The sequence below is a fragment of the Haliaeetus leucocephalus genome, unplaced genomic scaffold, assembly GCF_000737465.1.
Source record: "Haliaeetus leucocephalus isolate CR32 unplaced genomic scaffold, Haliaeetus_leucocephalus-4.0 Scaffold668, whole genome shotgun sequence".
Lineage (NCBI taxonomy): Eukaryota > Metazoa > Chordata > Aves > Accipitriformes > Accipitridae > Haliaeetus > Haliaeetus leucocephalus.
The window spans coordinates 4,289,022-4,361,110 of NW_010973104.1; the positions used below are offsets into that span (position 1 = coordinate 4,289,022).

At 38.5% G+C, this 72,089-nt stretch overlaps 1 protein-coding gene across 1 annotated transcript; it reads left to right on the forward strand.

Moving 5' to 3' along the window:
- Positions 1-21,721: 21,721 nt before the first annotated feature.
- MLYCD (malonyl-CoA decarboxylase) lies at positions 21,722-45,591 on the forward strand. The gene is made up of 5 exons (XM_010579655.1): positions 21,722-22,307; positions 32,078-32,190; positions 33,487-33,643; positions 34,147-34,296; positions 44,069-45,591. The coding sequence occupies exons 1-5, from the start codon at positions 21,756-21,758 to the stop codon at positions 44,600-44,602; spliced, it is 1,506 nt and encodes a 501-aa protein (XP_010577957.1). The 5' UTR covers positions 21,722-21,755; the 3' UTR covers positions 44,603-45,591.
- Positions 45,592-72,089: the final 26,498 nt, after the last annotated feature.

Consider the following 72,089-nt stretch of genomic DNA (forward strand, 5'->3'; position numbering starts at 1 on the left):
TAAAGAGGTTCACTCAGCTGTGCTTTTCTCCTGAAAGTCTTGAACTGGAGATTGTTCTTTTTGTGCAGCCATATTTAAGCTGAATCAACAGTCAATGACAAAATTGTATACACCAGTTCATATTTCCCCATCACTTCCATTAGCAGACTGTGCTTTTCTAGTCAGAAGTAGTTCTACTTCAGTGTGACCTCATTTCAGCTGAAAACTAGGGAAATACATATATATTATTTTTTTATCCAAAGTACACATTAGAAATTTAAAAAATTGGAAATTCAACTGATGAATACAGTAGCTACTAACTTCAAGGTGCAGACTGGTGGCATTTTCACCCAATCTCCCCTGTCTTTTTATTATATGCAAAATAATTTGCAAAACAAAGAGCTCCATAGGATAGAAGATATGTGAAATAAAAAGGATTTTTTAACTAGCATTTTCTATGCTATATAGCTTCATCAAGTCTGAGGAAGTCTAATGTGAAGAAGTCATCTTGATGAAACAGTATCAATGCACATTCTTCACTTGATCTATAACCAAACTCATTTAAAGTAAACCTGAAAGCGTTACAGCCATTTTGGTGCCTAACATGCTTGGCCACATAAGAGCTATTCCCTTGCTGGTGTGATTATCACTGCATTAATGGCAAGGATTACAGCAAGTACAGACAGAGGAGCTTTGCCAGTCATACATGAAAAGGGCACATGGGAGTTCTGAGGTCACTTAGCTTGGGTTTCCTTCACAATGCTTAATATCTTATTGTTGCATACACTTAATTCACTCCAGACATGCTAAATGTTCACTGGCAACAATTATGACAAACCTGGCAATCTATGTTTAAAAGTTTAACCTGATGACACAGCAAGATATGAGCTCATCCTTTTTATTAGGTCAAGAACAAGATATTTTCAGAGACTTTAATAATCAAAATATATGGTTTAGTATTAGTTTTAGGTTCAGTGATTTTAAAATATTAAGTACTAAAGTACATGGTATTAAACACCATGATAAAATGTTCAGACCTGAGGTTTAGAAGTGAGAAAGCCTCCAAAATGGCAATAAAAGACTAAACACAAAAAGCAATGGCTTTCTAACACTGATGTCAGATGGATTTGCTAAGTGTTCTTCATCTCTCATCATTAGTTGTTCCAGCCACCCTTTGCATTTTTTCACTCTAGCCTTACTCTTGTTGTCCTGCATGCCTTGCTTTATCCTTTCAACCTTATTCTGTTTAGCAATGTCACTTGATCTCTTCCTGCTTGACTTTTTTTTTTTTTTAAATACTTTTGCACTTGCATACATCCAAGATGCGAATTTCACCCCAAAATAGCACAAACACCTGAGGAGCCTGTATGAGACCATAAGGGACTCTGGGTTTTAGCCCTGGTCAAAGCCCCCCAAAATTTCCATTGTGAAACCAATTTTCATCCCAATTCTTCTCCAAATTTGCTACTTAGAGTTTCCTATAAAAGCTAACATGTTAGGCATTTTGAGTCAAGAGAAACATTTGATTTCCATATTATATTTTAAAATATATAGTATAAAAATTAACACACTTGGAAAAACCCTAGAAGTTCTCTTTCAGAAATGTTTTGACATTTATTGAAATGACTCATTTTGACTTCTCTTTCACAACTGCATTTTACTGAAGTTGGTATGGACTTGTGGAAAGTTTCCATTTTGGCAAAACTACTTCCTTCTGAGGAAATGTTCTGTTGGAAAGGTTTCAAGTAGCGATAATTGCACTGTACATGCCACTTTCCCTCTGCTCCTCAAGCTACCTACTTGGAAACTGAATAGCCCCAAACCTCACTGAGGGTCCTAAATATCATGCTGATAAATAAATGACCATTTTATAACAATACGAGATTAATGGCCAATGAGATGCATATGAAACCAGTTCAAGAGTGATGCTTTTACAGGAATGTGTATTAAAAGAGCCTACACAAAACCAGACTATGGTGGTAGAAAAACAGGCACTGTGCAAAACTAGAGTCATAAGTTCTTTCCCCAAAGTAACATCTGAAATAAAACTGCATGAAGGAACACATACATCCATAATTTTGCTGAAACACAGGATTCCCAGTTTCATCCTTGTATTTCAAATGAAAGCAATTAAAGTTCGAACTGCTTATTCAAGCTTAAATATGAGTGTTTGAAGCATTTAAAATTTTAAAAAGACTACTTAACTAGAAGTATTAGTTTTAAAAACTGCTAAGCAAGTTCTGAGTTCCCATGGCTCTATAAGAATAGCTTATAGACAATATGCTGTCTTCATTATATGTTGTTGATAAATACCATAGATAAAATTAGCAAGGGAGCTAGCCTTTGCTTTAAAATAATAATATCATAGAACTACAATATAAATAAACAAAAAGCCAGAGGTAATAGGTTGTTTGCTCTATTGTCTATTCTGAAAACAACAATTTTCCATTTTTAAAATCAACAGTACCTCTTAATCTAATAGAAAAATGCCTCTGGATAAATGCATTTATCACATCACATAACATAAATATCACAGTCTGCAATGTACTGTAGTCTCTCTGAACTCTCAACTGCAAACATGTAGTAAATAGAAAACATTTTTACAGGAACTAATGCCTGTCATAGCAAGAAGGATTTTACACTAGATTTATATTTTTCAGAAAGTTCCTTTAATGCAATTGTGTAGAGAAGCTTCTTATTTTATACTGTTATTAAGATGCACTTAACTGGATGAGTCATGTCTTCCCTCAGACATGACATTAACAGCCTCAAAATTCTTCTCTTAATACAGAAACTAGCTTTGTAAGGCTGTTGCATGCTGCCTTCTCCCATTCTTCCAAAAGCCTAGAGAGAGCAAAAACCCCAAATCATAATGCAACAGAAGAAGTGTTAGTCAAAATAAGAGTTACAGCAGATACTTTTACAGCCCTCTTACTTCTTGGCTACAGTCAATGCCCTGAAGTCAATGTCTTGATTATCAAGACTTCTGACCTACACAGGGATTAGTGTGATGAGTCAGCTTGTGCTACTACAACAGATGGGATGTTGCTCTGTACCAGGCCTTCTTTAGGACTTTGGCATCACTAATCATTATATGCCATTTACAAAAGCAACAGAAAAAAATGCACTAGGAACTTAAGTCCAGAATATCGCTTTGGTTTTGCTTCAAGTATTTTTCAATGTCCCACAGTTTCTTCAAACCTGTTTTGTATTTCCAGATGCAACTCTAAAATAAATTAATTTTAGCATATCATGATAGTACCACATATTTACAATTGTCTTTCATAGCATTTGGATTTCCTCTCATCTGGTGCAGACTGCAGAAGGTACTAACCTCTTTTACTTACCTATGTGTATCTAATACATAGTCTGGACATGATCTGAAAAGATTGATGGTGATTTCAGATTAATTTACGCATGACTTTCATCTCTGAAACAGCCCTTGGCCTCTTTTCTCTTTGCTCTCTTTGGACAAGGATGAAGTCAGAATCTCCTGTTTCTTCTTTGATTGGTTTTGAACTGGAACAATTTTAAGCTTTGACAAGAAAGGGGGAAAAAAAAAAAAGAGATGTCCTTTAAAGTAATAATTCTGTACTTCATAAGGATCAAACACTTAAGATTCCTGCCTGAAAAAGGGAGGAACACCACAGGAAAGAATTGAGGTAATGAACATTTCTGTCACTCACCTTAAACTCATTTTTCTTCTACATTTTATTAGATGCTGCCTTGCTCCCCTCCTTAAACACAAATGACAGGTTATATTAGATGCATAAATTATATGGATTATATTTCTGTCACCAGTAAATTAGCTGTTAAATTTAGTTTGCATGATGCTATTGACAGGGCCCTGATTTAAGAACCTTTTTTCTTTTTAGTCATTTTTTCCACCTTTTTGTCTTTCCTCTTTTGTCAAAATCTCCATCAGATTTTGGAAGAACCCAGTAAAAGTTGCAAATACATGTCACAGACTTAGAAGGACAGAGAGGCTATGTTTCTCTTAAAAAGGTGGGGAAAAGAAGGCTTGTAAATGAGTACATAAATTAAGTAAATATTACATAAGCATACTGGTCAATAAACGCCGCTCTCCATTCAGTTAAATGTTTTAGGAGACTTATTTTCTTACTTTTTGTCCAGAATTTTTCTAAGCCTAACAAGTGTTTCTGTTCCAAGTAGGAATCAGACAACTGATATATTTAAAGAATTGTTGAGATTTAAGCTTTATCTTTGGCTCCTTAATTTGATTTTTTTTCCAGACCTCAGGAAACTATGAAACCATTTCTACAGATCATGGGCAGCTGAAAAGTTACAGCATGGTTCATTCAAGATCTGTAGTTGCAAAGTTCTGCCATGTTAAGTGCAAGCAAGTCTGAGCAGGATGTATTAGCTTCAGCACAAGGTGTGATCCAGATTGATTTTTACTGGGGCTTGAACTTTCAAAGTTCAACAAATATGTACTCATTATCACCCATGGTTAAATGTCACAAATGTAATAAATATTTTTTTAGGAGACTTGGTGATTTGTATAACACTTCTCAATTTGTTATGGTTCATGAAGTACTTTAAGAAGAACACAGCCAGAACATCCCACCCAGAATTACAGAAACATGGTTTTGTCATCATCCCCACCCAACTGGACAGCACAGCTATGCCTCAAGCTGCCTTTTTAATAAGTTATCAGGAAGAAGACAAGCTCTCATCTGAAGAGGCATGCAATGCCAGATGTCTGGTAATGAGCAGTTCGCTCAAGTCCAGCAACCTGCAATAACACATGGTTCAAAAACTTACAGATTCAGCTCACTCTACATTCTGGTATTTTCACGCCAAATCCTCAAATCACCTCCCCTTTAATTAGATTGTTGTTGTGGAATCCCCAGGAAGTTATTGACATCGTTGAGCTTTTCTGATCCTATTATATTTGTGAGCTAATAGAGTATCTATACACATAAAATTATAACCAAAAAGTCAAGTCTGAAGATTAACAGTTTCTCCTGGGGTTCACTTTATCAAAAGTCTTAAATATTTGATCACAGTAAATTCAAGCAATTGAGAAACAGACATTCCACACAGCTCTTTTACTTGCACAGAAATATTTATTCTTTCAGGACTGGTTCCTGCATTACTGCATAACCTTAAGACAACTGTGGTCTACAAGTTCCATGAATAAATAGATGTTTTAATGTCTCATTGAACTCTGGCTCCAACATGCAATAATAATCTCAATCTACTTCATAAGAGGGCTACTACTAGAAACTGCTGCATATTGTCAAAAAGTTCACAGTGCTGGTGTTTCTGAACAACAAGTTACCAACTAGTCATTTCACTTCTGGGTGATATTTAGAACTATTTATGTTACCTCTGGTTTACCTAAGAAGGGAAATTCTGTGGCATGGCACAGCAGGAAATCAACCAAGGAATTCCCTTAGTAACACAACATACCAAAACTTGAACTTTACTTTCAGAATCATAATGAAGGATCTGTGCTCCAGGGTTCTTCTTGCAAGAAAGGGCAAAAATGCATTATGAAGCAGTTAACTAGAATAAACACTGGAGGTTGAAAAGGAGTCTGTTTTTAAAAGCTTTTAAATGGACATATCAAGAAATCTGTTCTAAAGGTTTGCTTAAGAAGTATTTATTACAAAAGGTTCAAAGGTTGGAACCTCAATGTGTTTTTAGCATGAAATAAGTGCAATAAATTTTAAAACAAAATAGCCCAAGTACTGTTGTTTTGTCAATGCTTCCACAGATACAAGTATTCTATAGACTACATGATATTTGGCATGCTCAACTGTATAACAGTCATCTCAACACTCTTTTAGCTTTTATGTTTCTTTTTTTATCAGGAGTTCTGCTTGAACTCTGAACCAGCCAATAGATTATTTTGTGCCTGCACAGAAAAACAGGGGTAAAATAGGGCTCACAATGCTAATTAAGACCTTCCCCTCATTTAGCTTCCTGATCCTTTAACATGCTTTACAGTATAAATAGAAACCAACACACTGTAGTAACCACCCAAAGAATCACTGGCATTTAACCCCTGCAACACAACAACAACAATCATCTTACTAGCGATATGTACCACTTTCAGGGTTTTGGATTTTTTTAGGGCTAGTCAGATTTTGTTTAGAAGCAGTTCATTAGAAGAATCAAATTATATTTGTCAGAGAGCTAACTAAAATTATCAAAACAGATGTATAGACAGACATTTCTTAAAACCCTCAAATTTCCACATTGACTTTAATCTGCTTACAGTAGCAATTTATGTGAAGGTTAAAAATAAAGCATACATAAATACGTCTTTTGAGTCAGACTCAAGCTTTTGCATTCCCCATTTATGCAAACATGAATTCCAAGGGGCCTCACCTACCAGGGGTATAAGGAAGGAAGCTTTAAAGAATTTGGCCCCAACAGTTAATCTTAAATACCATAAATTAAAGAGGAAAGCCAAAAGAGAAGAAAAGATACATTTCTTTTCTTGTATGCCTACCTGGTTTACTGTTACTGTGGACCGAAGCAAGCTTACAAGAAAGTGTTTAAATTTACTAAAATTCATAAGAGACCACCCCCCACCCCGCTGTTACAAATTCTCATCTTTTAGGATTTAAAAAGTAAGTTCTAATCCTGGCTCTGCCAATAATCTTCTGGATGACCTTGAGCAAATCACTTCGCTTCTGTACTTTCAGCCTCGCTGTAAAGCTGGATTAATTCTTACCCACTCATAGTGGTGTAAAATAAATGATTGTCATGCAGTATTCTGAAGCACTGCAACATGCAAGAGATAAGCAAGACATACGCTAGGCTTTGCATGAACTTTGCAAAGATAAGCTTAGAAACAACTATCTATGAAGTTTGAAGGGAAACTATCAATATTCTTATTCAAAAAGGTTTTCATTTTACATTCCAAATGAAAGTCAGCCTGAAACTCAGCCCATTTTTATTAAAAGCATTTAAGACAATATGTACATCTTTGATTTGTGTCAATAGGAATAATTAAAAAACCCCTAAATACCTCTTTTTCCTTTTTTTTTTCTTCCTTTCACGACATAAGACTCTAGACTTAACTAGAAGCATACATTGCTTCAGCCTTGTTTCAGTAGCATCCAAAAATCTTAACAAAACATTGAAATAGCTCAGTTTTGCAAGACTGGTCATGCAAAATCTGACCACTATCTCATTGCACCTTGTAGCATAGAAAGAGGCCAAATAGTGCAGGATAATGGCACAAATGCCTTCTAATCTCAGTCATTTTTCTAGCCAGTAACCAATTAATTTATATTTTGAAATACAGTTACACACTTGTTTTGCAAAATAGTCCTATTAAATACAAAGCTATATTACCTAGTGTTCCCAATAAGAATTTTAATTAAACTGTCAGTTTTTTGAAGCCAGTTATCTAAAGCCTGTTCTTCTTACTGGTCTCTTATTACAGCTGGATTTTGTTTTCATTAGTTTCTTTCTTGTGGTGGCTTTATTCTGTGCTCTCATTACAGTGAAGATTCATAGATCAAAATGACACTTTTGCAGGAAACTCCCAAATCAGCCAACACCGTGTTTGCTTATAAAAGATACAAACCTGCTTATCAGGAACTTATTTCCTCTGCATAAATGAACACAGAAGAATCACAACGACCTACAGCAGTGAAATTATTAAGTGTCAGTCGTTTGCATGGGCTGAGAAAAAACTGTTCCAAAGGATTACAGGGCCTCATCCTTCAAGTACTTATCCAGGGGAATAAAGTCCATGCCCACACAGATGTTTGCAGGAATACAGCTTTTTACAACTTTAAGGTAATCATATTCTGGCTTAGCTATTTGTTTGTTTCTAATTAAGAAAGCAGTTGACACGTGTACCAGAAAACCAACCCCAAATTTCCTGCATGCACAGATTATATAGTTTGAAACAACGAGTTTATCTTCTCACATCTCAGCATGCAGAACTGCTCATATGCTAGAGATTCCGATTCCAATAATCAAGGAACTGTCATTTCATTAAAAGTCCTCTCTTAGCAAGACTTCATTCTCATTGACTGCACTTTAATATCTATTCTCTTAACACACTGATAGTATATCCATGGCAGGACATGCTTAAGATAGTCGGGGGTACACCTGTGATAGTTTACTGAAGGAGATAAAAAAACATTTGTAAGGTGAAGAACCTCAATAATCAGGCATCATAACAATTGCATCAAAAGGTCTTAAGACTAACACAGTCATGTTCCGAGATGAGTTAACAAGATGTCTTCAGTCCCTAAATTAATATATCATTTATTTAAAAGTTCTTTAATGTGATATTTTCTGTACAAGTCCTTGGGACTAATTGAACACAAGCTTCACATACTTCTTGAAAGTATTCTAAAATCTCAAGCAACAGTATCTCAAGGGAACAGAGCAAAGCCATCATCAGGATTGCTCTTCTGGCTGGCACTGAGCTGAGTTACAAGTTTACTGACCTTAGCAGCACTCACTCACTCCTCTTCTGCCAAGTGTTACTGTCCTCCCACATGTGCTGATAGTAGTGCTTGTGTAATTGCTTTCTACTCTAGTCATGTCAAGTGATCCTGCTTCCCCCCTCCCCTTTTTTTTTTTTTGTAAGAAGGATTTGCTATTAAAAGTGGACAACAGTTAGTTGAAATAGACTTTTTGAAAGCCACAAAATCCTAAAGCATTCTGTGGCTCCTCATTAAATATTCTCATGCCTAAGAAAAAAGGAACTAGAACAATAACAAAAAGGATCAAATTAAAGATTCACTAGGTCTTCTGCTAAACAAGTAATTTTTAGAAGGTGGACATCCAGCAGGAATGAAACTAATAAAGTGAAGCATGGTAGATTGAGTACAAGATAGGTATGAAAAAGCAAAGCTCTTGCATAAGAGCTCCATGAGTTTGTCTATGGGAGTCGGACAAAAACTCCACGTTACTGACCATCACATACAAGCCCTTTACAGACTGCTTTGCTGGCATTCTCTATTCTGTCAAAATACGGTCCTAAACCTAAGCGGAAAGTCTTTGGGTGATGTGTTCAATGCAGCCTTTTTTCCCTCTCTAGTTAAATGCAATTGGTCTTAGTATTTCAATTGAAAGATATTCAAGACAGGCACTATCTCCACATACACATATAAAGCAGTAGAATTACATTATTCAAGCTATTCATCCTGCACATGCTGTACAAGCTTTTGCTACCTTCAAACTGTAGAACAGGAAAATAACATATTTCCATCGGTTTCTGCTCACCAATTCAGTGGTCTTCCCCATCTGTACGTCCATTCTAGAAGAATGTTTCCTTTAAATTAAAAGTTTTCTAGCACAGCTATCCATCAGCAAAGACTAGCTTGCCTGCAGCCCATTGCTGGTTTCCTATGAGTGGTAGAGAAAGCTCAAGCTTATAGCGATAAATATGCATTTATTCCCTAGCAAAGCCGAACAGTACTACATTTCAGTCAGTCACTAAGAGGAACACCACTGAAAGACATCTGAGTCCATTCTATCAACCTGAGAAGTTATATAATGCCTACATACACCAAAAAATATGGGAAAAATGCAAATTCAATCACAAACAAAAGAGGTCAAAATAAACAAATATAAGGATACCACACCATAGACTCACAGGATACCTACATGAGGTTAAGTATATACTTGTAGTCAGAAACAGACCTACTTTCAGAACTGCTGAGTTTATTTCTGTCCTATCCCAACATACTATTGTTAAAAATCAACTTAACTACATTTATCATGACCTGCTTATTACAAGGCCCTACATTTGATTATACAATCAGAAAAAGTTTGTTTCTCATCAATTTGTACATATTCTTCAGCAGGTCACATGCACAGAATACACTTTTCACGACCGGACACTTTTCATGTAGGCATGCCTCAGGGGTGGCAATAACTGGAACAATTAATCCCTGAAAGGAGAAGTGTCAGAGGGATATTTAGTGTGGTATTCATAATTACCAAGATGAGGTAATTAGTCTTCCCCACCCTGCACCGTATTTGCTGTTATTCTATAGAGCATAATAAACAAGAGGTCATTTAAAGTGTGAAAAGGTTACAAACACGTATAAAGGAGCAACATTGGAGGCTTCATTATTGCAGAACATTGGAACAAGAAGGTGGTTTCAAAAGGCATCAGATGACAGGCTGGTAATAAAACATTATTGACTTGCTTCTTCAGAAAGCAAGCTGAATTCTGTTTTAGCAAATTAAATGACTGTGGACACAAGAGTAAGTCCTGTGTTAATTCTTGACCCCGACCTGATGTTTGGCTCATGTGGGAACAGGAATCAGACAATATAGTAAAATGCCAAACTGGGATTTAAGTTTGCATTGTTTTTAGCTATCTACAGCTTAATTGTACTTTCAATTAATTGGCATTTCTAAAGCATTTCTGTTCACTTGGCATCAATGGCTCGAAAACTGTGAAAGTCACTAGAAACCTATGTATAGTGTCAGTACACGTGGCCTCTTGCAAGCTGCTTAAACTAGCTCTTTTGTAAAAGTAGAGCTTATTAATTTTCCATTTAAAGCTTATCTGTAGTAAGCTGCCGAAGACAATGACAGGTTTCTAGTGATCACTAGTGTCTAGCAATATTTCCACCTGAATTCAGTGTCTTTTAAAATAAACATTTTCGGAAGAAGCCAGCTTTCATTTAACTTTATGGCACACAGTCATGCATTAGTCCCTAAGCAATGTCCTAGAAGATCTCAAAAGCATGAAAAATGTATTTCTGACATACTATGTGTCTAACTGCTTTTATGGTGACTCTCCAGTGTAAGCATCGTAAACCACTGAATACCTAACAAGTAATTTATAGCCAATAAAAGTATGTGTTGACCTGCAGCACAAACTTACTTTTTGTCCAAGTTTGCTTGCCAAAGCACTGAAATAGCTCTCAAAATGGTTAAAAATAATAAATAATTTAAATACAACTGGCTTTACAAGTACCATACAAGGAAACCTGTATTTTTCAGTTATATGAGCTTACTTTTAAGAAAAGAACATGGTTTTGTTTTTTGGGTTTTTTTTTTTTGTTCTTTAGATGTGTCCTTGGGCTTGAGTAAAAGTAGTCCGTGTGCCAGAGAGTTACTACAATACCCTCTTTTTTTTATATTAATGTATTTAATGGTGCCTAGCAGTGCAAAAAGAACAAAGAACAGTACACATGTATGAATTGTTTATTTCTGTATGGCATCCAGACCATCTTAACACATTTCAGCCTGGGCCGCCACATATCTCAAGCACAGCTCTCCTTGAGGCCACTTTCCATAGTAACCATCATAAGTGTCAAGGAAAATTACATATCATAGTCCCACACTCTCTAAGTGAAAGAAATACTTCTGTTGTTGTTACCATGATCTGATATATGGCTAGAATGAACATCAACACTAATAAAATATTTAACAGCCTAGATTTAACTTGGCTTGCTATAGGGTGCAATGGAGCTTTTGACTTGATTAAATATTCCACTTCAGTGTGGGATGCAGGTTTAGCATTTTTTAATTCTTCCCCAGAGCACCATGCCAGGTTTTCATATAATTAAGTGGGTACACTCCAGACTGTTTACAACTGGGATCCCTGATGAGACTACTGTCTGAAAACTTTATGTTCTTTTCAAAACTACATACAGGCTGTCAAGTTTGTTGATCATTTCCCTTGTAGTGGCTGTTTCAGAAAAAGTTTTAAGCAATTTATGATTAAGGAAGCCAAATAGATGTGCTGCCCCCCCCCCCCTTTTTAATTTTTTAATTATTTTTATTTTATTCTCTGCTATGGGTTTATGGGTCTTAATTACAGGAAAAATTGAGAAAAAGCTGAAACAGAATTAGCTTAATTTGAGGCATAGAAATGACTCCATTTACAATATATTAATCTGTGGAATAATTAAAAAGCAAAGGAGAAACCTTTAGCTCATTTAAAAAAAAGAGTGACTGACAAAGCTATAGGAAAAGAATTATATTTGATACATTAAAAACATACTAAATCTGAAATACTGTCATCAAATACCTGCAACTGTGAGGAAATAATCTAATAGCATATGAAACAGTTCTCTCAATTTTTTTTTTTTTTTTTTGCACAAATTTAATAAGATGGAACAGCTCCTTTATTTACAGGTCTTCATGCTTTACCAGTCTGCTACCCCCTGTCACATCTTGTTAGGATGCAAGTAAAAAAATCAAATGGGAAAGGGGTTTCAAATAAATACTTCATTAAGGAAAGCACAACAGTAGACAAGGTAGGAAGTTTGTATACAAAGCAAGTCCTACAGTTAGAAAAAAAGACATTACTACCTACATTGTCTTTATTCAGTGACACAGATGACCCAACCAGCCAACATTAAGTGAATTTGTCTGCTCCTACACATCTCTTCCTTAGCATCCATGAGAAAATACAATAACTATGGAATAAATTGCACTTCAAGTTGCAGGTGATGAATTCACAGCCAAAGAAAGGAAAACAGAAGAAGAATGTAACAAACACTTCCAATAAGCAGTAACAAAACATCCATGAAAGAATTACAAGACTGACCCTTCTTTCTTCTTTTGTTTCACACAAATAATTACACACCTTGAATGCCACTTCCAAAGATCTTTAGCAGTTCCAGAGGTACACTGCTTCCTAACAAGGATCTTAAATTTCCATGTGCTGATCCCAGCCAGAATATCATGTAGGTAACAGATTCAGCTGATTTTCCTACAACCTATCTGTAGCGCAGACATTTGCTTAAGTATTTTGAAGATAAAAAGTACAATTCTAGTAATTATAAAAATGTCATACAATTAATTGTTATTCTGCAACTTAATCTTTAAGTGTTTTCTTGTCCTGAATGAATATTATACAAAGTATTACAGTTCATATTTTTTTAAATTCCTGTACTAATCTTTGTTAATCCATACAAATTCAACTTAAACTGGTGATAAAAGCTTTACTTTGAAGAAAACATCAAATAGTACAGCAATTAGTATGTAAAATAAGATTATTTCATTCGTTCAGCCTCTAGTTCTTATATTATTCATCACTCATAACCAGAGCATATAAGCACATTGATCCACGCACATCAAAGCTAGGTGACTCCAGGTAGATGTAAATACTACATATGCAGGAATGAAGATCACTCAGTTATCAATGCAAATACCTAGCCCACACCGTATTACCATGAATTCATGAAGTACACATTCAGCGTTACCTCATGATCAGTTACAAGCATGTGAATGTGCACATCTGCATTTAAAATCCTGCACAATAACTGCAGTGTAAAGCTCAGAAAAGTCATTAGCACCAGTCTCTAACCATTGTAAAAAGACCAAAAACACTGTACACCCTCAGTACTACACTCAATTACAAGGGCAGAGATATATCAGCACACCAAGAGACACAAAAATCACAGTTTCTTCCTAAGAGGCGAATTCCCCCCAAATCCTTTCAATTTCTAATTTTGTTATGCTGTAAATTGAGGTTGTGGCCTTGACTTATTTTTTCTATCCTTTGGAGATTTCACCAGCCACCAGTACAGTATTTGCAAAAAGCCATCTGCAGCATCAGACAAGTCTCCCTAAGATTCTTCTCCCTCTTGTATAACTATATTTACTATCACGTTAAATGAAATACACCTCTGCACAGCAGAGGTTTTAATGTTCCAGTTTGTGGGTAATTTCTTTTGGGTCAGTAATCAATAGAAGTTTAAATGAAAACTACGAACTATACTCCAGCTGCATTTAGATCTCTAAGTAATGGCATAACAGCACTTTCACACATGTTAGTATAAAATTCAGAAAATATTCCTCCCCCAATCCCCTTCTAAAACTGGACACAGACATTTAAATTTCAATCTCTGCTCACAAGCCTCAGGATTATACATTAACTGCATCAGCTGCAGGCAGTGAGGCTTAAAAATTCAGGCCTAGGAATAAGGATTACATCATAGCCAAAAAGTCTGAAGGAGCTCCCTGCATCGAGTGTGTATTACATTTGAGCCTTAGCCCTTGCAGTGATTGACACAGAAGTGCCTGGTTTTCACCATTATTTTAATGGCAACACAGTGCTCCTAAATATTGTTCACTGCAAAGCAGAGAGTGCAGGCCTTAAGGTAAAAATTGTTCTGGCAACTATGCAGCAGAAAGGGTACTAGGGACAAGCCACTGACATCTGCCTTTCTGAACTACTGTAGTGAGCTTCTGTGATGGGGAAAAATTGGCTCAAGCCTGGTAATAAAATTATTTGCAACTCTTGGAAGCACACTGAAGCGCTTTTTATCTCCAAGATGCATTTTATCAGTACATAAACTAGAACAAGATCCATTTTTGGCAGGGAAAATAAATCTACTGAGCAAGAAAGATTTAAAGGTTTGGTAACAACTGCTTCAGTGCCCGCTGGGCCCTGGCTGATGGGTCCGTACCTCCAGTACTGCTCAAGTTCAGCAGCTTTCACTGGCTTCCTGACACAGCCTCCTCTGCAGCTTAGGGGAAGCTCTTCCCACCATCTGTGAGGCCTGACTGTGGCCTATTCATAATAATTATGTTACATGAAGTATCTGCCCTGTGATCTGAAGGTGTAAGGGGAAGAAACGCTAGCTAGTTTGCTTGGGTTACACTGACAACAGACACCAGGATCTCTCTACAGTCAATGGAGAGAGATGAACACATTTAGTTACCTTCTGGAAGAACCTCTCTCCTCCCATCAACTATGGGAGTAAACCTAGTGACATCACCAGAAGAACAGAAGCTAATCTATATGTATTTCCCACTCACCAGTAATAGCTCCTTTCCAAACATAATTTTAAAACGCTAGATTAACTGGCTGACAAAGCATTGTTTTGTTTTTTTGTTTGGTTTTTTTTTTTTTTTAATTCCACAGTCACACCAACCTTAAGAAACTAAACAAATAGTATGTAGTAAATGCACAGAAACAATAGAAATGGCCAAAATAAGCATCACCTTTTCCTCACTGGCGATTCATACATGCATAACAGTGGGAATAATGTGGAGACACCTCAATGGTAATCAAGCTTTTAGAGGCCTTTAGAGTTGGTGACAGATTAATAGGTTGGTATCATAAGTTTTGACATCCTTGCAATTTTGGTATTCTTAGTTTTATACACAAACTAAACACTGTAAACACTTCAATGCATCAGCTATAGCATTACACATGTGATTAGTCTGCTGGTAGCTTTGCAAAATAAGACCATGTGTGTATTTCCATGTCACAGAGCAAGCCAGTGTGCAACAAGAGAACTGAGTCCAAGCACCACAGCTATTCCAACAGATAATTTTCAAAAAAAATTTCCTCAAGGAAACTCCGACAACATTAAAAATCAGGTCTTTTGAAGACAATAATATAAAAGCATTATTTTCATTGCCACTAGTATAAAAGCAAAAGATTTTAAAATACTTTGTTTCCTGAATATTAAGTTCCATGCTGGGTAAAGCAATTATCACATCTCTCAATTTCCCAATCCTTGCGTTATTTTATTAAAACTAATGAATGTTTTTAGCATACAAGAGACTAAATAAATTTGCATAGGATTATAACAGCCAGCCTACACTTATCCCTGTAGACTTAAATACTAACTGTAAAAGAAGTAACATTTACACAGTAAATAACTATGTTGCATCCTGAACTCCTCCTCATCTGATCTCATAAATCCTTTAACTCAGACAAATGCCTGAAGCTGAATTGGAGGGGGCTAGAAAAAACACTCTAATCACAGAGAAAGAGAGAGAGAGAGAGACTGGTCATCCAGGGCAAGGCCAAGGTCACTCATGGACAACATAACACTTTACACATAATCCAGTTACAAGAAATCAGGCCTCTACTTCAATAAAAAACTTGGATTGTCAGTGCTTCAGGTCGTTTATTCCCTTAAGTACTGCAGAGCTCAGACTCATTGGGCTGTATTGAGCTATTCATCTAATCTTTTATGATGAAGAAAAAAAAGAGAAAGCAATGAAAACTAGAAAGTTCACATAATATGCTATACTGTTCACAATCTAAGTTAGAGCACAGGTCAGTTCAGCCCAACATCTATAACCCTGTCATGACAGATGAAAAAAAAGTTATACATCCTCCCCTGAAGAATCACAAATATTTCATTAAATTTCTCATTCAACTTCTGTGACTAAACACATAAATAAAATACAAATTACTTTTCGTATTCCCTCAATATTTGAATCATGCAACTTCCCCTTCCTGACGACCTCTGTTCCTCGTCCTCCTTGCTCTGTTCCATTATGTTTAAAAATCTAATAATTTTTACTGCAAGCAGGAAAACAGGCAGATAGCTTCTTACTCTTACATACACAGCCTTATTTCTGCAGGCTAGGAGGTAATTTATTTAAGAACTTACTGCTTTGACATCCAAATTCATGCAAGTGTAAAAATCTGGCTCAGCAATCAAGGAGAAAAATTACAAACATCAGTTTAGAAATAACTATTATAAGGAAGAATTTGCTACTATACTGTATGATTTGTGCTATAAGCATAAAAGTTGCATGCAGAAAAGATTAGCTTCATATGCTGTCCTGTAGGATTCTGTCCATCTTACATTAAAGCCAGCCATAATTAAAAGTATCTGCTTAAATCTTTGGCCTCATTTTCCTCTAATGTGCCATCTGAGCCTTAACAAGAATTAATATCAAGGAACCGAATGAACTGTGTAAATACTAATAGTATTATCTATGAACTGAATCATCAGTTAAGACTTCTTAAAGTGAGGAAAAGACAAAATGAGGAAAAAAGGAAAAGGCTATTTGTAAAGGGGGGGGTGACAACTTTGGCTAACATTCACCTTTTATTTTTCATACTAAAACAGAAGTTTGAGTTTTGTTGCTGTTTCTCATGAGCTCAACACAAATAGGGGGGAAAAGAGCAGCTTGAAGCCTGTACGCTGCCAATCTCCATGCTAATTATAAGGATTCTGTGGTAATAAGGGTGAAGTACATTTACATATAAACCCATGTACTATATTCCACTTTTATTTACTATCAAACCCTGTAAGAGAAAAATCAAGCATTGGACAATAAAGCGAATCAGGTCAACGTTCATAAGAACATTGGCAACTTCCAACATTGTACTTAAGACCCATGAATGCAAATAAAAAAGTATCACATTCATTTTAACTATCCACTGAAATCTTAAAGACGTTTCTTAAAATCTCCAAGGGCATTTATTTTACTTTTTTAAAAAGGATAAAACATTTGAGTCTGAGAAATAGGCTTAGTCCACTGACAGTTATAAATAAAGCTGGTAGAAAAAGACATATAAACCAGAGTTTTATTATAAAAGTTCTGATTCTACAGACACCTAAATAAAAATCCTTAGCTTCATAACCATTATTTCAGAGAACTACTCAATATAGAAAGATTAATCACTTGAAACAAATATTACCATGATCTGATCTCAAAGACAGACACCTATTCTGTTCAGTACTTCATTTCATTACCTAGCAAACAACCCACTGCAGGCAAATTAAACAAGCACTTGACGATCTGAAGAATCAGGAACAAAACACTGAACCCAGCTAGCCTTACAACAAAGGTCTAACAAAATTGTTCAGTTGAGAGCATAGAATTTATTCTATAGCCTTTGTGTGCAAGCGTCATGTGCTTATAGCCGATAATTCTATAAAACAATATCATATTTATCTAAAATTAAGATTAAACACTGCCTACAACTCTGACAATTGAACATTGCTATCTAATTTTAAACAGCCAGCTTTGGGAGTTATAACAAAACAAGCCTCAGAATTGCCATATAGAATTGACTATCTGGAGGGTCTACATAATCGAAGAGCTAGTATGAAAGCTGAAAAGATCCTACTTTTCAACTAAGTAACTACAGCAGATTTTCTTTTTCCAATACCTTATGAGATTTATGAAATCTTCGAAATGGGATACTCTTTCATTTAAAGTGATTTTACAAACTCTTTTCCAAGCTATTACAAAACACATTTAGAGCTTGCAACACAGCTTACCGCTGCGCCATGACACTGTAAGCACTGCTAATTCACCAACCTTGAAAGAAAAACAGGGGAAGAGGCCTTTTATCATCTCTCGGCTTTTTTTCCTAATATCAACCTGAAAAGGGCTGTTTTTCAATTAAACAAATAGGTCTTTTTAATAATTTCTAGTAGATATTAAAAAAACCCCTTTGGTTTGAGAACTATTCTTAGAAAAAGAAAATTTGTGTATACACCCCATTATTACACACAAGAAAAAAATCTTAGTCATGATATCTTTATGATAGGTGGGGAGTAAAGTTTCCTTATAAATCTCCCTAGGATAAACACTGTGCAGGCACAAACGCAGACTTTGTTGGAAATGCATGGCTCCATCGTGTTTCCTTTGAAGTTAATTGAAGTTCTGCTACTCTTTTTAATAGTAGTACAATCTGTTCCTCATTTAAGACTCTTGTCCTACATACACTTACGTGGCACTCTACACAGAAGTGCAAATACTAAAAAAAACCCAAACAAAACCCCAGCCACAGGACTATATTCACATCTGGCATAAATCAGTCTATCTTCATTACAGTGGAACTATTAAGCAGAGAATCCAGGACATGCATTTTATTTTTATTCACCATTTTAACTGACTAAGGGGGGAGGGGGGGGAAGGATCAGATTGACTTTCCATCTTTTATATGCTTCTCTTTTTGCTTGAAGATAGAAGTTACAATTACTGAAGTGTAATTAGTATCTTTCAATCTTCAGTTTTCTGATAACATTCAGTTTTCAACAAGGCAAAAAAAATAGACCTCATAAGAATATAAGAAATTAACTTCCAAAGTTTAGCAAGGTCTTTCTTATTTCAAGGAAAGTAAGTTCTTGGACCTGAATAACTTGCTTATCTGCCTTGGGAACGGTGCATAGGAAGCATCAGGCAAAAGCAAGTGGTGGCTGCTCCCTACAGGACAGGGAGCCAAGGAGAACATAGCCCCACCATACCTGAGCAAGGTGAGCAGAGCAGGCCCAGGCAGCAGCCAGGTTCAACCAAGAGTCCAGATCAACAAGCAGCTCTGTGATGTAAGGTCAAGCCAGAAACATGAGTCTGGATTGGGCCCAATAATAGAAACCAGAGCCAGACACAGCCCAGTAATTGGTAGGCATGTCCATAGTGGCAAGGCAGATACAAATTCAGGCCAGGAAGCAAGTCTACAGTTTAGGATCAGAGACAGCCAGGCACAGGCATGGCCATGGCTGAACTGGAGACTCCCACAGCACAGCTCAGGAAGGAACTGAAACCCTCCAGGCTGAGCTGAAATGGGGGCTCCTGGGCCCACGGGAGGGTGTGAGAGAAGGCCCAGGTGAGGCTGGTCAGGGCCATTAAAGTCTATTAGTGCCCTCAGGTCCTGACAGAAAGAGATGTGTTTTCATTTTTCAAGCAGCAGCTGAAGCAGATAATAGTTTTCCCTAGGGGGAAAAAAAGAAGCAGTAGAAGATTTCAAAAGAAATGTCTTACTTTTCAAAGCCTTAGAACTTATACCACAATGTGTTTTTGTCGATGAACAATATAGGTGGCTAGTTTTTATGGCCTGTGGGTTATGCAAGAGAACTATGTTACTGTAAGAATCGTAACCAAGGCCAATCTGAGAGGGCTGTCAAAATGAAAAGAATAGAAGCGATTTCTATGTAGGATTTTAAAAGGATTTGATCCTGAGAAATGCTGACCATTTCCTGAGAGGCCGTAAGCCTTCAACTTCCATCACCACTCTCACTGTACTAACATCTCAATCTTGGGCTTCTTGAAATTTCCATGAGTCTCTGAATCATATAGAAACTGAACAGGTGCATAAGGCTTTCTACTAATATTTTTGTAAATGCCCTAATGCTTTGATTTAATTCATTTACACAGAGTTACAGGAGTGTCTTAACACACTAAAAAGACATTGATGTCTCTTCCTGTGGATATCCATGTGCATAAGAGTATCTAGGTTTTTTGGCCCATGAATTGAAAACAGCTGTTTTGTCCTGATGGTTTCAGAAGCTAATGTGCACTAACCAAAACTGCCACAAAGACTAACTGGGCTTATGGAGACTTTTAGCACAATTTTTAGGCTTATGTTAACCAAATCTGCAGCCTGGGTTGTAAAGAAGTTTATTATATAATCATATATATGACAAACTAATACAGCAGATTAAAGATCATTATTAAATATATAGAAGGAAAAGTTCAATTTCTAGCTACCCTTTATTGAAAAAAACCCAAGCCTGTCCACCTCTTGTTATGAAGCACTGCTAAAAATGTTTTATTTTGGTTTTCAAATGGAAAAAGTTGTACTTGGCTAATGGATACCCATTTAAAACTGCAGCATTGCTGTCTATAAACAGTGCACATACAAATATCATCATGTTATTTGGTGAAAATTCTTACTTACCCATTCCTCTGTCTCTGAAAATATTAGCTTGCGAATCTGACATAGACAGAAGCTTTCTTTGACAGCCTGTTTCCTGCAGAGGTGAAGCTGAAGGACTAACCAGGCAACTTTTGAGGGCTTTCACTTTTGCTGAAAACAAAGTTATAAAGCTGTTAAGGGAATTTGTGAAACTTAATTCATTGCCTGGGGTATTCAAATGTTTTTAAAAAGTATTTTTCATATATTGTAATGTTTCTGAGTCATGCTTTCCCTCTCTTGAGGGTAACTTAGCTTAGCTTGTGATCCTTAGTTCCCCAGGGCTATACTGCTCACATAGCTCTTTTTTTTTTTTTTTTTTTCCTCCCCCCTCGGGAAGCTCTAACATAGAGTAATTAGGTAGTGCTCTGTTTTTATGTTTGTCTCTTCACTGGTAGAGAGGGCTTGATTCCCTCCTCAATTCTTATTTTGAATGTCGAGAATTAAGATTTCCCTGTGCTTCTGAAGGTCAGGACAATTGGTGCTCAATTCTAATCTCACGGATATCAATCCAACCTATGTGTTTTGCTTGGTTTAATGGGCATGTAACGGTAGCAATGACACGGGATGTCAAAAGGAGGTAAATACGTCTTTGCAAGACTGAACTGGGAGCAGTATGTATATGTTTAGCTTCATTCATGAATAGTCCTGATGCACTTCAGAGGACTTTGGGCTCACGACTGGAGTTTTTTGCTACAGGTCCTAAAGGGCACGCTACTTCCAGCACTGTGTCCTCAAATTGCACAATCAAATTTGTGCGGTTACCTGCACTTACTTCAGAGCAATCAGATGCCAGCAGGCCTGGCCTGTGTTTCTGGGGACTGTGCAGTAACCCCTGTACCCTCACTGCTCAGCCGCTCAAACTGACAGCTGGCTGGCTTCCAGGAGCTCAAACCTGCCGACCTCCTAAGACCGTGGCGACAAACCTTTTTGGATGCCACTGCTATCTTTGATGCCATCCGAACTCTCTCAGGGCCACGGCCTAGCCCACCCTCACCTCAGGCCTCTCCCTCAGGTGCAGGTGAGCTGTGAGGGGAAACAGTGGTGGGTAGGGGAAAAATGGGAGCGACAGGTGAGAAAGATACAGGGGCCAAAGGGTTGTACAGTGAAGGCTAAGGGAAAGCGCACTCAGGGAACCATGAAGAAGCGCCGGGAACACCTCCGGCCGCAGCGGCCACCCCGGCAGGACGCACAGGGACCCTTTCGCTGCGCGCCACGCTCAAGATGGCGGCCGCCACCCCCCCAACCCCGCCACACTCTCCTCGCTTTCGATAGGCGAGGAGCGCTGGCAGTCCGCGATGCCAGCCAATCAGCCCGCCCGCCGCGGCCCCGAAGGCGGTGCTGCGGCCTGGCCCCGGCGGAGGGTGTTGCGCGGCTGTCGCAAGAGGTGAGGGGCGGCATGAGCCGCCTGGGCCCGTGTCTGAGCCCGCGGCCCCTCCTGCGTGGGCCCTGGGCGGTGCCGCGGGGGTTGCGTCGCGTCTGGGTGGCGGCCGGCCTGCGCCGGGGCCCGGCGGGCTCCGGCACCGCCTCCGTGGCGGGCATGGAGGAGCTGCTGAGTCGCTCCGTACCTCCGCTGCCGCCCTACGAGACCAAGGAGAAAGCGCCTCCCCCGGCGGAGCTGCGCGGCGCGGAGTTCGTGCGCTACTACCGCGCCCTGGGGGCCGGGCAGCCCAGGGCCGAGCTCCTCACCCGCTTGGCCCGCGATTTCGGCGTGGACCACGGCCGGGTGGCGGAGTTCAGCGCCAAGGTGCTGCAGGCCCGGGAGCAGCAGAGGGAGCTGGGGGCCCTGCTGCAGGCCGAGGACCGGCTCCGCTACTACCTCAGCCCCCAGTACCGGGGTCTCTTCCAGCACCTGGGCCGCCTGGAGGGCGGGCTGCGCTTCCTGGTGGAGCTGAGGGGCGACCTGGTGGAGGGGCTGGCGACCAAGGCGGTGGACGGGCCTCATGTCAAGGTGAGGGCTGGGCTGGGGGTGGGTGGCTCCGAGGGGATGCGATTTGGGGCTTGCCACTCGTGGAGCCCCTCCACGTTGGGCTGGAGAGCGTCCCGTGAACCCCATTCGCTGTGGGGGTCTCCACGGTGGCACACGAGTGAATCCCTTCCCACAGGCCACGGCAGCAGTGGGAGATGGCTTTGCTGACAGCTCAGGAAGGGAGCGGCCCATGGTGTGAAGCAACGGGCTTTCCACAGTGAAGCGGGAGAGGGAGGCTGGGCTGCGGGCTGCGAAGGGCAGGCGTTAGGGCAGCGGAGGAATTGCCACACTGACGCAGCGTGGCGTAACGCAGCCGATGTTGGGGCTGCCAAGCTGCGTCGGGAGCTCACTGCAGGAGTGACGTGTAGTGGTGTGACTCCTGAGTCCAATATAGGGCCACAAGTGACGTAGCAGCCGTGCCGTGCTAATGATGAAGAGTATCAACAGAAGAAAGGGGTTGTCATGACTTAGCTCAGTCGTGTATCAAAAAGAGGTGAGGTGGAACATCACCAGTGGCTACATGGTGCAGCGAGGTGACATGGTTGTGGAGGAAGGAATGATGTAGCAGATGACAGTGGCAGGAGGTGACAGGACTTCCTGGAAGGCAATGAAGAAAGACGGCAAGTTGGTCAGATGCACTGACCATAACTTGTTGGTCGATGTTCAGATCCAAATTAAGTTTGACAAGAAAAGGATGTTTTGATGTCAGTGCTGTCAATTAACCAGGGTCATCACATAACTGAAGTAGCAACAGCCTTGGTAAGATTCCACATTCAGTTGGATCATCTTAAGTAAGAGCAGACTGAATTTGCAAAATTAGCAGGCTAGAAATATGTATAACAGCTGAATGTACATGCGTCAAATAATACAGTATGTTCAGAAACATACTAAACCCATTTGAAAGTAGGAAAATACTGTCTGCAAAACTAAAGCTTCAATAAAAGGGCTGTTGTAAGCATTCTGTTATGTCTTCTCAAAATATTTTTTAAATGTTCGGGTTCATCATGTGACTGGGCTTAGTTCTGCATATCTGTTCTTACAGTCTTTTTTGCACTCATTGATCAGTTTTATTTTTCAAATGTATATACATTCTAAAAATGCAAGTTGGTGATAAACAGCACATAAGCGAGGAAAGATTAAGCTTGAACTGGTTTGCATTGGTTTTTGTTTGTAACCCTATTGGCTGTAAGAATTTACTCTGGATACTGTTTCTTTTCAGTTTGGAGTTTCATTTAGGTCATGCTCACCTGTTTTCCACAGCAACCAAGACCTAGAACTATGTGCCATGACAGTATTCTTGCTAGCGTGTCTGTCTGGGAAAGGTGTTATGTCTTGCTTCTGAGATAAGTGTCTTGCTCGGCCTTTAAAATCTATTTGCTTCTGTTGCAAGTAAGTGTCAGAATATGAGCACCCAAGGGAGTACCAACCTGCAGGAAGTCTTGACAGTCTCTGCAATGGAGCTGATCACTAGCTGGTGCAAGTGGTTTGCGAGGAAGTGGTGTGAGGGCATGTGTATTTGATTTGATACCTTAAGCCATAGGTGTGAGATACTGTAGTACCTGTTCTGAGGCTAAATGTCAAGAACATAGAAAACTATATGGCAGAATATTCAGGTTATAGATTTGGGGGGAGGAGAGGGGGAGTGTTAAAAGTGTTTTTTTTTCTTTTTAATAAAGAATTTGAGTCTTGAGTAGAGAACTGTTCTCATGATACAACATATATTTTGGGATTGTGTAGTGGACAGTTTCAGAATAGTTCTTTGCTGGTTTCCCTAACTGCAGGAAAGAGATGAAAAAAAGGTATAGAAAAGCTCTGGAACTTGGGATGGATGTTAACATGTCACGGTTCGCTATTACATATGATGAATTCTTGTCTGCTTGAATTCCTTAAGGTATTATTTTAAAACAAGAAGATGCAAATTGCCAGGTGATTGTTTCTCCATTAGTTTCACTGTTCCTGAATCATTAACAAAATAGATGATGCGCTGCAAAGTGGTGCAGTATTGTCTTCAGTTACTCCCAAATATACAGATCTTCATAGTGCCCTCAGTTGTCTCTCATAAATCACCTCTTAAGTTGAATTGATGTTTAAAGTAAATGAAGAAATGCAAATGGCTAACTTAGTCTGATTATATGTACTGTGTGACATGTGCCTAGTGGCACTGCACTCCAAAACGTGTCTCATTATTAGAAAGATTCTGAAAGCTGAAGTTGCCGAACTATTTTAGCAGTGTCCATTAAATCAGAAGTCATAGTGCCCTGGCTGTCAGGATCTAATGTAAGGCAAATTGGGTTTAAAAAAATGACTTACAAGAAATTGAGAAGAATGGTGACTACCTTCCTGGAAGAATTGTGTAGATCTTGAACATAAACCCTGAACAGTGCATTGGAAATACTTAAAATGACGGATTGTGCAAAGAGAAGGAACATGCTGCAAATAAAGTTTAGTTTATATTTAAGTTAGTTATTAGAAGGCAGAATCATCACCTAGAGCAAGACAGAAAAATTATAGGTATCCTCAGTGACGAGTTGTTATGACATAGTAAATGTCTGTCTATGGATGTGTGAAAGATGATGAATACTCTTGACACAAGTTTCTTGATAATCAGATGGCAAAAATTTAGTGGTAAACTGTATTTTTGAAGCTATACAGCCTTTTTTTCCAAAGAGTCCACCAAAAATATGTGGAGGACATATGGTGAAGAGAAATTTTTCTTCATAATCTGTCCCAGAGGTGGGTTTTCTTTTCTATTAAATATATGAATCAATTATTACTATCTTAAGCCTCATGGATAATGTTAAGACAACCATTTCAAAAAAATGATACTGGCACATAATAAGTTGTTTGAAAAGTTAAATTACAGTAAAGCTGGGCATAATTCTTTTCCATGATGCTGTTTGAATTTTTTTCCTCTCTCTCTTATGTTCTTTTCATGTGTTCTGTTCCTTCCTTCCACCAAAGGACATGCACCTTTTCCACTGTCTTTATAAACGAGTTGAATTTCTGATGAGCTCTTGCAATGCACAGAGTGAAATTTGCTGAGAATCTGTTTCCTGTGTGTAGTTCTTCCTCTTCCTGTTCAGAACCCTCTCGCCTGCAGTACTTCTTTTTCTGTGCCGCCATTTTCCTTTTGAGATTTTTTTATATTTTGCTTGCTTATTCAGTTTCAGCATTTGAAATATGGATTCTGGTGAAAAATTTACAACATTATTATTTCAGATAGCAAATCATTCAACTATTGCTTTTAAAATACTCTTCATCTTTCCATATGATTTAGAAAAAGTCAGTGCAAGTTTCAAGTTGCTGGCAAAAGATAATGAAAAAGATAGCATTTTTGTCAAATTGATTTATAAATAAACCTGCTTCCATAATTAAGCAGTAGTTGGAGTGTCTTGTTGTTTTTATATTGGTCTACTAGAAAAAAAGAAATACCATAATTGTTTTGGGTATTTTTCCCCTCATAGCAGCCACTTCTAAACACAATAAGCACCTAAAGTTGGACTTTTCCTTGAATTATTTTTTTTCTTAAAGCTTTCTCACAGATTTGAACACTGACCTTTCTATAATTGGGGAAAATGGTTTTAAATTTTAGTAGAGGAATTGGAAATGGTAGAATAGGTTTTAAGGGAGAATATTTTGTGTGTAGGCTGTACATGAATTTTTGGGGAGGGGAAATATTTGTGGTGATAGATGTCTTACCTACATACCTCCACAGAAGGATGTATTTATTTCACCCAGTTGTACTGCCTTGAAAGAACTGTGGTCTCATTGATGAGGATCCATCAATGAGTTAGAACAGCTGTTCACTCACGTGAAACAGTGGCTATATGGAGAACCTGAATATCAAAACAGTTTGCTTTAAAGAGCTAAGAAGCCCTTAACTAGAGAAACAAATGAAAGTTAAAGGTTTTTCTATGAAAAAAGTGTTTGGTATTTACCTATCAAAAGTCCTGTATAGCCATTTCATTATTGTAGGTATGATTTAAATTCTAACATACATAAAGACAAATGTGCAGCAAGGATTTTATAACTTTTGTGTGTTTGTATCTGCACTGACAAGGAAATGTGGAAATAAAATTAAATGGATTTTCCTGATGCTGGAGTAAAAGTACAGAATGCATTATATGGCCTACTGGGATTTTGGTTTTGCCCAAACTGTCTAAAATATTTCTTAGACAGTCCTTAGTTTTTACTTTGCATTTTGAAAGACCTATTGAAACAAGAATTACCCACTGTCATGTTGTAAATATAAAATATTTTTCTATTTCCTCAAAACATATCAACACAGAAGCAGCTCGGACTGTTAGATATTGGTTGATGAAGCATTTCTATTTTGTGTTTGTTCAACAGATTACAGTAAAATAACATATACAGGTGATTAAGTCACTTGAAAATGCTTTTGCACACTTACTGTCTAAATGGGCAAAAATGGGGGGGGTGTCTGTGAAATAAAAATGTGGGGCTTTTTTAGGAATAAGACATAAAACAATATAAAATACAAGAGCCAGGGAAGTTTTCAGCACTACTATTACCACTGCACTAGTTACTATTAGCAATAAAAAAATCAGAAAACCAGTCCCTTTTTATTTGTGTCACTCTGTTGAATCCTGTTTTGCTGATGGGTGTATTTTTCAGTATCTCACTAGGGGTATCCTGTATGTATATTTTGAAGCTAATTTGTAAAAAAAAAAAACCCAACAAAAACCCAAACCAAAAACAAAGACACCTTTAAACACTTGGCAATATCAGAGTAGGTCTCTAAGTCAGTATGCCCAAATGAAGCATATCAGGTTAAAAACTTAAAATATTCCAAAGCCATAGAAAAACTTGACTCTTGTGGGGCTGGCAGAATACTCCTCTTGTAGCCCTGTCAGATATCTAACCAGCAACTAAGAAAAACTGAGGCATCTGTTTGATATGCATGGAGTGTTACTTAATGCTGTTTCATATTATGTTTATCTGTACATTTCTGCGTATGAATTTTCATTGTAAGGAGTATTTTATTTTTTAGTAGTTTGAGAGGGAAATTGAAATAGTTCCCTCATCGGAGAGGCAGTTTTTCTTAATAAAAAAAATTAATTTAAGTTTTTCATAAGAGTTTTCCCATTTGTTGCCCAATAAATAGGGACCTGATGTGAAGATGAAAAAGCCTGTAATTTGCTGTCCTGTAGCAAGAACATGGAATGAAAATAAAATAAAAATCACAATTTATTATACTCAGCTAATAGAAACTGAAGTATAGCTGGTAATTTTAAATACTAATTTGAGTATGTCTTGTTGCTAAAATTTAAAGTTGGGATGCTGAGTAATAAATGTGTGCTTTTTTTTTCTTTTTAATGAAATGTTGGAGATGTAATTTTATGACTAGAAAGGCCTCTGAAATGAAAGTAAGAATTGCCACTAAATTTACAAAATAAGAGAACCTAACTTTAGACTGTCATTGTTGAAGTCAAGCCTTACAGAAACTTAGTGTATACTATGATATTAAACACAACTCAGAATTTTGCACAGATGACTCAAATCAAACACAGCTTTGGATAGTATAAAGTGTTTTATATCTTTCTGCACTAAGAAATTTTGTCAACATACACAACTGCAGTTGGACTAGATTATTGTTGTAGGTCACTTCCAGCTGGAACTATGCTAATTCTTTGGCCTGTATGCTGCCCTGTTGTATTATAAAGCATTATTATTTACGACTGACAGATTATTTGATTTGCGTTGTAATTTCCCATGAACAATATTTCTTTCTTCCAAAATCATTACTGAAAGCACATCTGCTTCACTTTCTTCTTTGGTGACAATTGCACTGCTTTTATACAGCTGTATCTTGGACCTAAAGTAGCTCTATAAAGCATTCTGCATCTTGAAAAGCAGCCTTCGGTTCAATTGGGCATCATTATGTCCCATCGTATGGAGCATGCTTGCTAAACCTGTAGGTGCTTCAAAGAAGCAAAATGCGCGATTCCTATGTTTTCCACTTTTACCAGTTTCTGTGTAGTATCACTGGCTTTCTCCCAAGTCACTCGTTGCCATATGAGCCATGTTGCTGCCAATAGATGCAGAGCAGTGTGTTCAAAATAATGAGTCGCAAGGAGTGCAGCCGTCAGCAGTTTTCCCTCCTAGCTGCTAGACTGTGGCTTGAAATGTTGTTCCAAAAAGCAGATGGATGACAAGAGAGCCATAGGAATCTGTTAGTTTGACCCCAGATCTGACAATTCTAGCTCATATTTCTGGTTTACAGTGTGCCCTTACAAAAGAAAATAAAACAAACAATCCTGAAATATTTGGAGACTTTCACTACACCAAGGGATATTTGACCAAAATGATTTATGGTTATTTTCTAAAAACTTCAGAGGTGTGCAGAAAAGGATTCACAAGGGAAGTACCTTAAAGCCAGAATAAGCAAAACAGTCAGAATATACTTGTTTAGGACACTTAGACCTCTACAGTCCAAGAGGAAAAATGTATTGGGGGAGGAAAAAAAAAAGACAGACCAATCTGTGTATGAGAGAGTACTTGAACTAAAATTCAGCTTTTCCCAATAAAACTGTTGCTGATGCAAGCCTTGTTGAGGTTGCAGGCCAGTACCTGCTCAGTTGTACTGCCCAGGAGTTGCAATTCCTGCATGACTTAGCTGTGCCAGAAAGAGCCCTTTTTGTCGATGCGGTTATGCGGACAGTTCTGGGCTCTGGTACAGCTTGTTCTACCTGCTGCTTCCTCTTTAATCCACTAGCCCAGAAGCCTCAGCAAAACCAGTTTTGCCAGTATAGATTACAGTTACTCTAAATAACACTTGACTGATGTATTGTCAGAGTGCATCAAGTGTTGAGGTGCCCTGAGCCAATGGTAATTATGCATTTTTCACAGTAATGTCCTATTACAGCAATAGTTTGCTCTTTTGGGGTAGTAAGGCAGCACAGGTTTAACATATGTGTCTGGTAAGCCCCCCAAGTCATCAAACTTGCTATAAATGTGCAATAGATCCATTTATTAGGCAGGAGAAGGTGTACTGCTAATGTCCCTCTTAACTATCCTAGCTGCAAAGTTTTGACATACCTAATCTGGTCCTTTTTAATGTCATCTCTTATGTTACTTCTTCCCCCTCCCCCAGCTACTGTTGTGTAGGATAGTGTTACCTTGAGACAGAGAAGGCAGGAAAATTTTAGTCAAAGTATCAGTGAAAAATTGTGAAGACTGTCCATTCCTAGAGTGGATTTCATTTAATGTGATCCTTTATTTTTCTCAGTTCTTCAGTGGTACTTGTTTCAGATAGTCACATATGTGTATTTTTTTCAGAGGTTTCTGTTTATGCTGGTGCTATGCATTATGTGTCTTCCATTGTTTTCCAGTGGAGATTGCTTACCCTATAAACGTACTTAAGGTGGATTTTTTTATTATTATTATTTCAGTTTCATATTAATTTAAAACCTTTTTTTACTAGCATATGCAGGCTTTGTTCAGCCTTGTAGTACAAGTGCAGGTGCAAGTACAGTTTGGCAGAAGACTTTCAGCAGTGTTTATTATATAACTGAAAGAGAGCTCTACTGAGAAAGACCAACAAAAAAATAATTTACAAATCTTGGGAGAGTTGACCTCACGGGAGAGTTCATGGATACTCCCTGTATTTGGAACGATGCAATTGACATTTTCACTATTTGAAGTATATGTCAATTTATGCTTCAGTAAGTAAGCTGCTCTTATATATTGGAGGATGCTACTGAAAAAATATAGAAAGATAGCATAAAATTTTCACACATGACGGAAATGTAGATGAGTGGCTGTTTTCTTCTAGAACATTTCTATAGTAGCCATTTCTGCATAAATAAAGATAGATGCCAAACAAAAACTTGCCTATATATTTCACTAGCACAACTTAGTAAGTGTAGGAGTAGTTAGGAAAAATGGAAACTGAAGGAAAAATGAACTCTGCACTTTAGGTATGGAAAAGAGCCAGGATTTGTTATGAATTTACTTTGCAAACTCTATGACTGTGGTCATTACCATCAACTTTACTCTAGGAGTTGTTATGGGAGGAGTTAATTTAATTCTAAATTTGGGTGGATTGGTGTAGATTGAAGTATCTGATCTCAGTTGGCTGCAAGCATAGTCAGAGTTTCAAAATTTTAGTTTTACTAGTATGGTGAATTAAAGAATAAAACTGCCCTTTTTTTTAATCTTGGAATACTTCTGGGAGTTACTTTGGCCAACAGAAACCTTCTTTGATGTGTGTCTCTTGACAAGTGCCTCTACAACTTTCATCTTTGTTAGGTTACAATAGGAAATATTTTTGCCTTTTTATGGCAGACCTGAGACTACATCTGACTTTTGGACAAATGTTTTAAGTAGTAAGTGTTTTCTGGATAGATTTATATCTTTTTTATGTTGTTTTGCTTAAATGTAGCAAGCTAAAGTCCCTTGCAGCATAATTTTTGTCGATTTTATGTACAGCAGTGGCTATTTAATACAGGTCTGAATAGAAGGTGGAGAGTTTTTGTTTTTAAATAAATGGTTATTAAGTTAGTTTCAGGTAAGCCTATGTTTCTGATCAAGCTGTTGCTAAGTTGGTGCTGGTATCACACTGTGACCCATGGACGAAGCAAATGTAAGAAAGAAAAATGAACTCTAGAATCTCTTTAAGGGATATTCATGCTGTGCTGAGTTCAAGAATACTTTCTAAACTCAAAGAATTTTAGACAGGAAAATCTTTAATAATATAGGCAGCAGGAAATTAGTAGGGAATATAAAATTCATTATTACAATGAGTGTTTCTGGAAGTATTTGACATTATAGCTGGCTTTAATTCTGTATTGTACTGTTCCAAATCTGTTGTGATTTTTGAGCTCTGTAGTCTTATGCTGCTGCTTTTGTTTTTCTGGCTCAAAATTTTCATACTTATAGAGAAGAAAAATTCTAGGAAGCCTATCTGCATCCTGTTGAAAGACACTAATTTTCTAATTTATCATCCTGAGTGGGCATGTGCAGCTCCTGTGCCGAGTTGTACAATCCACGCTAAAGTCCAAACTGAAGCATTTTTGTAGTTTACTGATGCTGAAACGTGCCTGTATGGGTTCCAGTCACCTTCAGTACATATGTTATGTGCCTTGGAGATCTGTCAAAAGTAGAAAGTTCCAGGTGTTAATCATGGTGCAGAATGTACAGGAGTAAATAGCTGTTCTGTATCTTTCTCATAAAGAGCAATAGAAAAAATGTTTAATATAGTAGAGATGACTAATAAAATATGGTAAGGACCTGGAAAATTTTAATTTGGTGAGTTGCTTTCTTATATTAATAAGCTAGTACTAATAGTCTTCCTAAGGCATGAACTGCTGAATGGTCAGAAGAGATTCAGATGTAGAAAACTATAGTGAAATTCAAGTCCTTATTTTCATCAAATTTCCCATAATTTTTTTCATGGTATTTAAGTCTGAGCACCTGTGCAGCAGTGGCCTTATTGTCAAGACTGCTCAAATACTTCTACTTATTGTCTGCCTTTCATCTACATTGTTTTGCATTATCTTCCATTTGCTTGTCTGCAGTTTACTATAGACAGTATCTTTAAACATCTTCATTGTTTTAGTCCTGTGTGAGGAAAGCTGTACTATTATGTGGTTAATCTTCTCAAACAGATGCATTAGTTTCCTTGAACTTCCTAGTGTTGTAGTTTGAAATGATGACGTTTATCTTTACTCACATTTGTATGTTCTACCTAGCATATTTAGCAGATAAGTTCATCTTTCTTCTGTTTACAGGAAATGAATGGAGTTCTAAAGAACATGCTTTCAGAGTGGTTCTCAACAGGATTCCTGAACTTGGAACGGGTCACTTGGCAATCACCTTGTGAAGTACTCCAGAAAATTAGTGAGTAAGTGCTCAAAGTTGCTAACGCTCGTTGATGAAAAGGTGATGAAATGCTTATGACTGCACAGATCCACTATTTTCAAGATGCTTTTCAATACTGAACCATAGGCAAAGTATAATTAAAGAATAGTTGAATTTAACACACTAAAAATCACATTTTAAAACCTGAATTAAATAAATGGTAAAGGGGATCATTCGTCCCATAATTTGACCCTTTAGCTCACATACTGCACTCGTAGACTGCTGTCTCTTCTCCCAACGTTCTCAGTTATCTTCCCACATTCCCAGAGGTGCTGCTGTTACTTCTGCTACAAACCCAGATTCTTGCAGCACTGCCTTCTTGCACTCCCTTTCCTCCTACAGGTGCTGCTGCTGCCTCCATCACCACTGCCACCTTCTTCTCCCCTCAATCTACACCAGCAGTGTGGGTGGGGAATAAGTATTTAAGTCTGATGCAGCATGGGGTGCCCAACACTCAAGAGCATGTTTTACTTCTAAGGTAGTGTGGCTCCCTTTCCTGGCTGGAACTGGTGAGATGCACAGAAATCACTTGTAAACTATACGTGAAGAGAGCACCTTGTTTTTTATAAACATTCCTTAAAATCTACAACATTTATTTCTGAATTTCTGTCAAATTCAAAGTTCTAGTGATCAAGTTGGAAATGACTGAATCAAGGTTATGTTGTGTGGCATTTTGTCATATAAAAAGCTTGGAAAAAAAGAAATCTCCAGAGAGTTCTGAAAGTACATAACTTAAATGTTGATAAGGCAAAGAAAAGAGATCTTGTACAAGCTAAATTTTCAAAATAAAAATAATGAGTAATATTTTACTTAATCTTCAAGGTATTTTGGCAAACACACTAGACTTTCAATATGCAATAGAGAAAATGTATTTTGAATGATTGGTTGAAGACATGGCCGTGTGAGTGCTAACAAACTGCTTTGTTGCTTGGGAAAACTAATTCCTTAGAGGTGTGTTCAGACTCATTCAATGACTTAGTCATCTGAATCGGATATCTGATACTGAACAGAAAATGCAAGTGAAATCTCAGATATGTAATAAGTATATCCCAAAGAAAACTAGAAAGAGCGGCTATGCAGTATGCCTTTACTATCTGCTTTGTCACAGTTTGTTGATGAATTTTATTTTTTTTACTTACAGCCTGATTCTCCTTTTTTGATTGGAGAGTTTTGTCACTGACACCAATGTGAACAGTACTGTGCTTGTAGGGTTGGCAGCTGACCTCTATTTTTAAATGAAAAAAAAAAATAATTTTACCCTTTTTATTTTCTCATTGAGTTCTGAAGCTGTGCATCCTGTTAGAAACTGGGTTGATATGAAGCGTCGAGTTGGGTCATATAGAAGATGCTACTTTTTTTCTCACTGTGCAATCCCAGGAGAACCGTTGATAGTCTTGCATGTTGCACTAACCAGTGATATCTCCAGCAGCATCCAGGTACAGTCACTGATGCATTTAGCACACAGCAAAGTGCTCAAATTGCAGTGTACTTATTTTAAAATCTGTAATTCCTTATAATTTGGGAATATTTGTGTTTTTCATTTTTTTAAGAGATGAGAGAACTGGCACTTAAAAATTGCAGGGATATCTGTATATCACCTGTATTATGTAAGTTGAAATTCTGGGGTTTTGCTCAAGTGCAAGAAGAAACAGAAAAGATAAGAAATATATAAGAAAAGATAGCAAATGAGATTAAAACTTCAAAGCGGTTGTGATTACTTCTGAAAATTGTAAACCACGTTACAATTATTTCCTGCACTTGCTAATGGATAAGCAGCTCTTCTTTCTACTTTTTGATTAGATTTTTGTTATTTTTCACAGAGGGTAGTGAATAAAACAGTGGGGAAAAGTGTTAACACATTTGAAAGTTAAAAAGAAAGGCCACCTCCCCCATAATGGTGATAATAACTACTACTTTTTCTTTATTCTTATTTTCCCAGGCCATAGTGAAAGAAGTGCCGCCTTTAGAAACAGAAGATACAGACAAAATTACAACAGCAATTTTCTACTCAATCAGTTTGACTCAGCAGGGACTGCAAGGTGTGGAACTTGGGACTTACCTCATCAAGCGGGTTGTAAAAGAGCTGCAGGTAGGTGTGGCAGGGTGTACTTAAAATGCTGTTTGGCAAATGTGCTCCCCTTACATTGCTGTTTTAGGTTCCATTTTGTGTCATTGCTCAAGGCAAGGAGCTGCTAGGTCTTCCCTTACACTCGTAGCTTCTTACCAGTTCAACCTTTGAAGATGTGCAAAAAGTTGGAAGACCATTTTCTGCTATTGGTTAATGTCTGCCAGATGTAGATAGTATTACATAGTTGACATGTACTGCATGAATTATTTGTGTTTGCCTAATCATGTGTATAGGTTGCCTGAAAGTCAAATTAGTACAGTTCTATTGAAGCTACCTTTAATATAGCTGTATTTTGCAATGTAGTGTGTAATCTAATTCACTGCTGTCTCTCAGTTGAGTGGGTGGGGCATTGTTAATGCATGCTAACAGGCTCCCTTCCAGGCCTCTGATCAACATTTTCTCTCTTGAATGTACCTGGCTGTTCCTTTTTCAAAATCTTATGGCTGCTCCAGTAACAAAGATAATTCCTTTACATTAATTATTTCGTTTTCTTGTTTGTTATATTGAATTGCCACCGGTTATGTATGCAGTTTGCATGCTTGCCTTGAATATGTCAATTTAAAAAAAAAAAAAATTCTTTGCCTGAGCATTTCCTGCAGTATAGTAAAGAAGATGTCTTTAACATTTGAAAGTCACAGGAATCAGTTGCTTTATGCAAGTCAGTTCTATGAATTTATATAATATCATTGCATGCTATGGGATTATTGTTGATAGTTTTAGGACTTCTTCTTGTAGAACCTTCTTCCAAGCAACTGGAGAAAGGAATGAAAATTAATTAATTTGTACATGGAGTGGCGTGAAAGAGACAGTCACGTTCCTGTGTTGAGTACATTATTTTATTTATTAGTCTTTGCTACTTAAATTATTAACAAAGCTCTCACTTAAAAGTAATGATCACTACTTGTGTTTATATTAATTGTTCCAACATCTGGATTAGTAACGATGTCTGGAAAATTGTCTGTGATTTAGAACTTCAGTTCTACTTGCAAAAATAACTTAAAATTGGATGCACCAAATTTCTTACTACTACAAAATGATTGATTAGTCAGCTACTGAATCATAGCTGGCTGCCCTGAAGTTTTTTATTTTATTTTATTTTTAATGGATATTTTGGCTGAGTTTTGTTGCTTGTTGCTTTCGGAATGGCTTTTAGATTAATTGTCTAAAGTGCAGTAGTCCAGGTATAATTAGGCTGTGCCATCTGTCTGATCTTGACTGAGGGGAAATTGGAATAAATTCATGCAGTTATCTGCTTCCACATCTGAAAAATAATTTCTGGATAATTGAGTTGCTCTCATAAAATAATCCTATTGACAACATATTTGTCCATCACTAAATTGCTTACAACACTAGAAAAGTTATAAGTGAAGTTATAAAGGAAAATAGACATACCATACTTAGATAACCTATATGCAATGTCTAAAATTTGATGTGTCCAACAGAAGAGTGTGTTTCTTATTTATACTTACAATAAAGTTTCTATGTTTCAATGTTGTAAAATCCAGCCCTTCAGTGTTCATCAAATACACGATGAATAGGAAACACTTGGCTGAGATGCCTTTAAATACATTCTAATAATAAAATCATTGCCTCAAGCTTAAATAACTTACTTGATATTGACAGCTAAGTGCTTTCCATACAGTGCCAAAGATGGAGGTCTTCCTCCCTACTTAAATTTCATACACTGCTGTAAGATGTTATGAAAAATGTGCTGTTATTAGTAAGGTTTTATATGGTGAATTGGACACGCACTTACCTGACTATGGAGTTGTAGCAAAACTTGAACCGCCTATGTATATTTATTCTATATCTATCTATATATATTAAAGGTACAACAACCTCCATGTATTGTCTACACCGTTCCTTTTCTTGTTGATAAACCTTGTTGGGGTACCATTGTAGGGCTAAAAAAGATGTAAAGGATAATCCAGGAGTGTTTATCCATGATGGATGTAGTTCTCGAATAGTTTTTCTTCCACTCTTTGATGTTGTTAATATTTATTTCTTTTCTCTTCTTCCCGCTTTCTTCCCACTCCATCATGCTTTCTTCCTTTTCATTCCAAAGTATTGTTCTTGAATTTGTTGTCTTGAATTCTGCAAGAGCCATCTCCCATTACGTATTTTGCATCTGTGAAGTGACCCTGAATCATCATACTGTTGTTATCAGAATTATTTGATGCACTTCTGTAATGCCCGCTCATTCGGCTTTTGTTGTAAATGTTGTGACTTCCATCTCGGGGGTCTTTACGTGTCAGTGGAGAGAAGCCCTGTGTATTTGTTGTGGTTTAACCCTAGCCAGCAACTAAGTACCACACAGCCGCTCATTTGTTCCCCCTGGTTGGGATGGGGGAGGGAATCAGAAGAGTGGAAGTGAGAAAACTCATGGGCTGAGATAAAGGCAGTTTAATAGGTAAAGCAAAAGCCGCGCACGCAAGCAAAGCAAAGCAAGGAATTCATTCCCCACTTCCCATGGGCAGGCAGGTGTTCAGCCATCTCGAGGAAAGCAGGACTCCATCACACATAACGGTTACTTGGGAAGACAAACGCCATCACTCTGAACGTCCCCCCCTTCCTTCTTCTTCCCCCAGCTTTCTATGCTGAGCATGACGTCATATGGTCTGGAATATTCCTTGGGTCAGTTGGGGTCAGTTGTCCTGGCTGTGTCCCCTCCCAAATTCTTGTGCACCACCAGCCTACTTGCTGGTGGGGTGGGGCGAGAAACAGAAAAGGCCTTGGCTCTGTGTGAGCACTGCTCAGCAGTAACTAAAACATCCCTGAATTATCAACACTGTTTGTAGCACAAATCCAAAATATAGCCCCATACTAGCTACTGGAAGAAAACTGACTATCCTAGCCAAAACCAGCACAGTATTTCAGCTTCAGAATACTTACACTGTGAAATTTCTACAAAGTTAGATTTTTCAGGGCAAAGGCAGGGCATATGACGATGAGTAATACTCTTGGCAGCCTGTTTTACCCTGTTTTACCTGTCTCCCAAAATTCTGGAAGTCCTACTTCAGTGCATTAATTGTACACGTGTTCTCTTTCTCTCTGGTCAGGTGTAAGCAAAGGACTTCCCAAGGTTGTCTGTGTTCAGATTGGACATAATTCTTTGGAGCAGCATTATAGTCACTTACTTTAAAAGGGACAAATGGTATAGCAGTAGTGCTGAGTTGACTTGGTGACAGTAGCTGAAACAGTATAGCCTCAGCAAAAAAATCTTGGGTCAAAAATTACATCTCATTAAGCAGGCTTCCAGCAGCCTTCGTAAAAATGGATAGTTGAGGTCTCTGATAGGAAGAGGATTTTTTTATACAACCTTTGTATGGCTGTGCAATAAATCTTTATTTAAAGTGCTGCTAAATCACCAAGTGTTCCAGGTTATGTAAGTTGAGACTCGCTTTAACTTAACTGATAATAAAATGCTTTGGGAAGAGACCGTTTGAAGGGGTTGAGGATTTTGTTTTTCATTATATTTGACTTGTTGATGATTAATACAGTTTTATAACTTGCCATTTGTTTGAGTTAACTTTTGTGGACATATGTTTGATCTGCAGAACATTATTTGATTCATATTCTCCCAAGGCACTGCAAACTCTTTAAAACTTTTTTTATCCTCTAGTAAAATCCTTTATCTGAGTTTGCCTTAACTTAACCTGCTCTGACACTTCTACTTGTAAGTGCCATTGTAACCTCAAAACTGAATTCTCAGCTGTCATTCTTCATAAGGAAAACTCCAAATTGGACCTGTCATGAATGTGTATCATTAGATCAGAAAAAGACATGCACTAAGTTAGAAACAGGCTAATAGCCACTCTTTTTTTCCACCATTGAAGCCTTTATTTGGCAAGATTTTTAAAAACTGTACTGAAACATTGATCTAGCAGGTATCTACACTATAAAGTTATGTCTATAAATTCAGTTAGTACCAGATTCCTTAAAATCTCATTAATGGACAATTAAGACAGAGCTTAATTTTTTAGAAATCTTCTTGCTAATTTGCCTGAACTGATCGCATGCACTGCTAGACATGAACATGTGTAGGGTAGCAGTTCTCACCTTCAAAGAATGCCAAGTACAGATTCCTTCATGAAAGTATTTCTTGCAAATGGGTTTTTATTAGGACTGTTAGGAAAACTGCAGCAGTAGAGGCTCTGGCGAAGATTACAACCCTCAGTGTTAAGCACTGTTAGTTTGAGGCACTGCATAGAAGTTAATGGCCCCTGCTTTTGAGTCTTTTACTAATTTAAGCAGATGGAGGAAGTATGAAGTTGAGTCACAGAAATGGGTCCTCAGTTTCATCTCTTTATATGTGCACAGTTAGCAGTTTGAATCCTTAATCTCTACCTAGACATTATGATTGGCGTTTGCCACAGGTATTGTAACATAATTGGGTAAAGGGGAGGGATATAATGGAGATCAGAATAGGACCTTAGGGGTGTAGCTTGTGTCGCATACAAAGGGCATCCTGGGAGAAAGTGTGCTGCTCTAAATAGGAGATTTTTCTTTTTTTGGTAGGTGCTTGACAAAAGTTTGCTACACAAATAATATAGAAGGGTTTTGTAAACAGGCTTCTATTGTTATCTGAGCATATCCTGTTTGGATTATTTTGGGTAAGCAGTGGGATGAATTCATTAGTCCACTGATACCAATTTGGTCCCAGGTCTGCCTGTACAAATCTGAGAATAGGCTACCTACGTATTCTGTGTAGTTTCTTGGTTATATTAATGTATATAAAGCAGGGAGCAGACAACAGAAATAATCTCATGTATTTCTTAAATTTAAGCTTGTGTTGTTCCCAGAAATGAATTGCATTTTGAAACAATTTCAGACAACTACTAAGAAAACAAAGAAACCCCAAATAGGGTGCTGGAAAAAAGCAGGCAGATGCATTTCTAGCAAGCTGGTAGGTGCTGGTGAATGCATAGACAAATAGATTTCTCATTAGACAGACATTTAATTCAGAATGTGTTTATAGCCACTGTAAATGGTCTGTAACTCCACAGAAGGTACATCATAGCAATTCGGTCTGCAGATGACAGACACAGATAACTGTGGTGAAGCCTTTGAGAAAACTGCTTAGAATTTTATAGCCTGTGGCATTTGGGGGAGAAAACTGATAGCTACTATGTGACTCAATAGAATGCTTAACAATTGGTGGCAGATTTTAGCTTTCTGGTTGGGCTGTTGATAATTGCTACCTTAATTTGATCTAGGTGACCTGGGGAGATCATAATTTCCAAAACAGGCTTTGCTTTCATTGATGAAAAATGTGACCTTGTACTACAGCTTTCAGAGTGCAAGACAGTTTCAGAGGAGATACGGATAATAGGAGAAATCTGCACTCTTCTGCAATGAAAAAAAACACCAACCCCAAACCCTAAGAGACAACCAAACCCAGAAATCTACCCCAAAACAAAATGAGCAGCTGTTTCTTAATGGTGTATGGGTTTCTGACAAGAAAATAAACATTAATGGATCTCCACCAACAGCCTTAGAAACTAGCACATCAATTTAGCAGCAACATAAATGTGCACACTTTGCTGCATCTATTTATTTTTTTACAAGAAATGGCCGCCTCAGATAAGCTCCTAAACTCAAGCATTTATCAGATATGTAGTAGTCTGTACTGTAGTTTCAAAATGGGGTCACTTTCCCATGTCTTATCTGTCCTAAGAAGTAAAAAATATGCACAATTTCCCATTTTGTATTTATTAATGGAGTAGGAGCTACTAACTTGCTGATAAATATCTTGCGTTGGGCTTAGTGAACAGGTCACTCCTGAAAGTGAGTGATAAACAAAGTGCACCCAACATCACAAGGAAGCAAAATGTCAGTTACTTAATTAGGAACTTTGCAGTGGTTATTATTAATACACAAATATGGGAAGAAGTCATTCTCGCTTCTGTCATTGTGGATGGTGCTTAGGTACCCTCTTGGCTTTGCAAGCTGGGAGATGAGATTGGAATTGTTAACCTAGGAAGCAATGGGCATGGCTCAGCTCCTGTGTGCAAAGCCCTGATTGTTAGCTCTGTTCAGTAGCAAAATAGTATTTTCAAACACTGTGCTTGCTTAACAGAGATGGTTTAGAAGACTTCCAGACTTGACTTTGTGGTAAGCAGCCTTTTCTCTTGGTCCAACCAGTTTTTCCTTTTACCAGAAAGAAGAGTTTCTGCTTCTCAAATTTCAGCATTATCTTCCTTTTTCCACTCTCAGGTTTTAGCCCCAAATACCTGTGAAGAATTCATGAAAGAGACCTAAGCAATATGTTTTCAAAGGCACTGTCTTTTATAGGATGAGTAATACAGTTAGAAAAAAGGAAAACCTGTAAGGAATGTAGTCCTATCTCCAGGTCAAAAAGAAACACATCCTGTATTCTTTGAATCCCTACCTAGAGGAAAATAGCCTCTAACAACCTTTTTCTCTTTTTTTTTTTTTTTTCTTTCTCTTCTTTTTCACCCCCGCTGCACAATAGTAACATCTGTAATCCCTCTAGGAGCACATCTAGGATTTCTCAATGATAGGTCATTAATTTGAAAACTTATACCGATTTTCCCTGTCTCTTGTGTTCTCTGTATTATGGACTAAAGAGGAACTTTAAAGCACAACAGGAATGAAGACCTAGAAGAATGAAACCCCATTTTGAAATCCAGTCTCTTTTGGGGGAAACTTGCTGCTGCTTAAGGATGCTGACGTGAAAAGGGTACTTCTCATTATAGATTACAGGTTTGTGTTTCTGTACCTTAAGGTTTGTTTGCAGGTCTATCACATCATAGACAGTTGCTGAGTTGTCATCCATCATTATTGTGTGGACAGGCAGAAGAGCACTGGGTCATTGAATCTTCAGAAGGGAGTTGTGGCCCTCCCTTCTGGGCAGAAATTCATCTAGCCGCAGTAAGAGCTGACATGCAAAAACTCAAATGACTTAACAGCAGACTGTCTCAGCAGCTAAGCTACAGCTGGTCACAGTAGAGTCACCACTGGTCAGCTTTCAGTGCGCTGATGGAGAAATGAAGGTAGCAAGTGATGCTGCTCGTTCCCATCTTGATAGAACTGAAAATTATCAGCTTTTTCTCCAGGAAGAAGTATCTTGAAGTATTTTTCCAGTGGCCTTTAAAAATTCACTTCTGTGCCGCCTTTCTCCCTCCTCCTTCTTCAGGGGTTCTGTGATTTTGTGCAAGTAGTGTTGTCTTTGGTGGGAGCTAGTGCTGAATCAAGGAAAGTGTGGCAGCTGACAAGGGGGCAACTGAGTATAACTCTACCACACTACTTAAGATCCTGCTGCTTTAAAGAAACGTGGATTCCGCGTGCCATGATGAGATATACTCCTTGACTGAGAAACACTACAAGGAGGCAGATGAAAGGTGACCAAAGGAAGTTTAGTGAGTGCATTTGATTCTGTATTCAAATTTCAGAAGTTATTTTGAATTGATTTGTGGATAAATAGTCTTTATATCCATGGGCAAGTATTGAGCATGGCACTGGGAAGGAAAAGATTTCTGAAGTCTGTAGAGTTGCTTTGCTTTGTTCTCATTTTTGCCCTTTTTCTGCCCCCAAATATTTTTTTTTAATTTACTGTGGTCATTGCTCTCTTTTTCAAAAGCACAGGGGAAACTTTTATAAAAAGGCTGAACTGTCTACTCCAAGAAACATTCTTTTAATTAAAACATATTTTCTATATCCATGCCGCTTGTAGCCATGGTCTGCAGTAAAAGCACAACCCTAATAAACTATTTTGTTTTATAAATGCTGTATTCTGTAAAATTGTACAAAGAGGTGCTAAGATAGCAGCAGAAATTGCCTTCCACAGACATCTCTTTCCGTAGATTTACAAAGAGTATTTTTTCTTTTATGAAATGCATATGCGATGAAATCTGATAGTTGTATTTCACAGATCTTGTTACAGGCTTATGCTTCAGAATTACTCTTAAAATAAAATATCATCATGTCCTTTAGTGGAGACTTGAAAAAGTCACAGGAGATCAAAGCTTTACTAGTATTGCACTACCTGACCATGGTAGCTATAGCAGTTGAGAATATGACATAGTCAGGATCTCCTGGGTGCTCTGATTACAAAAATGGTTGGTTTGTTCAGTAAGATACAGAAATGAGTGTTTTTATAAAATAAATTGCTTTTTTCTTTATCCAATTCTCTAAGGAGATGAAATGGGGTGTTTCTTTGTAACTTGGTCTGCCTCTCTTGTCCCTGTCTGGTCCCAAAAGAATTCTTTGGCTTATGTATCTGTGTAACACTCAAAAGAACTTCAGATGAGGGGAGCAAGTGAGGTTATCCAGTTTTTTCAGTTATAAGTGACAAAACTGAAGAGGTGGTAGATTGGAGCTGGCTGGTGTATCGTAGTGCCAGAAGCCAGCAGAACAGCAGTAAGCTATTTGGGAAGCTCTGTGTGGGAAGGAAAAAGATGTTGTAAATAACCAGCTGAATATTATTCCAGTTATCAAAGTTATTAGAAATGGTGCTTGGCTCCAGTCTGTAACAGAGGTATGCCAGGCCTGCGTTCCCTGGCTTCTGCATCCTCCTGAAACAGAATGCAGATGGCAGCATTGTGTGGAGCACAGCGGTACCTGAGGATGCAGCAGTGCAGGTGCAATTCAAACAACCTAGCAGCACGCGTTCCATTAACATTTGCTAGTGTAAGATAGTATCTGAGCGATGATGACTTTTTAATGGTTATCTCGGTAACACTCAAAGTAGAAAAAAATGCATTTTGTAGTCATTTAAAGGCAATTTTCTGTTGACATTAAGATGCTTCTGTAATGTTGATAAATGTCTTGATTCTCACCGCTCCTTCCTATATGAACAATAATTAAAACAACACTGTGGTGGTTTCAGTTCAGCTCAGTCTTCCCTCTGTTCCTTGCCCCCCTACTCCTTCAGCACGGTTGACTGATGTAATTTTTGTTAATTCCAAGTGACAGTGAGTTTAACAGCCTTCCCTATTCTTCACATTGGCATGCCCCAAAACTAACACATGGTTTTCCTTATGTATGTTTTGGTTTACATGATTACATAGTTAACAGTTTTTACTCATAAATTAGCAGGAGTAGAGAAGTTTTATTTTGTTAAAGCAAGTATTAAACTGTGTGATTAATTTTTTTACTGCAAGTATGTATTTCTTGTCTTGCTATTTTATCAATGTAGTTTATAGTTTGGGAATAGCATGGAAAGTAGCTAGCCTGTATAAAGAACCTCTTTTATAACTTCAGGAAATACTTCTGTCCACTAAAGTCTAGAAATCTTACCTCTCCTGATTTTACAATAGACTAAAATAATTAACTGCCCTTGATTTAAAAAAAAAGTTACATGTGAAAAATAAATTATATTTAAAAGGTTTTGAAAACTTGGATGTTTATTTTTAAAAAAAATTATTCCTCAGAATAACTTCTTTATGGCATGCGATTGTATTTTTTTATTTCTGCCTATAAAATGATATACCAGAACGTAGTGTTGGTAAGTACTGTATAAGTACTTTTATATAGATTGTGTGTGTGGACTGTAATTCAGGGTTAAAATTTTCTTTGTGCTTCAAGTGCACCTATTACTGGCAGGGTGATTTTTTTATTTCTTTTTTTGTCTATGTGTATCAGTTAATTCCCAGAATCCCTAGTCTTTGCTTGACATCAAGTAAAGGGTATCAGTTGTTCTTTCACTCAAACTTCTCATTGTCAATCATAACAAAACTCATGAATTTTTTTTCTCTCCTTTTGTCTGCAGAAAGAACTTCCTCAGATAAAAGCTTTTTCTACTCTTTCACCTATCCCAGGATTCACAAAATGGCTTGTTGGTCTCCTCTCCTCACAAACAAAAGAACTGGAAAGAAATGAACTTTTTACAGAATCAGAATGGCAAGAAATCTCTGAGATCACAGGAGACTCTACTACTGAAACACTGAAGAAACTCTTAAATAACAATGAGTGGGTGAGATCAGAAAAATTAGTTAAAGTGTTTCATGTACCATTTATGAGACTCTGTGCCTGGTATTTGTATGGAGAGAAACATCGTGGCTATGCTCTTAATCCAGTAGCAAATTTTCATCTTCAGAACGGCTCTGTGATGTGGCGGATAAACTGGATGGCGGACACAAGCCCTCGGGGCATTGCTGCTTCTTGTGGCATGATGGTAAACTACCGATATTTCTTAGAGGATACAGCTAGCAATAGTGCAGCATACCTGGGGACTAAACAAATTAAAGCCTCAGAGCAGGTTCTTTCCTTGGTGTCTCAATTCCAGCAAAATAGCAAGCTTTAATAAAATATTACAAAAACTAAGAACAAGTGTTCCTCACCTATAAAGAGCTGTAATATTTTTCAGTGTCTATATTTAAACGAGAATGTCCCTTGTAAAACAAATTTACTCAGCAAAATACAATGCAAAGTTATCTGGATTATCAGTTGTCTTGCTTACATTGCCATATATTCAAAACCTGATTGGCTGTGATTGAGTCACTGCGAGTTCTAGACATCTGTTTTGTGGAAATGGTTTGGAGGGATGTATTAAAGGGTGAGTAAAATTCTCTAAATCATTTACAACTCAGTGGTAACTTGAACGGAAAATGCTTGAGCTGTACCATTATTATATTATAATAAATATATTATTATATTATAATAAACCTGTATAAACTTGGAAAGGAGCTGCTCTTCTTTGTCATAATACTACTATAGATTGTTCAGTACCAAAGTACCTGGAAAGAAGTACTGAATGAAGGTAAATTTTTGGTCAAATATATTAGCAAAACAGTAATGTACAATTTTATTTCAAGAATATCTGTCTTTTTCACCCTCAAAAACTCTCATGTAAAACCTCTTGGCATTTTCCTTTTTCAAACCCACTAAAAACGTCACTGAACCCTTGCTTTGCTGGAGCATGGAAAAGCCTTGCATTAATGTGGTTGAAAAATCAGGATCTCTCAGTGCAGCAGGTATGTAGTATTATATTTGCACTTTTGTCTGCTAAAATATAATAAGCAAAAAGGAAGTGTTCAAATAGGAGAGGGGAATAAGAGAGACTGATACTTAGGCATCAGTTGAGAAGTTTCCAAATATGTATATTATACTTTGGCTCTGGTAATTTTTTTAAGTTGATAAAAAGGTTTTTTAATAAAGGGGTAGGTGTGACCTGTCAATCAATAAAATATACTTTCTCAATAAATCATATCTTGTTTATTTGAGCATGTACCTTCCTTCATTTAACAGCCCTTCTTGATAACAGTATCACCACAGCAGAAGAACCATCTTAACAGAATTCCATGATGTTTTGTAATTTCTGGTTTATTCCGTGTCTGGTCAAATTCCAGTCCTGTTTCAAGAGAAGAATTATACAGTGGAATTGAAAGTGATAGAGGTCCTGCTCGTGTATGAAAACAGAAGTGAAGAAAGCTCTAAGTGTCCAATTAGCCTTTCTCCTAGAATGAAATTTATGTAATTGGATACACTTTTTTTGTATACATTATTAGAAGAAAATCCCATCCTCCAAGCTGGTAACCTGTTACAGAAATCTACTATACGTATCTTCCAAGCAGAGAAAGGCTTGACTTAACTTCTGTTCATGGTAGATTTTGCAACACTGATGGTTAAAGGACAGGGTACGTTCACTGCCTGTTATTCCCTTGGGAGCAAACACATTTTTATACAGCAGCTGGTCATCAGTGGCAGTGATGCCACGTTAGCAGTGGCAAGTCCCTGATGCCATGTTGCCTTCATTATGTTTTTTAAGAATAGTTCCAAAAGAGGGGCACCCTATTTAGTCAACAGTTTTCTCATACATCAACAGGTTAAAGTTAACTTACTGATTTTGATCAGATAAAATTAAAAAAAAATAAAAATCTTATCATCGCCTTGCAAGGAAGATGTGTCCAGCAATTTTTCAGTGCCCAAAACCACTAAGGAAAAGTTGAGTTCCCCTTGAATTGTGGTGGTGGCATTCTGGTGCATCTACCAGGGGCAATACGGTGTAAACTGAAATCTAAGTCGTTTGGGGTTGGGTTTTGGGGGTTTTTTTGCACCTTCTCTGGATAGCTTGCTGAATGTTCACTAGGAAATGCTGTAGGAGTATAAAGAAACCTGAAGATTATTTGATTATACTTACTTTATTCTCAACTGTATTTGATTATACTTACTTTATTCTCAACTGAGGAGCTAAGGACTGAGGATTGGAAACTTCTAGTGAGAGACTTTGAACAACCAACTCCATCCTGGCCAACCTGAGGAAATAACTTCGGAGTGATTGTCAATTTTTGCTTGTGGATCGGTAGTTACGGTAAGTATTCTGCACAACCACGTGTATGTATAGTCTATATAGTACTTCATATGGAAGGTTTTAAAATTGAAGTCTGTGGTTCACCCTCAAGAAATGCTGAAAGATGATCACAGGTATGGAACAATTACATGCCCAGAGGAGACTTCAGGCTGGAAAAGAGACAGGGGTTGAAGGCAGCTGGCCAATTGGAGTCAAATCTGTATAATCTTTTGGATTAATTAGCACATATCTTCTCCTGGCATGGCATTAGTACGTGAAGAACCTGGTTGCCACTTCTATTCCAAATGCCACATTTTTAAGGGATTACAATAATTTTGTAAGTTCATTGTGCAACTTTTAGATCTAGAATATGAACATCAGGGAGTATACAGTGTTTGTGTGTGGGGGGGTATATATATACATACACACACACTATATATATATATTTAGCAACCTGGGTGAAAAGCTTACTAGAAAGTAGCTATCTACAGTTTAGAATATCAGACTGAACAAACCACTTGCACATTGCTTTCTCTTCACTATGTAATGTGCATTTTGTTAGTCGGGATTTTATACAGAGCCTTAGGGTGAACATGTGCACATACTGTAGCAGTACAGAAATTTTCACCCTAGAAATTACTATGGGACACACTACTTCAGTGGCCAGAAGATGGCTTCATTCTCCTGTTTGGTTTTCTAAGCTTTGTGAACTCCTTTAGAATTCAGGTTCCAAGGTGAAATTTAGCTGCTTATGTAAGTACGAGCCATTCTTGGCTGGGAGGAATAGAGAAAGAGAACCCTCTCTGTTATGTTAAGCTCATCAAGTTTGAGGAAACCAGCTTACTTCAAATGAAAGAGTTCTGAAAATGCAATAATTTTGAAAGATGTTTTTGTTTTGAAACAGGAGGAACTATGAGGGCAATTAAATGTGCATCCACCTGGCCATAGCACAAAGAGTTAACTCTCCTGCTTTATTGCAGATAGAAATACAACATAATCCTATATTCTTAACAGTTGGACTAAAAGGGTAAGTTTTTCCCACTTGTAGCCCCAAACAAGTGTATGAGAATTGGTTCAGTGACAGGAAGTGATAGTGGCTTATAAGGAAGAAAACCCAAAGCTGCTAGCACTCATTAACTCATTAACTCAATTATTTCCCTAGACCTCTGACTTCTTATATCTAATACAGACACCACAGATATATAGATCTGCCCTCAGCTTAAGGGAAGCAGGCATATATGTTTTTTTTCTCCCTACCAATCTTAAAATCAGGAAGGTAGATATTGGGATTCGGGCATGTCAAACCAGCCATAGGATTTTCTCTCAAATTCAAACCTGTACCCTGTGGTGCCAGGACTGATGGCTCAGCTGCTTACCAATGTAGTTTAGCTGGCATGTCATGAACAGGTCTACCTCTTCTATCTCACCTCACACATATGCTACATTTCTCTAGACATGGAATTACCAGTCACTCCTGCATTAGCAGTCAGTTTAATTTACTCATATTCACGGGAGCTGTTCCAAAGTGTTTGAGATGTGGGGCTGAGAAGCAGATTACAGGCAAAGATGTAGCAGCATCTTACTGGAGCTGTTATGGATGAATACATTTGTTATGTGACATCTGTTCTCCATCAGAACCCTAGCACCTGCAGAGTTTCTTCCTTTTCAGCAGTTGTTATGGTTTTGGTTATTGGTTGTTTTGCTTTCTGAGGTCACTTCATCTGTTATATTGATAAGTTAGCAATGTGAGGCCAAAAATTCCTACAGTGAGTTCTATATCAGAATCACTGTACAAAATTAAGTGCAAAAGGATCATTTGAAGATGAAGGTGGGACAGTCTGCTCATAAAAGCCATCAGCTGTTAAGTGCTGTTAGTTTTCTTTCATTGGTCATTGACTCTTAAGTGCCTAGTAGTGCCTGGATTTTCCAACGTGGTACTAACGAGTGATTTTAGCATGAACAATGCTGAAGAGAAAAAAATAAATATTCACCATCTGTACTACTTACTAGGGCAGTAACTATGTTACTAGAGAAGGATCTTATTCTATCAGAGTGAGTCATCACAACTCAGAAAGAAGGGAGAACTCATTTCTTTTTCTCCCCCTCAGTGTGTAAAAATTGTTATGCCATTTCTGAAGAGCATGCACATAATGTTAAAGAAGAGGTAACTGCCTGTCCTTTAAGGAAGATGAAATAGTAAAAGTTCTCAAAGTCATTGTTTCCTGTTACTATAGTAATGTGTTTCAAACAATGTATTTTAAGATTAATTTAGGGTATGTAATGCTGCACTGTATTTCACTTTGAAGTGCCAAGGCTGAATCCTGAGTAAATTTTCCCTTCTGTGGATTGTTCTTTGGATAAAAAGCCAATAAATACCTTCCCATTTTTCTGAATGGCTTCTCAGGTGATTTCATTTCATAGCAAATACTGTTTTATTGCTAGCAATCGAGAAGTCTTGCAGCCACGTGTAGGTCATGTTACAAAGCGCGCTGCACTGCACAGTGGGCTCTTACCGGTCCTGCATGAAAGCTGTCGTCGTACATCACAACAGAAGCTGGCACAGCTTGTGTACGTCAGCTCCATGCTACAGCCCTTCCCCTTACCATCCTCAATATTTGAAGCTTCTTAAATGTACCTCTTGGGAGTCAACTGTTTTGCAACTGTTATATTAGCAAAAGTATACCTATAGTTATTGGGCTTAAGCTGTCAGAAGCAATGATATTGATAGCTATAGAATAATATCCAAAGGTATGTCTCATGGGTGGAAAACTGGCGTCAATAAAAGGCCAATAACTTAAAATCTATCACATCTTCCATTGTTTGGTTCTAAAATGAGGCATAGTAAAGACTGAGAATTATTTGGTAAAATTACAGCTTTCTACTACTGTCTTACACCTATTTTTCAGCCACCTTCACAGTTCTAATTTTATTCTAGTGTTCAAACAGGGTGACATGCAAGTTTCTGGGTAGGGTGCAGTGGTTTTGAGTGCTTGTTTTTTAACTAGTGCTGCTGAAATGAACGTGACACTGTAGGTCATGATGTAACACTGAGGCAGTAAACAGCAGTACAAAATGTGAAGTATCTGGACCATTACATAGGACTATTGCCTGCAGGACTTTTAAATCAGAGTTTATTTCAGCCCTTAAAGCATTGGGGGGGGTCAGGGACTGCTTTGTTTTCTACCATCATTTATTTTCTCGGCTGCCCCTACTCCGTGCAGACAGTAGCAAACAAAATATTCCTAAGTTATAGTGCCATTCATCCTTCATAGAAACACACCTGAGTGCAACTCCTGCTAGAAACCCCTCCACAATGAAGTAATGTGATTGCCTAGTTAAAAGCACAGGTTTTGTCAGTAGGCTTTGCCAACAGCCCTGGCCCTTTGACCTCCAATCCTGACTTTTTCGGGACACCTTCCATTACCATGTGTCTAGAAAGAAAAAGCGGTGGCTCACTTCCTCAGTAAGCAGTGGTAGCTGCTGTGCTGCTAGGTGCAGCATATAAAAGCATCACAGTTTCACAGCTGCATCCTGCTTTTGAAAGCAAATCAATAGAAATGATGTTACTTTGTCACTTATGCTTGTTTTATAATCAACTTACAGCATTTTTCTTGTCACAGGAGTAGGGCCTCTCTTTGTACAAGTTGTATGGAGTTGAGTAGGACCTGTGTTCTACCATGTGCCCTGGGTGGGTAATGAGACACCAAAATATTGCTGGAATGGAGGATATTCAGTATATTTGCAGATGCTGAGCCATCACAAAGTCCTTTTAAAAGAAAGGAGTAAGTGCTTCTTAGATCAGACAAACTTTCCAGGTATGTCACTGTAGTTTATTGTAGTTATTGACTGTCATAACCTACAAAACACGCCTCCTGTGGTCTCCTTGTGGAAGTGAGTACAAAGGACTATTAAACTGGATAGAGTAAGGTAATGGTAGGCTGATTCTTCAGCCTCTTGATAAGGAAAGTTCCCTAGGAAGGGAGAGATCAGGGTTATGGTCAGCATGCCAGGAGCAATTTACACATTTTTAGCATTGTTTTCTTTAGAAAATAAGGAATAAGCAATCACATTTTTCAACAAATTTGATAGAACAGCAGATATCCCAGAGATACTCATTGCCAAACACAACAAAGATCAGATGGAAGAAAAAAGACTACGTTATTATCACTCAGAGGTGAAAGCCCCAAACGTTTCTCAAGGAAGTGTGCTGACCGCTCGGATGTTGTATAGATATTTGTCACCATTTAGTACGTGTCTTTAAAAGAGGACTCATAAATGGACCTAAAGGGACGTCCTATGTCACAAGCCTGTTCAGATGTGTTCCTGTACTTATTCAAGTTATTGTCTGTTGATTGGTATTTTTCCACATGCAGCTGCTATAAATCTTCCATCAAGGCATCGATGATGTGGTACACAGGGTGCTAAGGCAAGCTCGTGCTTTGAAGCATCACATGCAAGCTAGATGCTTATCATTAGGGAACTAAGCATAGTGTAAGTGGGTTAGATTCAAGGCACTTTGTAGTCAGACTTATGTTTTGGTTTTTACTGAGGATACCCAAAACTTTAGAAAAAAAATCACTTGTTGCCACATTATGTCTAATAAATGAATGCATACTCATTCCTCTTAAAATAAATCTGTACCAGGACTGATAAGTACTTGGAGAATGCTGAGATACAGCAATATGTAATCTGACATGCTGGATAAGTTATTAAACCTTATACTCAGATTGTAGCTGAAAGCCGGAGGACAGCTTAACGTGGGACTCTGTCTTCCAGTCACTGATTTCAACAGTGGGTTATTATGGCAATGCCTGGAAGCCATTACCCACCTGATAAGCCTTGCAGCAGAGGGTAGTTCACGCAACACATGTCAAACCCTGCTAAAGTTGTCATGGTTCATTGGCTTCTTTGGATTCAATACCAGCCCAGGCGACTCGTTAGCTACTACTGGAAAGAGCTTGGGCCCGTTTCCTGAGATTCTCTTAATTCCCTCAGTGGTGCAGGCCTGGAAGAACAGCTTCTGGCATTTTAGCCAACTTTTCTCTTGTTATCAACAAGTGTTAAAGTCTGGTATCAGCTCCAGATGCTTGCTGTCTGTGGAGACTGATTAAGGTGAGGCTCAGAAGTTCCCTTTTAATTTGGTTTGCTGAATGCTGGAATCTGCTGATCTTGTTTAAGTGCTACAGTTGTTGAAGTCAATGGGAGATTTGTTTTCTTAGGAAGTGTGGGATTTGGGTCGTATTGATTGTTTTGTCACAGTGACAAATATAAACTCAAGATCTATATGCTGCCAAGGTTATAATGAACGTGCAAATACAGATTTTTTTTTTTTAAAGGAGTTGCATTCATTTTCCATGTAACTATTTCTGGAGAGCAGTAACTCCCAGCAGGATGCATTAGCTCACTGCAATAGCTCACCTATTGAAAAAATAGAAAAAGGTTGTATTGCGTTTTTGTGTTATGTATAATAGTTATCAATATCCATCTCTTCCTCTTTATCATCTCTTAATTGTGGGTAGAATTAACAATTGTAATCTCTGAAAGGCAGCACCTGCAACTACTAGCTGAAAGAGATAAAACTAGGCAGGCATTGGGTTGGTAGGATTGTCAGGAAATAAAAGATACTCTGCTTCCATTTTTAAGAAATGGCAATCAGAAAAGCAATTTTTACTACAATTGTTTAAACTAATATTCTCCTTTCTTTGAAAGAATGGGAAGTACAAAAAAAAATTAAGGCAACTCATTTTCTGAAACAGATATGAAAAGTTCTCCCCCAAATGTGATTTTTAAACCAGACAACTCATGAACCCAATTACTGAGGATTAGGCTGGAATCATTTACTGAATCTTAACCAGAGTCGGAATTTGGGAGTGTTGGGGGGAGGGGTGGAGAAAGGGAAAGAATGAGAATTAAAATGACCTAGGTTGTTTCTGCTTAATTACAAAAAAAGGAAATGATGCAAGAACTGTAAATAGTGAAAAAATCATTAAGTTACTACAGTCTGTATCTAAGTATATACTTAGATAAACTTTATGTCCTAGAATGGTATTTAAAAAGCAATTTAAATATTTAAGATAAGTTTGCTTCAATTTTTTAAATAAATGTTGTTGTGGTTTTTTTCAAAGAATATTATCCTGACAAGATGGGCTTGAAAGTTCATATACTTATTGCAAGTAAAGCTCTCATAATGAGTTATGTTAAAGCTAAGAGGATGGCTTTAGGGAAAGGGTAAAGTTTTAATTGGATTTTTGAATAGTCATCTTTTGAGTTCTAACCAAACTTCAGATAGTTCTATGTTTGAAATAGGTATTACACCCTAGATCTTTGATCTCGTACTCAAAATCTGAAGCTCTGTGCTTTATTTATGGCACACTACTCAAGCCTTTCTTTAACATGACAGTTGCAGATTTTGTCATGAGATGCACGTCACTGTGGTGCTTGATGGGGTTGTTAGCTCTGCTGCAGTAGAAGTGGAGTAACTGCTACAGAGCCATGCCTGACAGAAGTATCCCACTAATTCTGAGAGCCCAACATGAGATGACTGCAACTTGCTTCTAGCTAGTACTTTTGTAGCACATTATTTGTGCAAAGTGGAGTTTCTGTTTGCTGATTGTAGTTTACACTGCTTGACAACTTTATGAATTGAGACTCAGCTGTCTCTTGCTTGACACCCAAAAATAATGGGAAGAAAACTCAACTGTGCCTGTGAAAGCCTGGATTAGGGCTAGTTCTTCAGAATCTTAGAGCAAATATGGGAAGAGGCCCCAGTAAACTTCAGCTCTGTGGGTGGACTGCAGCTCTCTGCTTCTCAGCTGCCCATTGACCCCCTTACAGCACTGCTCTCCTTCCTGCTTTGCTTTGGTTAGCCTACCCCTGCTTTTTTCTTTTGGTGACCAGCAGCAGAACTGATGCCGCAGGAGACGGTTTGCTTGCATCCAGTTGACGAGGCCAGTGCTGCTCCCTGCTCTGGGTGCCAGGGACACGGCTGTAGGAGAAATCCTTGCTCAGACCCTGCAATCCCAAGCCATGGAGCATGCTGGGTACAGCTAAATGCTTCAGAGAATGTAGCTGTCTGATTATTTTTCCCCTGAGCCTGTGCAAGCGAAGATTTTCAGAGGCTTAAAATCAGGACAGATTTGTCCGTCTTTCACAGGAACAAGGTGATCTCCCAGTTTCATCCCCAGAGCACTAGGTAGGGGAGAAAGTGCAAAAGCATCTCTGTGAAATAGCGGTAATACACACTTGAGCAAAATGATACCTATTCTTTGTAACACCGTTCTGAAAGAAACATCTAGGGCTTTTCTCCTTGCTGAAAATTTTTACCAACAAACAGTTACAGTGGTGTAAGAGTTGCACAGGAACTTTCAAGCTGAATGGACTAATTCAGCTTGGACACAGGCAAATAACGTACAGTATTTTTAAAATTATTATTTTAATAATAATTAAAATGGGCTAGCCTAATTAGGGACATCTGTCCACTGTTTCCATCCAACGTTTTCCCAGTCAGCCTATGGAGGCATGCTTGACAGATCCCTGGTGGAAAAACAAAGGTTATATTTGATTATAAGAAATTATTCTGTGAGTCAGAGCAGCATAGGTGTATTTCTCTGTTTTTCATTATGCATCTGATTAAGATAAGATCACTCATAAAATTCATAAAAACAAAAAAGGCTATTGTTGTAGACTCCAGTTATACAGTTTGATCAGGAGCCTGTGAAATGTTAGGTGAGAAAGAGCATTAACAGAATGAATGATGTAGGAGTGAACGCTTTTAAAACAGAACAAGGTTGTTCTCACTTCTACATAGTTTTATCATTTCTTTTCCGGAAGGAAATGACTCTGAGGATTTGAGTATATTCAGGCTGAAACAAGTGGCTGAGAGAGGGAGTATTGAAAGAACAGGGTTTTGGTATAAAATACATTGAAGTAAGATATCATGTGAGCACTTTGCACTTCCCTGTAGTGCCCTCTTCTACGCTTAGGCCATTGTTAATGTAATGGGATTTATTAAGAGGAATTTATTTACGATGTTGGCACTTCTCTTGCTGTTTCTCTTCCCTCCCTAATGCAGTGTGTATATACTACCAATATGTATTTGATAGGCTTTGATGCGTACATAATAGAAAAGTAGGAGGAAAGAAACCACTCATATTGTCTTGTTTGTAGAAAAGGTCTTAATGAGAATAACCCAGTGTTTGAGATGAAGACACGTTTGGGTCTGTTTCTTGAAGTAATCAAGCCATTTTCTTTCTTTAGCCCCTACTAAACTCTAGGGTGGTTACAGGTTTATATGATGAAAACAAATACTAGAAAAGAGAGTGAACGAAGTCTTCACTATTAGCAAGTTCCACTTTTCCTCAGTGAGCTTATTTATTGGCATATCAGTGAGTATCATTTCCCATAGTAAAGCTTATAAAAGTGAATGAGAAAAGAACAATAATTAGATAATCTCTCTGACTTTTATAGGATTAAAAACTTCCTGCCCACAGATAGGCAGCTGAAACACTGGTTCTGTTGAAATCAACATCGAAACTCCTAATGACTTTCATGTAGCCAATAGTGATTTGTCTGTCTGCTTGCTCATTTGGTCTATCTTGATTTATCTCAGGTTTGCTCTTCCTTTGTGTGCTTATTGCTCTTGATGCAGCCTATCAAGCCATGCAACCCCCTATGATAGCTCTGTGGAGATATATTTAATTTGATTTGCTGCTGTCCCCAGGAGTTTATTCTCTGTCAAACAGCTGCCTGTTGCAGTGAAACCTCAATATAGAAGAGCATAATGGTTTATGGATGGAGCATTTAACAACCACCACTGAATGACATATGTCTGAAAAATATGTTCAAAACATAGTCGTGGCATATGTAAAGGCCATTGTTCTGAAACAGTTATAAGGATACATCTACAAATGCAACACAGGAGAGAATTACCTGACAAATGTATTCAAGAGTTTACAAACACCTCTGCTATTTGAATGTTTCTGTACTGTACATTTTAGTCCATTACTTCTGATCAGGTTCTTAATACAAGAATAAGGTAGCTTCAGTATTCATTCCTGTGCTTTGTTACTCTGCCATTCTTAATCTCTCTCCATCACTGCTTATTGCTCTCTCTTCCCTCTACCTCAAAGGAAAAAAAAAAGATGAAATAAATGTCTACTGAGGATGACTGAAAAAATCTACGTTAACAGGGAATTAACTGAGGTTGCTAAAGCAAAAAAGACACAGAAAGGCACATGATTTGCATGTGTTAATGGGAATAAGTAAACTAAAAAATAGAAAGTGCCTGTGCTCCATCACTGCCAGAGCAGTCATTTGTAGCTGCCCTGACACTGATCTACTGCCACTGGCTTTATGCCAGAGTACATCCAGTAAGTGAAGTCCTGCCCTTGGTGAAAGTGCTTTGATATTAATTTCAGTAGAGCTTGGATTTTATGGACTGATTTTAACAGTGATTCATTCCTACTGGTCCTATTTGTATGTTGCTTCTCACACTCAGGATCATACAGATGAGCAGTAAAACTGAAAATGGAAACACTGGAATGTCATGTTAGAATGACATTTTCAACTGGGCCTAAAAATGTTACCTTAAACCCTAATGAACTTTCATGAGAGCTGGATGCCACATTCCCTAACAACTTGCCCTCCCATCCTCTTTCCTCGAGGTGCTACCCACCCACATTACTCCTCATCACTTCAGGCAGTTACTTCCCCCTAAGACCTTCCAGCTCAATGGCTGTCAGGAATATTCACGAACATATTTCAGGGCTCTGAAGACATCACTGGCATTTAAGTTTGAGGCAAACCAGTTCATTGTGAGAAAAACGTATCGCAGATGGCATGTCAGAAGGGGTACCAACCTGTCCTGGTTTCAGCTGGGATAGAGTTAACTGTCTTCCTAGTAGCTGGTACAGTGCGATGTTTTGAGTTCAGTATGTGAAGAATGTTGATAACAGTGACGTTTTCAGTTGTTGCTCAGTAGTGTTTAGACTATAGTCAAGGATTTTTCAGCTTCTCATGCCCAGCCAGGGCACCTGACCCAAACTGGCCAACAGTGTATTCCATACCATGTGACGTCCCATCTAGTTTAGGAACTGGGAAGGGGGGCGGGCGGGGAATCGCCGCTCGGGGACTGGCTGGGTGTCGGTCGGCGGGTGGTGAGCGATTGCCCTGTGCATCATTTGTACATTCCAATCCTTTTATTACTACTGTTGTCATTTTATTAGTGTTATCATTATCATTATTAGTTTCTTCTTTTCTGTTCTATTAAACTGTTCTTATCTCAACCCAGGAGTTTTACTTTTTTTCCTGATTTTCTCCCCCATCCCACTGGATGGGGGGGGAGTGAGTGAGCGGCTGCGTGGTGCTTAGTTGCTGGCTGGGGTTAAACCACGACACAACCTCTGGCAAGAGGATACCAGCGTGCAGCTGGGGGTTCAGCTAATAACCTCTTCAGCCAGCACAGCTGGAACAGGGAAAAGTTGTGCGAACAAGCCCTTGTTATTGTCCTCTGAAAATCCTGACTCCATGGATCAAATCTTGACTTCACGTAGAGCGGAGGAGACGGTCTGTGTCTACTAGGATCCTTTTGAAATTAAGCGGAATGTCACGTACGCGGAGTCCAATTCAAGTTTGCCTTGCCTGATGGATTCCTACCAGGGTAGTTCTATCGCTGTTTGGCCCCAAGTCCTTACTACTCCCCTCCAGCTGACTGACCACTTGGATTTCTGAAGTCTGTATTCATCCAGGTCCTTATATGCTGAGGAATTACCAATACACAGCTTAGGTATTCACACGCATACAGGTCTGTTCACTTTTAGGAACATGCAAAGAAAGTCAGACTTGATTTCTAGATCCCAGCATCATCTCACAGACTGTGCAGCCAGTACATTGAGTAAGTATGGTCCAAAAGTCCTCAGGAGCCACTACCAAAGGGACATTTTTCACAACTATCCTTCAGTGCCAGAGCCATGCTTTTGGGGCAGATATTTACTTAAATGTTTTTGGTGAATCCCAGTTCTTAAAACTCCAGAATTCTAACAGATACTCTTAAAAAAAACCAAAACAAAACAAAAAAAACCAGTTTATTTTTAAAGAGAAATCTTCTTTCTCAGATAACCCATGACAAGAGGTTTGTAGTTTTGTTACCTGGTGAGTAAGTAACGCACTTAATGGCAGTTCCATGCTAATCATTGCATGAAAAAAATAGCCTGGAAAGTTATGGGGGTTTACAGAGATGTATCTCCAGTTTAGATTCTGTTAGTTTCTTTATAGGAGTCATCAGTATTTGTCCTCAAAATGTTTTGGTTTTGGGGACCAACTACTAGTGTCTACCATCATAAGCACAAATTTGTCATCAGAATTTCATGGGGGTGAGGAAGGAAAAAATCACGCTTCCTCGCATGCTGCCAGTCAAGTGGCTGACACTTATATTACAGTCTCAGCTGAGCTCTTCACATGAAACTATGCCATATTACTGCAAACCTCCAGGGAATTGCCCTTTTTAAAGAGAAAAAAGAAAGGAAAAATGATATTTACCTTCTCTCACTAGGGTATGTCTGTACACAGCAAGCAAATTTCATAAGCTTGTTCTGTGAGTGACAGACTATCCTAGAGTGGTCACACATGTTCTAGCAATAAGAGGCATCCAGACATTTTGAGGGGAAAACCTGCAGAATAACTAGTCCAAGTAAATCAGAAAATAGTCATAATCAGTAATAAGATTAAAGTCCTGATCCAGAGCTTCTTTCCTAATTTCCATAGGAAATACCGTTACAACATTGTATCAACAGTGTAGCAAATACCCATGCCAGAACAAAGGTGTAGATGAATAATTAATAACAACAACAACAACAATTTATTATTTTTAATTTTTACAAAATTATTATTATTGTAAATGTATGTGGATGTCCCAGCTGTCAAGTCCCCCTCATGTCTCCTGGGGTTGTCTTAGGCTGGTGACCATGTGCAGGTTTTGAACATACCTTTTTTTAACTCTTTTGGAGCCCTGATGAGCTGCTAATCTGAGTAGCATGAACACAGGCTGTTCTGAGCCCTGCTGTGTGCTGCTCCCTGTGGTGCCTCCGCAACCAGATATTCCCATTTCTTCTCCATTCACACCAATATTCACCTTTCCTCTGCAGTTCTCAAAGTCTCCCCCAAGTCTCAAAGAGCCTGTCTTAGTTGAAATCCTCAAAAGATGTCTACAGATTGTTACGGAATTTGCTGTCTCTGTGGAAGGCATTACAATTCTCTCATACGCGCAGTTTTTTGCTGTGCACTGTAAAATACTGCACTGCTAGTCTTACACCTAGCTTTAGTAATTGTTTTATACAATATTTCAGACATTAAATCTTTTCTGTGTAAGAGTAATGGAGTATCGTCTTCTGGAAAATTGTTGACTATATTTAATCAGTTTTATGGGATATAGGTACCCCCCCAAATAACGAGACTGTGGTTTGTGTGTTTTCAGTTGTGTTTGGTGCCTTGGGTTTCAGGTGTTTTTCTGCTTCTTGGAGAGTACAGAACCTTCAGGATATAGCAAAGGGGTCTTAGGAACATTTCAAAATAAGAACAAAGTTATCGATGAAGGAGAGTAAGCAAAAGGTGGTTGTAGGAGAAAACTGGATTAAAGTGAAATTTATCACAGGTCTCACTTCTGCTGGGTCAGTATCAGTCTGCCCTGGATCTTCTTGTGTCCTTGAAGTTTTTCTTGAGGAATTTGAAATGTTGTTTTTTCTGTGCTCAAACAAGAAATGTATTTATGTATTTTTAAACACGGTGTTGTTTTGTCTGAATGTATTGTTCTCTGAGTAGAACATTGCTGTGCATTTCAAATGGGCAAACAATCCAATTAGAGAAGCACAAGGAGGTCTGATAAATACTGCTTGAAGTGGAAAATGAAAAATGTCTGGAGGCACCAACAAAGCATATATTTTGAATGCTAACAAAAAAACATTTAATGCTTTATGGTAAACCCATCCACATCTCTAAGATTCTGGAGAGGACATGAGTACATGTTCAGGTTTTGTATGTTTATTGCAGATTATTATAGGAGTGATCTGGGTTATATTTTGAAGCCTTTCTTATGAATACGGAAATGTGGAAGAATGTAATATGTTTAGTTGGTAAAAATACCAGCTATAGAGTGACAATCAATCAGAGGAACCTTTAGAGGAATTAGCACTACCTTTTTGATTCAGTGGGACTTTTCCAGCTTACCCTGGCTAGGATATAACTCAATAAGTGTAAAAAACATATTAAGACACATGAAGATATGAAATAAAGCAGCATGAAGATTGTTTTTGCAATCCTTCTTTAAGTGGCTTGGGGTTACTCTTTTATAAGAAAAAGAATTTATCTTGAAATTTGTCCAAAGGGATGGGGAGCAACTGAGCATGGAAATCATCAGAAGGGAACACGTAAAGCTAAAAATTCCAGACCTTCATTTTTCTTACTAACTTCACCCTCCTGAGTCCAAGTAAGTCTGCTTCGCCACTTATTTCTATGCCATGACAGTACTTTATTGGTAGCTATATATACTAAAACACGCACACTACCTGTTTGTAGGTTTTTTTGTCCAGTATCGTCTGTAATTCTTTCTAATCTACTTATGGGATTTAACCAAAGTATTAACATGAGCCAGAAGGCATAACGTTGTTATTCTGTCATAGAATAACATGAATATCCGTTAATATAGGTAATGTCTATGCTTCATACTTCAGCTTTTCTATACTTTACCGTTTCCTTCCTTTCCATTCTTTGTTTTCACTTTGGAAGTATGTCAGTTCTCTCCATCTCTGTTTATTTATATGATCAATAATTCAACACAAGATATTTCCCAAACAAACCCCTGAAAGAGGTCTAGGTGAGACTGAACTAAAGAGTCAAGGGCTCTTTCAGAGTCTTCATTTTATCAGCTCCGGTGCAACAAGCTACGTAAGTGTGTGCTGAGCCTTAAGCCTATGAGTGCTCCTATTTCTTTGACTTAATTACTGATGTTCCCTGATGAATTAGGACTACAGGTTGTATTGACATTGTATCAAATTATATCAGACAAATCCAGCCTCCATTGTCTATGCTCCAAGCTGGGCAGATGTCAGCTAGCTCCATTTTGGAAACCGTGCAGGCATATTAATGAAATGATAGGTTGAGGCTCATAAGCTTTGTTGATGAGCTAACTTGGGTACAAGGCTGGACCCATGTGTTTAAACAGTTTCATGGTCACCCTAGTATAGCATTAGGCTGCTGGCAAATTAGAAGGGTTCTAGACTGGTAGGAACTAAGGCTTCTGATCCACGCCTTTTTAAACCACATTCAGAGGCAGAAAATACATTTCTGCTTCATTTCAATACCTCTGCAAAAGATTTACTATTATCCTTGTTTGCAGTAGACAAACATAACCAAAGATTCTAAGGTTTGATTTGGCAATTGAGCTTATAAAATAACAAACATAATCCCTCCATCCGCCACTGAACAGCTGGTGCAAACTTATTAAATGGCAACCTCATTTTGCACTGACTTCTATTGGGCTTTTAGCTATTCTGCTCTCTGCATAGTGTGCTCACTCCACATGTTCATCTTGCTTTTCCGTTTTTCCACTAGCCTTTCCTCTATTTACTTATTATTTGCATTTCAGTACCTACTGTTTTGTATGATGCTTGATGCTTTGCTTCATGTAATATTACCTTTGTTCTAATGAGTGCTATCGCCCCAAATGCTGTCATCATCCTTGACTTCTCACTCTATGATATTTCTGAACTACTTTTCAAATCAACACTTTGTAACCTTTTCTAATTGCACTCCCTCCCCTTCCACTCTGTGTTTGAAAACTTCTCATATTCTCATTATGGCACACCTCTTCATTGCTGTCTGTCTTCCCATCTGCTCGCTTTTCTTTGAGACCTCAACCTATTCCATCCACATTTTTATACAGATAATCTTTGTTAGTGTTATTGGTCCTCTGTGAACCAGCAGATATTTAGAGAGCCTTGGTGTTCAGCTTTACCCAGATGAGACATAAGCAACACAGAATAACGTTGTATGGATATTTGACTTAAACTGTGCATAGGACCAGTAAGCTCCTGGGAAGAGATAGTCACACACAGAGCGTGTGCAATCACTCCAGTAATCAACCCAGATATGAATACCTGGCTCCCACGTGACAAAAGTTAGCCTAACTTGGGGAAGAGTTTACCTCATACTGCATACTTTTTCGTGCCCCATGCAATTTTAGCCATAATACTTAATTAATTTACTACTTGACTAAACAGTTCTTTCATATATTAGGATGAAATTAAAAAAAAGTGTTAAAGTGCTGTTTAATGGGTTTCCTGTAGCGGTGTAAGTGTGGGTGCAAGTGTCTCGCTAAATACATAAACATAGATAATCCTTGCTTTCTCTCTTCTTCTAGGCAACATTTTTTCCTTTATAACTCATCCCTGGAGAAAGGTTCATGAGTGAGAAATCATTGCTAACTTCATTTTTTGCCTTCACTGTGAATTTCTTTCCTGGAGCAATAATAAGAAATAATGGGTGTAATGCTTTCCTTCAGAATCCATAGTATGTAACAAATTGTCTTCTTTTATTTGTTGTTGCCATATTTAATTTATGTGTATTAATTTTTCTCCTTGGCTTATCTATTTTATTTTAAGTTCAGAGGGCCTTCTAAACTAGGGAAGCTAAGATTCAGGTCTCAAGTCTCCCACTTCCTTCCTGGATTAACTTCAGCAGTTCCTCTTTTTTTCTGAGCAATCCCCAATAAGCAGTTGTAGATGTCCAGCTTAATAAACAGATTGTAAAACAAAATCAGAGGCAACAACTTAAACTGGCATAAGAAGAGAGGTGTTTTCTTGGTGTCCCCAAAAAGCAGACCAGCTGAGCCACAGAAATCAGTGTCTTGTTAGTCTTAATCCCTGTATGTCTCAGTTTACCTTTTGTAAAATGGTCGTAATATATAATTCACGAAGAAGGAATGTTCAGTCTATTTAAAGCTTGTGAAACATTGCACAGCTCTAAGTGGATTGCGTTTGATGGGTGCTAAGTTAAATGATGATATTATTTTCTGTCATTGTGAGATGGTTCTGCTTAAAACAGATTTGGAAAAAATGGCTGGATAGGCAGATTCTTTTGTCATATCTGAGCAAAGTTAGCAAAGCTGAGGATAAAAAAATTTCCTCAGTTACATCATTGTGACCCTGTTTTCTTCATTAGTTCATTAGAAGAAGAGGCGTTTGTAGGTGTATATGGTATGAATAATAACCTAGTGTTCACTTTCTGGTCTGTAGGTCCAACTTATTTTGACAAGTGAAGAGCCTCGCTAATTAAGGGTGGGAAAATGGAGATTAGAGAATCTTAAATCTGCACTGTCTGGGTCAGGCTTGCTGGGACCTGGGACCTGCAGATAATCTGTGTCCGCTTGGACAGAAGCTTGGAGGGACAGAGGGACAACGCCGACTACCCCATCCTTCTAAGCCTTTGGGAGTGGGTCCAGGTGGATAATGCAGTCACAGAACGCAATTCGTCCTCATTCCGGGCTGAAGTGGCACTCAGGTGTGAGACTGATCCTTTGGTCTCTGTCTCAGTAGCCCAGGAAACACCTCACTGGCCTTTATCTCCTGCTAGACACCCAAACCATTCCACCGTGCTGCTGGGATCTAGGCTTACCTCTTGCCCAGTCTGGTAAATGTCGAAACACAGAGGAGATTTTTTATGTATGTTAAAGAAAACAGGGTTTGGGGGAATATAAATTATCCTTTGTGAGCTCTCTCAGAGCTCTTAAAAGAAAAAAAAAGGTAAATAACATATTAAAATGTTGGTTTTAAAAGTCTTTTCAGTATCTCTTTAGATCTGAAGAAAATATATCTGTTGTCATTTTCTTTTCTGCTCCTTTGGGTTTTTTGAAAATGTACAGCTGCTTACTCAACAGAGGTAATGGATTTGAGGACAGTTATTCTTGATTATGCTGCAAATAATTGAAGACCTTTCTTCCCATGGTATTCTTAGAGGTTCAGTTTTACAGAATCACTATAAATACAGAATCACTGCTTGGGCATTTCATCCAGCAAACAGAACTCCCATTTCATAGACATATTAAGCAGCGAAATGTAGTTTTAGGAGCATAAGCATGGGAATGATGACTGCTGAGTTCTTTGGCTTACAGGGGCAGGTTGGCATGGGGGTGTTTGTTTCCTCAATTCTTTCAGGCTAATATGTGCTGAGTGATTTTTCAGAAATAATTGAATCTCTTTTGGCTCCTTTGCAAAATGGGTAGCATTCTGTTCTTACTCATATAAATGCTGTTTGATGGTACACTGAGATCCTGGAATGAAAGCTGCTACATAACTTCAAAACATTGTTGTTAAGCTAAAAGTGAAGCAGCATCATGAAGTATGGATTCAGCTACTAAAGCTGGAGGCTGAAAAAATACAAAGGAGTTTTACTCTGGTATTCTAGATCTAGATGAGTTGTTAGGGCCCTAGCAGATTGTTCCAAACCAGGCAATATTCCAGTGCCTCATCCCAGCAGATCCCCAACAAAGCAGGGCAACAGTTGAAGCAGGAGAATTTGAGGTCTTCATCTGCAGCGTAGTATTTAGTATAGATGGTAATTTATTTCTTTTTCTTTGGCTTTCATTCCAGATGGGGAAGTTTTGCCCAGCCAGCTCAGTTTGGCTTTCCAGGTAGTTCTCGCATTGAATTCTTTTGATGGCGGTAAATTGTAGTGCAATTGTAGCTTACACTATATAAGATTACTAATATATTTTGCAATCTTTTGATTTCTAAATTTATTCTCATAGCTGCAAACCAAAAAAAGACTGTATTTCTTTTCTTGGGAAGAGTTAAACATGCATTTTACTGTATTGTTATTAAATGCCACTTCTGTTATTCCACTTGTACTAAGCAAAGAATGGACCCTTTTAAAAATAATAATAATAAAAACTAACTTACCCTTGCATCCAACCTATGGGTAATCTATCCTTTACATTACCAAAAATATTTGTAATAATCTTTAAAAAATTTACACATCCCACCAGTATTCTCTTCTGAACCCAAGCTACACTTTTTTCTTGTCACCTATACATATTTAATACACTTTGGGACTTACAAAACAATATGTCTTAGGCCAACAAGCACACAGCTGTTCAAAGCAGGTTTTAAATTATGTTCTTGGCCTGTAGCTAAGAGTACGCTTATAATATACAAAAGTAACAGTAAATAAAAGGTGAAGAAATAACCAGGAAATATAATCAAGAAAGAAGAAAATAATCTCCCTTAATAAAAAGGAGATTGCATTACATAGTCATGACTCCAAGTGCCATTAGGATGTTGGGTCTCCGTTATCTATAGTACCTGAAATATTTAATTTGCAGCTATGAGCCATCTTTAACACACAAAAAGGCAAGGCTCATGCAAAAGTAATTTGGAAGTAGTCAAATGCCCCAACTTTCAGCCTCTCTTTATTGTCTGAGATATGATTGCTGTATTTTAGAATATATTTTTCACACTGTCAGATCCCTTATTGGCTTTGTTGTGCAACTTTAACTATGTCTTCTTTCCTCCTCCTCCTCCTTTTTTTTGGGTCTATAACAAATTCAGGGCTGGTGAGTTGCCATTAAGGGAAAGACTGCAGTGTCATAAAGAAAACCACTGTGAAGTCAGGGACTCTGTCATAAGATATAAATGACAAGGGTAGGTATAAAATCAGGAGATTCAAATCAATGAAGCCATCTTATAGGATGAATATTGGTACTGTATTTTCCAAGGATGTGTTATCAAGCCCTTCATTTGCACAGCCACGAAGAGCTGCATGCTTACTGAAGTGCTTCATTAAATTCCCACCTGTGGCATCAATATACCTGTATTCATCGGCAAGATACAGCTCTGAACAGTAAAACATTCTCACGGGGACCTGGAATTTCTATTGTACTATGATATTCCAGATTTTACAAGCTTAAGTAAATTTGAAGTTAGACATCTTTTGCAGAACGGGTAAGGAACACGTGCATGGGAAATAAAGAATAAAATTGCATGCTGCAACACTGAGGCAGACTTACATGATTTGGTGCAACAACTGTGCTAGTTTGTCCTGAGGATCCACAGGCTGGCCTCTAAACTGACATAATACGCCTCATTTCTGTTGATGTCACTTGAATTACGATGGCTTACTCAAGCTGAGGATCTGATCCTGTAAGTTAGAGGAAAGATTATTCCCCTTTGGTGACTTAGAGCCAAAACAGAATAGAACTGTGACAGTGGGAAACTGAATTAGTCATAGGTGATAATTCAGGAGCACCGGCCTGAAGCTCTGCTCAGGGCACAAGAGGGGATTAGGCGAGATGCTCCTTAGTTCAGGGCATGAACATAAGTCTTTATGCAAGTTACGCTGCTGGGAAATAAAGCTACGCTAGCAATGTTGTATGCTTTTAACCTTCAGAACATTTATGTGAGAAAGCAGGAGGAATGAAAACGTGTAAATGTACCTGTCAGAAACCTTGATCAGTTGGGGAGGTTTATAATATGCTTGTAAAAATATACTGTGGTCTATGGCTTTTATGTGGTAGTTCTTGGGACGGAATCACAATTTTTTAAATAACTGATACTTAAGTCATAGGAGAGCGAGTCATAAAGAAAATTGTACTGAGATATTTTTCTCATGTTAAAAGGCTTTGTAACTTTAACAAATGAAATGTTTCAGCCTCCATCAGGCAGCCTCTTATTCTGTGCATATTTATTCATATCCTTAACCTTGGACTCTGTGAATTGTCCCATTAACGGCCCCCCGATGCCCTGCCTTAATATCCCTTAGTTAAACTGGGTAACAGCAAGGAACCCTGGAAAGAGATCAGGATGCTATTGCACTAAGTGCTGTACAGACACACAATAAAAAAGACAGTCTCTGCCCCAAAAGTCTCCCAGGTAAAGCCAAGTGAAAACAGATGGATACAGAGAAGCGGACTCAGAGTAGAGAAAGTGCCAAGATGTTTTGGTCAGTCTGAAATTCAAAAGTCTAGCCAGGCCTGACTTTTGGCAGGCTTAATGTTACTGAAGGGTTTAAAAGAAGACAAATAAGTTGTTTCAGAGGTACTCGAAGAGTACATGCCTTAGGGGTGAATCAGGGAGAGGATAAATGAAAGTTCCCTCTGGAAAACTTAAGCCAGTGGGATGAAAATTATGCGTATCCACAAATCTTTGCAGGACTGGTGCCTATGTGTTCAGGGTGATTTTTCACACGTTTCTTGTTATGCATTTGGATTGTACAGTCAAATCTTATATGCTTAGCTCTGTGGAGCAAAATAATTAAAGATTAATAAACAGATTCAGCACAAGCAAATTCTGATTTTGAATAGGCTGAGTTCTTCAGCTTGGAAAAATGTAAGAACAGATATATAGGAGCTATGTGTGAATAATATCCGTAAGACTGGTATTGCTTAAAGGCAAATATAGCTTTCACTATTTATGACTCTTGGATGGTTGCTTTGGTTTTTTAAAAAAAATTGGTATTTCCTTAATTTCTTTCTTTTTCTTCATATTCTCCCTATGCTTGGTTGAGGAATTGCCACCATTAATATTTCATAACCTCCAGAGGACGTGCTAAAAACATGGAAATGTAGAAACAAATCACCCTTTGGTATTCATGCAATATTGCAGAGTGTAGTTCTCAAGGCTGTGCAAAGAAAGGATTAGACTTTACAGGGGAAAAAACCTAGCAGTAAAAATGTGTCTAGCAAAACACATTGAGAGTTTTTAAACAGTTTAAACAATTTTATCACATTCTGTAGTGACTTATTAACAGTGTCTTCAACCTTTATATATTCCAATAACAACCCGATGTCTTCATCTTATCTTATGGAACTATAATTGGCTGAATCCAGGTACCAGTGCCTGGAGGCCATACAGTCTTATAGACTTTAATGGCTCATTAGGTATTTATTCACTTTAACTTAAACAGCTCAGCCATTTGTGGAAAATGAGCCTTTAAAATAGAACTAGTTGTTTTTTTTTTACCTAAGTGTAGTGTATAACCTGAACTGCCACTGAATTTAAATTTCCAAATCTGCCAGTTTAATTTGGCCTTGCTGTCTTCCCTTTTCTAAATGGGTTATAGCTTTGTAATAACTTCTTATGCTGAAGAAGTATGCTGATGGTACTTATAACTGCTTGAATTAAACAGAATGATTCCTTTAGTTAAAAAACAAACCAACCCCCACTAAATGTGTGGTTAATGTATTTCAATAACTCATGCTGACAGGTGTCATCTCTACAGGCTATCTCTAGCCTTTAATCATCAGAAAGCAGAGACTGGAGGGGTCCTAATTAGTCTGAATTTTAGCCAGGGTGGTGGGTGGTTCTACTTCACTGTTCAAAATAGCACAAGCCTCAACACACACAGTGCACCTTGGGTTATGTCCAAAAAACATAAGCCTGTGAGAGAGAGCGACTGTAAAAGATCACCGAGGATGGTGAGAACGTGATGGTGAGTTGCCTTTAGCGGTTCCAGCTAAAGCCTGCACTTTGCCTGTTGGACAGTTGTCACACAACAGGCAAACCTCGTCTCCTCTTTTGCTTACGGATCTGGAAGGCCTGACACAGAGAAAAATGTGGTTCGTGGGCAGGATTTCACAGCTCTGTGCAGGAGAGAACAGAAGGATGCTGGGCTCATGGCATTCCATGCCTGATGAACCACAGTCCTCTCTGTGAAAATGTAACTGTCGTACAGCAGGTAGGGGCGGGCTGGCTTGCTAAAACTGAACCCATCCCTATCCAGGAGTGGTTTGGGAGAACAACTCTGCTGGATACACGCTCTGTCTTTTCTCCCCATTCGTGCAGACTCTCTCTGCACATGGTGAAGGTGACTGAGAGTCAGATCCTTCCGTACTGTTTGGAGTCTCTGGGTTTTTTCCTGAAAAAATATAGTTAGTTCAATGAAAATGTACCATAGCCATAATGTTGTTGAATGGGTTTGTTGCAAATTACTGTGCAAGGACACATGCTCCTGGGCTTAAAGAAAGTTCATTTCTGTAATGTGGTTAGCTTTATGTAGCAGTCACTGATTGTTTCTCGGTGCGTGCAAGTTTTGCTGAAGTAGACTCTTGTCCTTCACTGCCCAATGCTGCCATGCTAGGGGCAATGGCAACATGGAAAAAGAGAGAATTATGGGAAGGACACCATGGAATTTATTGCTGCATTAGGCTTTTTGGATCATCAGGGTCTCTGTAGGAAGAATGAGGAAGGCTACGGAGAGTTCTTGCCCCCTAAGATGTTGGCTCTGGTAGATTAGTGATAATGACACGTGAAAATTCTGTTCTAGAGGCAAGCTACCCAATTTTCCATTCTAGTAGGTCTATTTCCTTCAGACACCTATATCATTAGGCTCAGGCTTCACAACCTAAGAGAAATTTTATGAATGCATAACATAATCATATCTGGAAATTGCTTTTAAGCGGCTATTTTTTCATGTTTCCTTTGTTTGTTCATTTCCATTATTTATATGGTTTGAAAATTTCCATATTTGCTCTATTTTGTTGAGAAAGATGCTATATATTTTGCTGGGGGAGGGTTTGGATTGGTTTTGTAAAGGGGAAAATATAAAGCTCTTAAAATGCTTAGGAATCAAAATGGTATCTTTAATATGAACAGATTGTGGTGGACTATGGATGCTTCAGACTGATGCAGGCATGGAGGTGGAGGCTAAAATACAGCATTGTCAGAGTTGTGGTCTAAGGAGCGAACAGGATGAAACTGAGGAAAAGCAGGTGTTGCTTGTTCCTCCCTTTAGAATTAAAGGAGCAGTAAAATACTAAAGGATTCTGTCTCTTCCAAAGCGATCATTAAGGTTAGTTAGTTACTTTAATTCACTTAGAGTGGTGCTTAAGGACAATTTGTTCCTGATTCCCCCCTGCCAGCTGAAGCAAATGGTTTTATTTCCTTTTCCTCCCTTTTTACCTGGTGAGACCACAAAAGGCATTGTGAAGAGGGACTGGCTGGAGACAGGAGCCTGTTTACTCATGCCATGTCTGCTTTTCATTATCCCGTGCCTGTTTTCTGCATGCTGAACAGTATCTACAACTTTTAATACCCAATTTAAATTGATTGCAAATAAGTGGCACAGGAATGCATAAGCAGTGAACTCTCTTTCGTGGCAGGGGAACAGCAGAGACGGTAGCTTGGTGACCCTTTCTTTTAAGCTTCTATAACCTCTGCTGCTCTGAGGCTACCTCCATTGATCAGCACCTTTGACAAATGAGTCCATTATTGTCTATACGAACTGTTTCTATGAATCATTCTTGAAAAAGCAATATATCTACAAAATTATCCCCTGGACAGCTTTTAAGACAGTCCCTCTCCCCCAATAACATGGTTACACTTAGAAAAGGTGCCTTGATGTTTAATTACTGCAGATAACTGGGATGATGTCCGTTACCTATGCTCTTGAAAAGATAACAGTGCTAGCATCGTCAGGACTGAACGTAGCTATGATGCACAGAAAATGCTGCTATATCCTCTACCCTATCAGAAAGACTCTACCCCACGTCACACAGTGAAAACAGGGGCCACAGTCCCTTAACCTCTTCTCTTTCCCTCCCAGTACATGCGTCCCAAGAAACATTATTAGGATAATGGTTCTTCTGGGGCAAGATAGTTACTACTAAATCAACATTACTTCCTAATGAATCGCAGTTTTCCAGGGAGCTCTTGAGCTGGGCCTAGCTCTGCTTAATTTAAAGTAGCTGTGTTGACATAATATATTTAGACTTCTGTAATGTGTTTGACTTAGTACTGCACAACATTCTGATTAAAAACAATTATCGCTATACAAAATCGGTGTTGTACATATTAAACGGCTCCCAAACTGTCTCGACGATACCTTGCGGAAGGGAGCTCTAAAGCAGGAATTGGCACTCGGGGAAGTTTCCAGTTCCTCTGGGGTCTCGCCACGGGTTTGGCACAGAAACTCCAACAAAGGTCTGCCGGCGTAAATGAGGCAAAGGGCTGATTTCAGTAGCAAGTCGGGGTTGTGTGGTGGGTGGAAGTCGACCAACGTCTGCTTTCAATATAGCAAGACCCAGGCTCATCATTTAGGCTACGCTTCCCCAGTAAGGGCTGCATAATAGAAGTGAATTAATCTGAGAAGCTGTGGAGGACATCGTGCCTACCCAACTGCTTGTGACCGCTCAGCGTAACGCGGTAACCGGGGAGGCTGACGCCTGACTATAGAGACAAGTAGGATGCAGCAGGTTGTACTGCCTTACTAACGGCAGAACTAATGTTCTGGCAGAGGAATGCCATGTCAGCTTTTGGAAACTGCGCCTCTTTTTTTTTTTTTTTAAAGCTTCTGTACAGGTTGTCAGTGTGCGGGTGCTGGCAGCGGGGGCTGGAGGGGCTCTGTGAGGAGAGGTGGGGCTGCCCCACCCTGGACAGAGCCGGTTCTGGCCGGTTCCAGGTGGTTCCGGGCGGTTCCGCAGCTGCCTCAGCACAGGGCACAGCTGAGCTCGTCAGCGAGGCTGGTGGTTCCTCTGTGGAAGCTCGTTTAAGAAAGGGGCAAAACTCTGCCTGGGGGTGAGGGGAAAAAAGTGTGAGAGAGTAGTGTGAACCCCAGGGGTGGAGGAGGAGGAGGAGGAAGAAGAGGAAGAAGAAGAAGAAGGGCCGCAGGTGCCACAGCAGCAATTCCCTGCAGCCCCCGGAGGACCCCACACAGAGCAGGTGGGTTTGTCCTGAAGGAACCTGGAGAGGACTCACGCTGGAGCGGGGGAAAGTGTGAGAGGAGGGACCCTCCGAGAGCAGCCATTAGGTCCTGACCGTAACCCCCTGTTCCCAACCCCTGTGCCGCTCGGGGAGAGGAGGCAGAGGGGTTGGGAAGGAAGGTGTGAAGCTGAGCCGGGGGAAAAGCGGGAGGGAGGGAAGGTGTGGTTTTCATTTTGTCTTTTTCTCACCATCCAAATCTATTTTAATTGGCAATTAATTAAATTAATTTTCCCCCAGTCAAATCTGCTTTGCTGTGACGGTAATCGGTAAGCGATCTCCCTGTCTTTATCTTGACCCACGAGCTTTTTTGTCCGATTTTCTCCCCCAGTAGTGTTGAGGTGGCAGAGTGAGAGAGTGGCTGGGTGGGTGTCAGGATGCAGCCCAAGGTCAACCCACCACAACTTCCTTTCTGAAAGGGTTCAGAATACACATATAAGAATCTGATGTGGAAAACTCAAGGTAATCAACGTATTAATCTGGTTGAAATGAAGGTTTTGATGTACTTTGATTAAACCCTGTGAGGGAACAGCTTGTATGAGGCACAGCAGACATTTCCTTAATTTAACAAGCAAAGTCAGGATAAGATCCAGTTAACTTTGCTTAAACTATAGCGACTTATTCAAATTGAAGATCTGGCCCTATAGGTCAGTGGAAAAATAATTGACCTGTGTTGACTTTGAGCCAAAATACAGTAACTTAGCAACTGAAAGCAGGATGGGACCCAGTGGCAGACAACTGGAGCCAGCAGAAATTCAGGTCAG

What these genes read in the sequence shown, in the direction of transcription:
- MLYCD (XM_010579655.1), top strand. Translation starts at nt 21,756, where the DNA reads ATGAGCCGCCTGGGCCCGTGTCTGAGCCCGCGGCCCCTCCTGCGTGGG. An exon ending in TGGACGGGCCTCATGTCAAG is followed by an intron (nt 22,308 to 32,077) that starts GTGAGGGCTGGG and finishes TTCTGTTTACAG; the next exon opens with GAAATGAATGGAGTTCTAAA. An exon ending in ATATCTCCAGCAGCATCCAG is followed by an intron (nt 33,644 to 34,146) that starts GTACAGTCACTG and finishes TTATTTTCCCAG; the next exon opens with GCCATAGTGAAAGAAGTGCC.